The sequence below is a fragment of the Saccopteryx bilineata genome, chromosome 5 (assembly GCF_036850765.1).
Source record: "Saccopteryx bilineata isolate mSacBil1 chromosome 5, mSacBil1_pri_phased_curated, whole genome shotgun sequence".
NCBI classification, from domain to species: domain Eukaryota; kingdom Metazoa; phylum Chordata; class Mammalia; order Chiroptera; family Emballonuridae; genus Saccopteryx; species Saccopteryx bilineata.
Window position 1 is genome coordinate 28907699 of NC_089494.1, and position 69736 is coordinate 28977434.

The 69736-nt window shown below is 40.0% G+C and overlaps 1 protein-coding gene and 1 non-coding gene across 2 annotated transcripts; both read right to left on the reverse strand.

The window, feature by feature from the left end:
* Positions 1 to 1251: 1251 nt before the first annotated feature.
* TRNAS-GGA (transfer RNA serine (anticodon GGA)) lies at positions 1252 to 1327 on the reverse strand. Its single transcript has one exon. It is a non-coding gene; the product is annotated as a tRNA-Ser (tRNA).
* Positions 1328 to 13168: 11841 nt separating this feature from the next.
* On the reverse strand, positions 13169 to 30742 carry ZDBF2 (zinc finger DBF-type containing 2). Its single transcript, XM_066280515.1, has 4 exons — positions 30727 to 30742; positions 29278 to 29381; positions 24045 to 24172; positions 13169 to 20225 (listed from the first exon to the last, which is right to left on the reverse strand). The coding sequence occupies exons 2-4, from the start codon at positions 29335 to 29337 to the stop codon at positions 13169 to 13171; spliced, it is 7245 nt and encodes a 2414-aa protein (XP_066136612.1). The 5' UTR covers positions 29338 to 29381; positions 30727 to 30742.
* Between the last annotated feature and the right edge of the window lie 38994 nt (positions 30743 to 69736).

Sequence of the window (69736 nt, forward strand, 5' to 3'; positions counted from 1 at the left end):
AGCATTTCCAATCCCCCTGTGGATATTCTATTCTTCAGATATGCTTTTTATGTTTTGGCCAGGCTTCTGTTTCTCCCAACTGATACCGTAGCTGTGATGTTAAACAACTGCCACTGATTGTTTTCAGCAAATTCCCAGAGGATGGGGCTTTTCCATAGATTAAACTCAAAGTCGGAACAAAATTAACATCTCCCTCATTGAGCTTTTCCCAAGAGCTGTGAGAAATGGCAAGTAGTGTCAACGTTATGTAGATAGGTCTTTCTAAGGAGCTTCATACACAAGCTGCCCCTTCTAGCAGCTGCGAGGCTTCTGGGCAGAGGGTAATGGGAGCAGGACACGTTAAAATGCCATAAGGTCCACTGTTCTGAGACTCCGTAGTTTTTCGTGAATAAATATTTCTCATATTATCACAAGCGTATGGTTAATTTCCAGTCTGAAAATGTTGATTGTGACGATTTTTGCCTGTGTTTTTATGAAGGAATTTACAGAGGTCTTCATTCCATTATTCCAGGAGCCCCCCCCCCCGCTTCTTTTAGAATAAATTAAGCATGAAATGATGAAGGTCTAGACTAGGCTATTAGTCACAGCAGCAGAGATGATCAATATTGGAGAAATTGTAAGTAAATATTTAATACAACATTGTATTAGGATATGGTGGCCAAGAAGGAAGTGGGGAGACAGTGATAATGATGCCAACCCTACTGTGCTAGTCACCCTGACCCAAATGCAGGGTCTTCATCTTCATTCAGAGGTTGGGGCAATCCACAGCCAGAATGGACTCTGCTGATGAGATGGGCCTTCTTCCTTTACTCAAAATGAGCTCTCAGTGTCTCCACCTAACACCATGTGCTTACATCTCAAGCAAATGTTTGAATGATTTTTACGTGGTTTTATGATGTTTTAAAAGGCAAAGAAAATTACTGTGGCATAAATGCTAAGCCCTAAGTACTATATAATTTTTTTTTGTATTTTTCTGAAGCTAGAAACGGGGATAGACAGTCAGACAGACTCCCGCATGCGCCCGACCGGGATCCACCCGGCACGCCCACCAGGGGCGACACTCTGCCCACCAGGGGGCGACGCTCTGTCGTGACCAGAGCCACTCCAGCGCCTGGGGCAGAGGCCAAGGAGCCATCCCCAGAGCCCGGGCCATCTTTGCTCCAATGGAGCCTCGGCTGCGGGAGGGGAAGAGAGAGACAGAGAGGAAGGAGAGGGGGAGGGGTGGAGAAGCAGATGAGCGCTTCTCCTGTGTGCCCTGGCCGGGAATCGAACCCGGGACTTCTGCACTCCAGGCCGATGCTCTACCACTGAGCCAACCGGCCAGGGCTAAGTACTATATAATTTAAACTTCTCTAGGTCCAAGAGAAGGATAGGTCACATACTGAAAATGTAATCAGAAGTTTTTCCATTGGACAGGGGTTGAGGAAGGATATCAGGATTGAGGATCATTCATACAGTGCTTTTAATTCATTGAATCTGCACTAAAAGTACTTTAAATACTTATCCTGTTATATTTTTTAAAAAACCCATTGCGTTGCCATCGTATACCTAACTAGAAGGAAGTTTTGCCCATTGTCTCACATTTGGCAAGTAAAATTAGCGGTTTCATGATTGAAAAGAAGATAGATAAGGAAAAAAAAAAAGAATATGCCTATTCCAGAGAATTTAAATTTATGTAACTTAAGCCACATCATTTGGAAACAGTAAAATCAACATAATCTGATAAGCTAGTTGTCCTTGATTAACACTTAAATAAAGTGGCCATTTGTCTTTAAAATAATTCTCATCAGCATCTTTAATTCAGCAAAAACTTTATACATTTTCTATTTGGAAGAAATTATCTCCAATCTAGGAATGTTTGTCTGAAGCATAGAAAGCGCCCTGTGGGACCCATCCCTGGGTCCGCTAGAGGCTTCAGAGGTGGTTGCTTAAAAATAATCACATGGCACATTCTCACCACTTTTTCTTAAATAAAAAATTCTCCCTCAAAAAAGGGAAGAGGAGGAAGGAGGGATATGGCAGATTGATGATCACAGGGAACATTAATTATTAAAATGTTTAATTCCTTTTTTATAAAAAAGAGAAGTTACAGGAAATATAACATTATGTTAGCAATCTGGATGGAAACAACATAATGTTTACTAAATATTCTTGCTTTTTGCTTTATTTTATAAATCTCTCAGCATAAACGAGAAGATAGATGATGTGCACATGTGCAGAAGGGGACATCCAGAAGGGACAGCTGAAGATGGGCAACACCAAGGTAGGCCAGTTGCTAAGTTTCAGGGATGAGAAATAAAAAGCACATCCCTTCCCTCTCAGTGTTATACTCAAGTGATAGACAGAGGTAAGAAATGTCCACAGTTCTGTGTAAACCAGGAAAGATAACCTGGAGGAGATGACACCAGAACAATCATTAAGAATCAGGGCTGGAGGCCCTGGCCGGTTAGCTCAGTGGTAGAGCGTCGGCCTGGTGTGCAGAAGTCCCGGGTTCAATTCCCGGCCAGGGCACACAGGAGAAGCACCCATCTGCTTCTCCACCCTTCCCCCTCTCCTTCCTCTCTGTCTCTCTCTTCCCCTCCCGCAGCCGAGGCTCCATTGGAGCAAAGATGGCCCGGGCGCTGGGGATGGCTCTTTGGCCTCTGCCCCAGGCGCTAGAGTGGCTCTGGTCACAACAGAGCAACGCCCTGGAGGGGCAGAGCATCGCCCCCTGGTGGGCGTGCCAGGTGGATCCCAGTCGGGCACATGCGGGAGTCTGTCTGACTGTCTCTCCCCGTTTCCAGCTTCAGAAAAATACAAAAAAATAAAAAAAAGAATCAGGGCTGGAAAAAAAAAAATGTCTGGGCTGAGCCTCATCAACCAATGAACAGATAAGTAAAATGTGATATATCCATTCAATGAAATGTTACTTGGCAATTAAGGTAATAAAGTACTGATACATGCTACAATGTAGGTGAACCTAAATAACATAATATTAAGTGAAAGAAGCCAGTCACAAAAGGCTACACGTTGTTTGATTCTATTTTTTTATAAAATGGGCAGAACAGGCAAATCTATTTAGTAGATTTGTGACCATGTGACCACCATAGTCTGGGAAGGAGGGAGGTTGGGAAAGAGGGTAGAGGGGAGGAGGTGGGAAGGACAGCTGCTAATGGGTACAGGTTTCTTTTTGGTTTCAAATAAATCAAATGATCTTAACTGTGTATTGACTGCTGAGTGCATGGGGTTTCATTTGTTGAAATTGTTCTGAAACTGATGGTAATGGTTGCACAACTCTGAATATACTAAAACCCAGTGAATTGTACTCTTCAAATGGGTGGATACTATGGCCTGTGAATTTTATTTTAATAAAAGTGTTACATTAAAAAATTGAAATACTGAGTAATTTAACCTAGTGATCCAAACATATTAAAAATGGCCCAGCTGTCATCACCTTTTGAAGGGTCCACTTGATTATAAGTAATGCTAATATTTTTGTTTTTATTCTGCCACTTAGGACTTATCTTCATGTTTTGCCATCTCACATAATAATCCAGTTCAGCTGAAGAAATGTCCTGGTTCCAACTGCTACCTGGCAGTTGCTACTGATTACATTGGGCAATTTGGGGTTACTATGATTTGTTTCTCAAAGAACTGTCCAACACTGTCATGTTATACTTTTGTTAAACTTGAGATTCTATGTAGGAACAGAAAGAAGAGGAACTTTGTAGTTCTCTGAGCTATAGATGTGTTAAGTAGTACACCTGGTATAAAAACCTAAAAATTATTAGTTATGAGGGTCAAATGGTTTCTCTGATTCTATGAATAAAGATATCAGTGCTACCTCAAGTACTCAACTAAATAGGTCTTTGATGAAAGAAGGCACTGTGTAAAACTGTAGTAAGAAGCTACCATCGGCAATGAAATAATCATGTCAGAACTGTGATTCAAGTAGTCACTCACCTAGGAAAAGTTTCAGCTCAATGGATGATAAATATCCCTTATTTCATTATCTGTAACTAATAATAACTCTTTAAACAAAAAATAAACCCCCTATTTTTTTTTTAGTTCAAAAGAGCTGACAATTATCTCCACTCAAAAACTAAACATCTGACTGGAGCTGATGTATCTGTTATTGCTAAGCTACATTGGCCTCCTTCCTGGCCCACTCATGCAGCAGCCACAGAATTACAAGGTATAGAGCAGAGTAAAGCCCCTCAACAAAGTTCTAGTTTTCTACATTGGGAAGATTAAGAAGGTCATTCTGGATTTTTTAAGCCTTATATGCTCCCTGGATGACCAGTTAATTTGTGGGGTAGAGACGTTTTGAAAAATATGGGAGCGTTGCTTGTCAGTCCTAATGTTTTAGTCAGTACTCAGATGCTTGATTGCGAATTTTTGCCCACCAAGGGACTAGAGAAAGAACAGCGAGGAATTCTCACCCCCATTAGAAGTGGCACCCAATACCAGAAGGTGTGGATTAGGATATCAAAATTTAGCATAGAGGCCTTGGTAGCTCCTGCTACCTCAGTAATGCATTGTGCAGACCCAATTACTTGGAAATCAGATAATCCTGTATGGGTAAACCAATGGCCCCTTTTCAAGAGAAACTTAGGGCAGCTGCTCAATTGGTACAAGAGCAGCTACAGCTTGGGCACATTGAACCATTTAATAGCCCATGGAATACACTTCCATATTTTGATCTTGTTGCCTCCTGGATTATCAAGGGGCATAGGTGACCCTTACAGCTTATAGGTTTTGAGCCTCAAAATTATTGTTGTTCCTTTTTTCAAAGGATCAACAACAATGGCTCTGGGAAACTTCCACTAAATGGCAAATCGTTCTTGCAAATCAATGGACAACTTTATAGTGAAACTGTCAACTTAAAATCCAAGTCTAGAATTATATGCCATGATCATGGCTTTTCAGCATTTGCCATATTCCTCCTTTAATCTACATACAGACAGCAAATATTTACTTATGGTGTTTCCACTATAAAGACTGCTGTCATAGGGACAAATGCTGATGAACTATTTCAGCAGTTTCTCTTTCTTCAAAGACTTGTATGTGAACATAGAGCTCCATGTTTCATAGGACATACTCAAACTCACTCCATGCTCCCTGGAGCTTTAGCACAATGGAATGCCCTTTTATTTATTTATTTTTCTTTCTTTTTTTTTTTTGTATTTTTCTGAAGTTGGAAATGGGGACAAACTCCCGCATGCAACTGACCAGGATCCACCTGGCACGCCTACCAGGAGTAGTAGATGCTCAGCCCACCTGGTGTGTTGCTCTGTTGCAACCAGAGCCATTCTAGCACCTGAGGCAGAGGCCATGGGGCCATCCTTAGCACCCGGGATGGTTTTGCTCCGGTGGAGCCTTGGCTGCGGGAGGGGAAGAGAGAGACAGAGAGGAAGGAGAGGGGGAGGGGTGGAGAGGCAGATGGGTGCTTCTTCTGTGTGCTTTGGCTGAGAATCGAACCTGGGAATCCTGCATGCCAGGCCAATGCTCTACCACTGAGCCAACTGGCCAGGGCCTAGGAATGCCCTTGCTGATCAAGCTACCCAAAAGAAAATTATTTGGAGCAACCATGACAGATTGAGCAATTCAGTCTCATACTATTCATCGCCAGAACACTGCAGCCCTGTGTAAACAGTTTCAACTTTCTCGGGAAGCAGCATGGCAGATTGGGAAATCCTGTCCAAGGGGTCTTATACTACAATCTGCCCCTTCATTTGGAGTTAACCCTCAAGGACCCCTACCAGGACAACTTTGGCAAATGGATGTTACTCATATACCTTCATTTGGCAAACAGTCTTATGTTCACGTTACAGTGGATACATATTCTGGATTTATAGTTACCTCTGTCAGAACAGGAAAGGCTGCTAAGCAAGTTATAGCTCATTGTCTGTATGCATTGTTCTATTATTGGATTTCCTAAACTGGTAAAACTGAAAATGCTCCTGAATATGGAGCAAAAGCATTTACTGTATTTTGTCATTCTTACAATCTTTAAAGTTAAGGTATTATTAAAGTGTACCCAGCAAATATTTTAAGGTCAATTTCTAAATAGCTCCAGATATATGGAAAAGATTTATATAGGTGGATGGGATCCTCAAACCCCTCAGCGAGACCTTCTGAGCATGGCTTTTATACCAAGAGGCAGAAAAAGCCCGACAGAGATCAGGGGAACTACCAGCTTTTAGGATACGCCCTTAAAGGCTCCAACGACCCAAAGGGGTCTCATAGGATGCCATCTGGGTCCTGCTTCAATAGTGGAAAGGAAGGTCATTGAGCTAAAGCCTGCCAGACTTACATGCCTCTGCTGTGAGGAAACAGGGACACTGGAAGGTAGGCTTCCCCCTCGCTCCTCTAAGGGAGGGTTCAGTCTCTTCCAGCCCTGCTCCAGCCACCTATGACCTAACCTTGCCCAGAATGCTGGGGTTTGCCATGGAAGGCTGAAGGTGCCCAGGGCCATCAGCCCCATCTATGACACTATGGACGAGCCTAGGGTATTTCTTCCAAGAAACAGGTAAACTGATCTCATTTGCACAAGGGCCACTTAACTATGTCTTGCCTGAATAGTCAGATTTTTTATTCTTCCCTTGAAGATCTCTGTTGTGGGTGTTGATAGTCCTATTTTCTGCTGCTTTGTTTAATATATAGTGTTTCCTTTATTCCTCCTACCTCAATGTCCCACTCATATTTCAGGCTGGGACCTACTCCTAATTTAGAGCTCTCTTTCCCTCTTTTGCCAACTTCTATTATGAATCTACCTTTGCCCCACCCAGCTTAGTGTATCCCAAGGTTCTGTTTACCAAGCCACAGTCACAGAGCTCCAGGGAAAAGCAACCTGGTCTCATCTCTCCAGGCAGAGAACAGAAGCTCCATATCCACCCATACTGCAGATGGCTTTTTCAATCTACCTGAATCATTACCAGCTAGAAGCAGCGGTCATTGGGACTTGGACGTGAGCCGCAAAGTATAGAATTGTGACAATAATTCCAGTGCCATGCGGACTTTTCCTAGATGTGGACTTTTCCTGGACTCCTGCTCTTTGTGACAACTCCTAACAGACTGAACTGGGGTTGGGTTGCATTTTTCAGGGATTTGGCATGGTGTTGAGGCCAACTTGGACTTGGTGAACATGTTAAGGACACTACTCTTTTATGTATTTTTGCTGTATTGGCCAAGAGTTTGCTTAAAGGCTTTAATCACTGCAAAAAAAAAAAAAAAAAAGACTGGATAAAGAATATGTGGCACATATACACCATGGTATACTATTCAGCCATAAGAAATGATGACATCAGATCACTTACAACAAAATGGTGGGATCTTGATAACATTATATGGAGTGAAATAAGTAAATAAAAAAAAAAAAAACAAGAACTGCAGGATTCCATACATTGGTGGGACATAAAAACAAGACTAAGAGACATGGACAAGAGTGAAGTGGTTACGGGGGGGGGGGGGAGGGAAGGAGGGAGAGAGGGAAGGGGAAGGGCACAAAGAAAACTAGATAGAAGGTGACAGAGGACAATCTCTCTTTGGGTGATGGGTATGCAACAGAATTGAATGACAAGATAACCTGGGCATGTTTTCTTTGAATATATGTACCCTGATTTATTGATGTCACCCCATTAAAATAAAAATTTATTTATAAAAAACAAACAAACCACTAAACATCTGTCCCTGGTCAGGTGACTCAGTGGATGGAGCACCAACCCAGTGCAGGTGTAGTTTCAACCCCTGGTCAGGGCACATTTGAGAAGCAATCAATGAGTACACAACTAAATGGAACAACTGAGTGAAACAGTGAGTTGAGGCTTCTCGCTCTCTCCCTTCCCCCTTCCTTCCTCCCTCTCTCTCTTATTAATGAAAAAATTAAAAACTAAGCATCTGATGAATATACCAAATTGTCCTTAGGAAGTCATTTTTGTGTTGTGATTAAGATGGAAAACTAAGTTTACATAACACTAAATCTTGGTGCATCAAACCAGCAGAGCACAGACTATTCTTAATAGTGCAAAAACAGGAAAATAATTTTTTCAGATAATGATGAGAGATGCCTTGAAATGGGTCCCAGTGCATTGAAGAATGCACTACTTCAGTGTCCAGTAGCAGTATCCTGTTATGAATATAGGTTCATTTGTGATCTTTTGAAAGCATAGGAATTATGTTGCAAGTCCACTGACTTACCACTAATGAAATTCTTTCACTCTTATCAGTTGATAAAAGGAAGCAAGAGATCAGTTTGGTAGGTGCCTGGGCCTTGGCATTCCCAGAGTGCCAGGCGCATAGTAGGGATATAAGTAATATTTGTTAAATATATGAATAAGCCTCTGTCTGATCTATAAGTTAGATGGTATAATTGCCTCAAAATTCAGTTGTGAAGAAAATGTAATTATTTGTTAATTCACCTTCTATGAGAACAGCCCCCCCCCATTTCAGATTATTAAACATTCATCTTCTGAGATAAAGACAAAGACAGAATATCTTTAATCACCACTTTTATTCAAACAGACATCACATGGTCGCTGTTATGATACACTGAGAAGTCCACAAAATTACTGCCCCCCCCAACACACACAAAAAGCATTAATTATAAAGAAACATCAGACAAATCCAAATTGCAGGATAATTCACAAAGCAACTGGTTTGTACACTTCAAAATGTCAAGTTATTAAATACAAAGGCTGAGAAACTGCTCCACACTGAAACTAAAGTCTAACAGTGTGTGAGGCTGGATCAAATCCTTGGACCTATAGAGGACATTTTAGAACAATCTATACAATCTGAATAAGATATATAGAAGATCATAGCTTATCAATGTTAATTATATCAACAATTTTGATATGATGGTGGTTATGTAGTAATTTTAAGAATGTCCACCATGACAAGTGCCATCAATACTTCATGGCTCTATAGCACATGTAGATTAAGATAAAGGACAACTTGGATGTGATTCTTCGGTCAACTGCAAGCTACCCATTGTGAAGACTGAGAACACAAAGTAATGTGTTGACACTGAAAATAAGAATTCACAAAGCACAATAAAAAAGAATGCCAAGGTAGAAAGTAAAGAGAATAGGGTCAAAGACAGAGGAAGCATCAAGCAAGCATTCAAGTATTAAATAAGAGCACTCAAAAAGGCAGATCACCAGTTGGTCTTGAACTTGGGGTAGTAATCAAGGATAACGGGTATGAGAGGTATAAATGAACAGCTAGCTTGCTCAAGCCCAATAGCCTCTATCGTTTTGTTATCAGAAGACCCGCACTGTTACCAGCTTTAGTAAAAACTAATCTTAAATACTACTCAACAATAAAAAAACAAAATATTGACATATGCTATATAACGTGAAAGACCCTCAAAAACATTATGGTAAATGAAAGCAGACAGGCACAAAATGCACATACTGCATGATATCATTGACATGAACTGTCCAGAAAAGGCTAAACTGTAAAGACAGAAGATAACGGTGCCTGGGACTGTGAATGGGGATCGGAATGAGAATTAATAGTAATCCCAGTTTGACAATAGTAAATAGCAACTCATTTGAAATCCCCAAATTGAGGCTCTGAGGCTTCAACTTCCTCATTTGCTATTTAGTAACAATTACAGTACCTAATTCATAAGGGCTCTCTGAAGATTAAATCAGTTAATTCAGGTTAAAAGCTTAGAACAATGCTTGGCACTTAATATGGGCTCAAGACATAAACACACACATCCAGCTTAAAAACTCAAAATAAAATGCATGTAAAAACATAACATGCATGTAATAAATTATAAACATAGAGGGAAAGGAAATTTGTATGTGTTTAAAGATACAGCAACAAACTACAGTTCAACCTAGACCTATCCCTTAATCAACGTATATAGTTCAAAATACATTGGGAGAATGTTTGCAATGGTAAGAACAAAGGAATCATACTAAATGTATTACTTCCCTAACATTTAGGGCCCACATAAAGTATAAGAAAATGTTGAGATTCTTCCTCAGCCTCTCATATCTGAAAAATGACATTTTGATGTGTAACTCTGTATAATTACATGAGTTTTCAGTATTTTCCACATTTTCTATATATAAGGGTCCTTTATGAAGAATGAATTTCCATTTTATACTTTAGTAATTTTTTATTATAGAGTAGGCTGTTGTGTTCATCTTAGTATAATCCTGGGACCAAAAAACTCCAAAAGTCACTACTACTGAGGCCAAAGGCACCTACCTTATTAACTTACAAATAGTCTTCCATGTTTCCTTGTCCTTCATAACATATATTATAGTATTGGAAAAAATCAAAGTTCTCTTCCCAACAGGTGTCAAATAATGATGTAGATACTGCCTCCTGAACTCAATCCTGTTCATTGACTTTTCAAATGCAGGTATACAAAGTGAAAAGTTGCTAACCCACCAACCGCTCCACCAGACAAATACTTGCTTGATTTTAATCTTTTGAAATAACTACTCCACTGAACATAACCTGTGTATCTTTGGTTAAACAATATTGTCTCACCAACAATGCCAACATTTACATTCTCATTTATTACCTCTAAGACCATTTATAAAACAAACTTCTGTTTTCATCTTTCCTTAAGTACTCTCAGAAAAAGTTCCTAACATGAGAAAGTAGAGGCAAATTTCAATATTTGATAAATTTTTTTCTGGATAACTTTGAAAACAAATTTACTCTTTAAATTGCATTATAAAAAATACATCAGTCTTCACATTAATTTTACATGGAAATATATAATTGTTTGAATATTTAAATATAGCTTCTCTTTACCAAAATTGTCACTCAAAGCCCTACTTACACAAATAATTTAAATGCACAAATGCAAACACACTTTACACAATATTGCCCACAAACTGCTTAACTTGGGACAATTATAATAAAAATCTATGCAAGATACTGAACAAGTACAAGATTAATAAAATACTCATTGTGGCTGTAGTTCAATTTTCACTATTAAAAGAGCTTAATGCATTCTTGAATACACAAAAAACATCCAACTGTTTTATCTAATCTGCAAATTAAGCCAAAGTGTATTTTAACAAAGGGGCACATCTTGTAACCTACCAAATTCCAAAAGTAATTCATTTCTAATTTAACTGAAATTATAATTTTTAAAATTTCAAATTTTAAAGCTTGTCTAAAATAATAATGATTACAGGAACTTAGGTAAATATTTTCAAAAAGTTTTTTAAAAAGATCAGGACTATATACGTTAATATTTTTAGCAATATAAAAATTTAAATATAAACCTTTTTCCTCTCAAAAAAATGGAACTTAAAAGTTTCCAATGTGAAAATGCTAGTAAAGTTTTTTAAGTGTTTTTGATCATTTGATCTGTAAGAACTGTCCTCTTTGCATGATGTAATCACAACAGATATGATACATCATAATTATACAGTACATTATTTCCATATGATCTCTAGCTTTTAAACTTACACTAAAAGTATACAGAATGCCTACTGATAGTACTTAAGGGAATATTATGTCTCTTTCATAGAAAAAAAGACACTATTACCCACAAGTAAAATATTTCTATATATTAGCTGCTTGTTTACTTCCTAATCAGTAGGACAGTATTCTTTCTAAATTAAAATTGGAGATTTTAAACTAGTGAGCCACGTTGGTAGTTTAAGAAAGGAAATTAAAATATCTGTAAATGAGGCAAAGTTCATGTTGCTTTGCAACTAAAACTATAAACATTTGTCCACTTTTCAATGTAATTACTGTTTTAAATTTAGAAGTAAAGAAATTAGATCACATTACCACCATAGCATATGCACAGGTTAAATAATGGCCCCTGAAATAAAACTATATTTAGAAATCAACTGTTACACACTATATTTCATTAATTCTATGATAACACATTTTTATCTCTGAAATCATGATACACTGATACAATTTCAATGAAATATGGTTTATACAATATGGTTGAAATTCATGTTTTCCTTTAACATTAATGATAGAAAAAGATCCAGAATCCTTAGCCTAAGGATAATTGGACACATCTGTACTAGGCCAACCAGCGTGCCTGAAGAAAGAATCTAAACATATTCCGAATTTCTCGGACCTAAACTAGCTTAACACCACTTATTTGAACTATTACAATAGTTAGCAGGTTTAAGGAAAGCCAAACTAATGTACAAATACATAATTTCTCACTTGCAAGACAAGCCTCCACTTGGGCTGTCAATTTTATTAGATCTTTTCAGATATCAAGATAATAATTTGTCAACGACAATTAATGGTATTCCCAAATTACCAAACCAATAATCTCAGTTCAAACTATTAAAAATATTATGGTAATGTCTAAAATATTTTTAAGAGACAAAACCATAAAATAACTTGGATTTTCGTATTAAACCACCAACCCTTCAGGAGCAGGGGAATAAAGGTGGTAGAAAAGTATAGTCATACTGGCAAGGTCATTTTCCCTTTAAGACATAATGTTAAAGGAAAACAGAGACTGTATATTACAGAGATTGTATATGTCCAAATGTGGAGAGTTAGAAACTTGCAGATCCATTTTAAATAAAGCAGGAGGAGTTTGTGCTATGTATATAAAATTACCAGGCAGTTTTTTATATCTGGATTAAAGATCATGGAATCTCATTCTCTGGAATGCTTTTAAAAGTAAGGTAAATTATATCTCGTTTATGATTATTTTAGTCAACCCCACTCAGAAGTCAAGATAATTTATTATAGTTTCTTGTTTTTAATTATCCAGTTAGAATACAATATTGACAATGCCACTCTGAAACACACTGACTGTAAGTACAAATTCATTGCTCCAATTTTTAAAAAGTAAAAATAAGATAGCATTAAATAAATGTCCTATTAATTTTTGCAATATTATAACCTGTTGACATGAGATACAATCATATAAAATAAATAAGAGGAACTTGATTTGGGGGAGAAAATTATATATACTGTGCTAAATTATGTGACATAAATTAGGATGAAGCCCTTCTATAGCAAATGGACAAAGGGTCTTTTGAATTAAAAGTAAAAAAAGAACCTAAAACACTAAACAATATAAAAGTTCTGAAAAATGATGTCAATAGCAAAATAGTTGGTTAGGTTTTTTTCATCAAAGTTGGGAGAGCTATGTGCGCTAAGTACCAAATATATTTCAACTGAAGTTCTGAATCCTCAACTAGCTTTAAAACAAACACTTCTAGTTTGTCTTACTGAGCAACAATTTGTGTAATAGTCGAGTCATCATTCTGTCAGAATATGGCACCTGAGAATATAAACTTCTCAAATCATATATTTTAACAGGTTTCGGACGCTTTTTTGGTTTTCTCTTAGGGAGTTTTTTCTTACCCTTCCTCCTAGTTCCTGCAATCCTCGAAGAACCCTTCAGCCGTTGCTTGAGAGAAGACCTCTTCTTTCTACCTCTTAACCGCACTTCAGCACCAGCTGATGGAACTGAGTTTGAAAGCATTTGGGTTGGTGTCTCCACCTTCTGTACTGTACTGACAACAGTTTCTGTCTTCTTACGATGCATTCCAAGAAAAGCCCTCCTGGACTGATACTTGCGACGCAGAAAAACAGAGTATTTTGCAATATACTTCCTAATTATATCATTTAGTTTGGTCCGAATCCAAATTGGCTGTTTTTTTGATGCGATTCTGGTTTTTTGCTGGAGGATAATTGGTCTGTAAACCATTCTGAGTACAACTGGTTCATTAGTAGTTGTTACCTTCCTTCTCTGAGCTTTTTTTTTACTTTTGAAAGTCTTATTTCTTCCTGATTTTGACGAGATTTTGGCAGCATCACCATCTAAAAGAGTGAAATGGAAATTACTTAACTTCTGAACTTCTCTGGAATTCAAGATCTCTGATTTTGCCAGAAACACAGAAGCCCCACTGGCCCCCTGGTGTGATAATTTATGTCTTAATGACACTGTCAAAAAAGGTACTGAAGTAGAGCTCTGTAGATGCCTGTCATCATCTTCTGCACTGGGGTTCAGGTCACTAAAATGAACTTGAACCCAGTTACTCCTGTCAGACTCTGGTATTTCAATGTTCAGCGGAGGATTTATTATAATTTGTTTACTCAATGGGTCATAATTAAAAGAACCCTGTTTATATTTGTACTGTATGCTCAAGTCCTGATTGTTTTTGCCATTCTGGCGCCTAATTTTAGAGAATTTGAGGGATTCGCCTTCCTTCTGTTTAATATTAGAAGAAAGAACATAGACTAAGGCATTGGGGTGCAAAGGCTTCAAAATGTTAGTATATGATTCAAGAAATTCAATTGTCCCAATTTCAATTTTCCTTTTTGGTTTTCTATCATTGTGTAAAAATAAATGCTTCAATTTTGGCGAGTCTTCTTGTCCAATTACTCTTTTTGTCACTAGGTAACCCGTGACACTGGTTTGAGTTCCATGGCTGACTTTTACAGCCCGACATCTAGAAGACACTCGCCATTTTTGTTCATAAGGCCTCTTTTCTGTAAGAAGATGGCTAGGTTTATCTAAGGCTACTGAAAAGTCATCAATATTATAATGACAGTCTAACAGAACTTGAATAAATGCAGTGTCATTAAGGTCAACTGAGGTAATCATTTTTTCATTCAAATTTTTTTTTTTTTTTACCTTCCTAGTTTCACAGTCATCATCAAAGTAACAGTGGAAACGACCTTCCTTGAATTCCTTCACAAGGGCATTAATTTTCATATCATCTTCTCTCATTATTTGAGACCATGTTTTCCCCACAAATGAAGGAGGGACATGAGGCAAGGCTTCAAGAACTGGTTCATCAGTTTTAACTTCTTTGATCCCCTTTGCTTTCTCTCGGTTCCTTAAAGAAGCTACCTTGGAAACAGAGCTTGAACGGGAATCACGGTTCTTTTTTTTTTTGGCTAAAGGCATCTTAACTAGGGCTTGTTTTTTAACAGCTTTTTGAGGCTTGTTAGTGCCAGACTGGAGAGGGGGATCAGAGTGAAAATTCACCCCAGAACTACTTGGTTCACAACTCACACTTCCCAGATCTGCACGTTTTTTTAACTTCAAAGGGTTATCTTCATCAGCCTTTTGAAGGATCACTGACTCAGAAGAGGCATTACAGTCCATTGCAGAAACATTACACTCACAACTCTTACCTTGTAGGTCAATAGTTTTCGGATCTTTCCAAATGTCGTCTTCTTTGTCAGCTTTCTTCAGTTGACGAGTTGCTGGCTGAGAAGTGTCTCTTCTTTTAGAACTTCTTTTAGAACTCTTAGATACACAGCTCTTTACTTCTGGGTCAACACGTTTTGCAATTGTTTTGACAGGCGCTGGGGGTTGGTAAGTCATGGACTGATGAGAGGCATTGACTTGAAAATTTGTATCAGAATCGTAAGACTCACAACCAGACTCTTCCAGAATAATATAGTCTTTCTTCTTGTTTATTACTCTGTAAGACTTTCTGGATTTCTTTGACACTGGTTGAGGAGAGGCTTCACAAACATAGCCTCGCTCAGAATCGCAACACTGACCCTCTACATGGAAACTTTTTCCATTTATACAGTCAATTCCTTCAACAGTCATTTGAGATGTGTCAATCACTGGCTGACATGGGAAACCAGAATTAGAAGGCATTTCACAATCACTGTCACCGGTCACCACATTCAAAAACAGCACCTTTGGAACATCTGCTTCTTTGACTGACACCGGAAATTCATTAACTACTATTTGAAGTGGAACATCAGAATAAGACATTATTTCAGAATCACTAGTCTTTTCTTCCATGCCAAGATGTGCTACCCTTGGAAGGTTCATTTCTTTGCAAAACATTTGTGGCTGACCAACATCTAACTGAAGATGAACACCAGGATCACATTTTATTTCAGCAACACTAGGTTCACAGTTCTTACCTTCTAGGTCATCATGATCCTCCTTTTGCAAGCTGATCCGTTGGACAACCACAGGAGATGGAGCAACCACTAACTGAACAGGCTTCTCAGAATCACAACTTATTTCATAATCAGCTAGTTTATAGCTCTCATCTCCCAGATAGATATGGTCTTCCTTCCAAAGACCTTCTTTAACAGTTTTTTCAAGCTGGTCAGTCACAGACTGAAGAGGATCATCAGAAGCAAAACTTATTTCAGGGTGACAAAGGTCATTGCTCTTATCTCCCAAATTGTCATGTCCCTCTTCCAAAATGTGTGGTTGCTCAACTGATTGAAGTGGGATATTTGCAACATAAATTATCTGAGGCTCACTGGGCTGGTAGTCCTTATTATGCAGACAAACATGTCCCTCTCTCAGAAGACTTATTTCTGTTGTAGACTCTTGAATTTCACCAGCCACAGTATGAAAATTTTCAGCAGAGCCAAAATTTATTTTAGAATCACTAGGTTCAAAAATTTTACCTTCCAATTCTCCAGGGTTTTTCCAAAGGTTGGTCTCCTGAACAATTTCCTCAGTTTGGCCAGTCACTGGCTGAAAAACGACATCAGAACCATACATAATTTCAAAACCCTTAGGGTTACCGCTCTTCTCTTCCACATCAACTTCATCCTTCCAAAGGCTTATTTCTTTAACAGTTTCTCTAACTTGGTCAGCCACTGACTGAAGAGGGTCATCAGAGTCAAAACTTATTTCAGAACCACAAGATTTTTTGTGCTTATCTTCTAGGTTGGTATGCTCCTTTTCCAAAATCGTTACTTGAGATTGATCAACTGCTTGCTGAGCCAAGAAATCAGAATCCAAACTCATGTCAGAACCACTATATTGGCTGTTATTATCTTCCAAGTCCACATGACCTTCATTGTCAAGGTTTATTTGTTTAACAGCTGCCTGAGGTTGATTAGGTATAGACTGAAGAGAAACGTGTGAATCCTGTATTAACATTGAGTCATTAGGTTTATCTCCCTTATTTTCTAGGCCAATATCCTCTACTTTCCACAGGTTTGTTTTTTTAATCACTTCCTGATATCGTTCAGTCAACGGCTGAAGAGGGTCAGCAGAATCAAAATGTACTTTACCATCATTAGAGTCACTGCTTGTGTATTCCAGATTAGCAAGTCTTTTTTTCAAAGGGGTTGGCTGAGATTTCTCAATGACTGATTGACGAGGAGGAATACGATCCAAATTTATTTCGAAACCTCGAGATTCTGTGTTTTCATCTTCTGGGTCAACATGGTCCTTCATTGACTGAGGAAGGACAGTAGAATCCAAAATTATTTCAGAACCACTATATTTATCATTCTTGTTTTCTAAAACATATTCTTTCTGAATATTTACTCCTTTAACAGCTATTTGAGGTTCAATCACTGAATAACGAGAGACATCAGAATCTAAATTTACTTCAGAACCACTAAATTCAGCACTTTTACCTTTGAAGTTAGCATGCTTTTCTCTTTGAAGCCACATTTCTTTAAGAACTACATCGGTTCTGTGAATCACTGACTGAGGAGGGATAGCGAAATCCAAACTTGTTTCAGAAACACTTAATTCATTACCTTTATCTTGGAAATTTGCACGTTCTTCTCTCAGACGGTTTATGTCTTTCACAGCTGTGTCAGGATGATCAGTCGCTACATGAGAAATATAAGATCCCGAACTGATTTCAGGCACTCCACGTCCATCACGCTTGTTTCCTATGTGCTCTTCTTTCTGAAGGTTTCCTTCTCTAATGGAATCTGCAGAATGTCCAATTATTGAATAAAAACTATCATAATTCAAGCTTAATTCAGAACCACTAGGTTCATTTCTCTTACTTTCAAAGTATACCTGTTCTTTTTGAAGATTTGGCCTTTCAACAAGTACTCCAGGAGAATTCATCACTGGAAGAGGAGTGACATAAGAACTCAAACTTCTTTCAGAAACACTGGGTTCATCATTCTTCCTTCTTAAATGTGCATAGTCTTCTTTCTGAATGATTATTTCTCTAACAGCTACTTCAGGCTGAGCAGTCCCTAAAGGAAGAGGCATATCAGAATCAAAAGTTGTTTCAGAAACACAAGATTTATGGCCCTTGTATTTCTGATCAGCAGATCCCTCCTCAACCGCTCGAGATTGGTCAACTGGGCCAAAAGGAATATCAGAATCAAAAGTTATTTCAGAACTATTTGACCCACAGCTCTCACGTTCCAGGTTGTATTTCTTCCTTACGTCTTCAACATCCGGCTCAGGAACTGACGGATGAGGGGGATCAGAATCAAAAGTCAAGTCAGAACTGGAGTGTCCATAGCTCTTAACTTCCATGTCAACATTTAACTCTTTCAGAGTCATTTCACTCAGAGTTCCATGAGGCTGTCCATTATTTGACTGATAAAGAGAAGCATGAGAGTTAAAAGTTGGATCAGAATCACCAGTATTAACATTCTTATTCTGCAGACCAATAGCTACTTCCCGAACTGTTACTTGGGGTTGGTCAGCCACTAATTGAGCATCAGTGTGAAAACTCATTTCAGGAACATAATATTCACAACTCATATCCATAAGGTCATTCCTCTCTTTCAGATTTATCTCTTCAACAGCCCTCTTAGGTTGATCAGTCACTATCTGAAGAGAGTTACCATAATCAAGATGTGCTTTAGCACTACTGGATTTGTGGTTATCTTTCAGGTAGACAAGCCTATCCTTTAGATTTCTTCCTCTAACAGCCTGTTGAGGATGGACAATTACTGATGGGAGAGCAACATCACAATCAAAACTTGCTTCAGAACAACTTGATCCATAGTTCACATCAACCAAGCCAATGGGAACCTTCTTCTGAAGTTCTGTTTCAGTGACAGCCATTGGGAGTTGGTCAATCACTGACTGAAATGGTAAAAGAGAATCAGAACTTATTTCAGAGCTACTAGATCCATAGTTCTTGTCCACCAAGTCAATGTGTGCCTCCTTAGAAAGGCCTATTTCTTTTACAGGCTGTTGGTGATAGTTATCAGTTGACTGAGGTGAGGTACTACACTCAAAATTCATCTCAGAATCACTAGAATCATAGCTTTCATCAACCAGGCGAATATGCTCTGCCTTCTGAACATCAGAGCCACTAACAATTACTTGAGTTTGGTTGGTAGACAACTGAACAGGGCCTTCACGATCAAAACTTATTTCAGAAACACAAGATTTATTACTCTTATGCTGAACATCAACATGTGCTTCCTTTAAAACGTTTGTTTCTTTGGCAGTCCCTTTAGATTGGTCAGTTAGTGAATGAAAAGGAAAACTGCAATCAAAACTCATTTCAGAACCTCTTGATTCATAGGTCTTAACTTCTTGGTCAATTCGCTCCTCACTCCAAAGGTCTTGTACAGTCTCTTCAGGTTGACTAGACCCTGACTCAGAATAGCCACAGTCAAACTCCATTTTAGAACACACTGAGCTCTTCTGTTCCACAAAGGCTGACTTGTTTAAAACCAAATGCTTTTCTTCTTGGGTACGATCTGTATTGGAAAAGAATTTCACCTGGTGCTTTGGAATAGCATCTTCAAAGTTTCCTTTATTAGAAGGCCTATCAGTTTTACTCAGATTGATTGCTGGCTTTACTGCTGATTTGGAAAGAGATTCAAATTTTAAGGAGCCTTCAGTGCCCCTAAATGCATGAGATTTAAAGCCAGGTGACAAAGTTTTATCCCGAGATTTTACATTTTCCTGTGTATCCAATTTATCTAAATCGAAACGTACAGATTTCCTATTTCGTTTTTTAGGTTCCTGATATACAACTGAAGACATTTCTGGACGGGATAAGATCATAGGATTTCTAGAGCCTCTGCCTTGCTCTAGGTAGCTGTCAACTTTGTTTGGCTCACATCTGATAACTGACTCCAAAGAGGCTGCTGGTAACCCTGTAGTATTAGATGTTACTGGTCGATCGTAAGAACTCTCAGGGACATTACTAGCAGGAGCAGTAGAAATCACTGAGGGACATAACAGGTTTTGTCCTTTATTTGTAGCTTGACCAATACCTACTGGATTAAATTCTCTCATGCCACTCCCAATCTTATAAACAAGCTCCAAGGGCAGCTGCTGCCCGTTCTCCACTTTTTGAATAACTGATGGTCGAATTATAACACCCTGCATACATTCCTGAGGTCTAGCATATAACTCGGCAGCAGGTTCAAAACTTCCGCTGGCTCTCTCTCCTCTAACTCCAGCAGCAGCAGCAGCAGCAGCAGCAGCAGCAGCAGCAGCAGCAGCGGCGGCAGCAGCCATTTCGTCAGAAACAGGGTCATCAGCAGGAACCACTTCAGCAGGTGGCACATTATTCCTATGAGTTCTCTCATTTTGTCTTGATCTAAAAAGAAAGGGGGGGGGAGAAATCATAAAAAATACTCTAATATCTGTTTTAAATGTTTAAATAAAGATAAAATGTTAAGTTCTTTTTACCCTAGGCCAGACTCTTAGAGGACAAAGAATTAACGCAAACACACTAGGCTGTATATTATAATATATCTCAGGAAGGTAATCTATGGAGAAAATGAAGGTAGCTCCACTAACTGCCTCTTAAGAAACACAAATGGCTCCTAAACATAAGAAAAATGTAAATAAAGCTATATATCATTTTTCAGTTATCAGAACAATAAACAGCAAAAAGTTTAAAACAAGTTACTTAACGTTCTAGGCTTTAGTTTCCTCCTTCAAAAAATGGAACTAATACTCTTTTTCCCTTATGAGATTGTTTTGAAAGTAAATTAGCTGTTACATGTAAAGTGCACTTTTTAAGAGCCTGGAAAACAGTAACCATCCACAGATATTAACTATTATTATCTTAATACATTGTTTTGGCAAAGGCACAATTACAGGCACTTTAATACATGATTGGTAGGAGCAGAGATCAGGTTAATCTCCGTGAAGAACAATTTGACAATGTCTATTAAAGTTAAAATGCCAAAAGGAGTCTAATGAGACATGACAAGTTAATGTAATATAATTATCCTGGATAAGATCCTGAAACAAACAGAAAAGGCATTAGGTAAAAACTAGGGAAATCTACATAAACTATAAAATTCAGTTAATATATTACATTGGTTCATTAATTGTAACAAACGTCCCATGTTAATCTAAGATGTTAGCAATAAGGAAAACTGGATAGGGGGGTATATAAAAACTCTATGTACTATCTTCTAAATTTTTCTGTAATTCTAAAACTACCTAAAAATATGGTCTATATAAAATAATAAATTTTAAAGTTTTAAATAGACTAATAGCTAAAATACCTTAAGTATTTTTCAATTTGAGAGATACCACAGTTGCCTAAAAGAATAGGCATACATGTACTGGCTACATACAACTTTTTTAAAACAAGTCAGATATTATATTGCTTTTTTCCCATAAAAATATTATCACAATTAATATTAAGATACTGTTTTTGGTATTTGTAAAATAAAAAAGTTAACCCTGGTATCAAAATAATAGCATTAATAGGGCAAAAAAATTTCCATAACTTTTCATAGTTCTGAACTCCAATCAATAAAATTGCAGTACAGCTTGGCCTGTGGTGGTACAGTAGATAAAGCATCGACCTGTAATGCTGAGGTGACAGGTTTGAAACCTGGTTAAGGCACATATAGGAGTTGATATTTCCTGCTCCTCCTCATCTCTATTCTCTCTTTCCCCCACCCTGCCTCTCTAAAATGAATAAAATATTTTTTTTTAATTTTAAATAAAATTACAGTAATCATTTACCCTAGTTTTTCAAAACCCTAGTAGTTTCTCTTAAAGACTATCACAACATTCTCAAAATAAAATCAATTTTGTGTCATATGGATAAGAAAAGAGAGGAAGGCAAGGAGAATCATAAAATCCAACAAGTTGGAAAAATCCTAAGAAGATTAGGAATCACATTTACATATTTTGATTTGCATCAATATTTTTGTGCATGTGTGCATGTTTAAAGTTGACAACTAAATCACCATCTGTATTCCTACTCATTTTAAACTGATTTTACAACAAAAAGCTCTCGAAAAACCTAATGACTAAAGGTTAAAAACCACTCTTTTCTACAATTGTGATAAAAAGTGAAATTTTTATATCTATAAATATAGTACTATAAAACAACTATATATAAAAATATGGTATGTCAAAATGAAAACTTCACACTTTTAAACCTTCCACTAGTAAACAGATGAAATAAATGAGACCTGACCCTGGCCAGCTGGCTCAGTGGATAGAGCATCAGCCTGACATGGACATACCAGGTTCGATCCCTGGTCAGGGCATACAAGAGAAGTGGCCACCTGCTTCTTTCCTCCTTTCTCTCCCCTTTCCCCTCCCGCAGCTAGCAGCTCAACAGGTTTGAGTCTTGGACTAGGTGCTGAGAATGGCTCAGCTGGTCCCAGCGTATCAGCCTCAGGCCCAAAAAAACCGCTCAGTTGATTAAATCACTTGCCCCAGTGGATCCCGGTTTAGGTGTATGCAGGAGTCTGTCTCACTATCTCCCCTCCTTTTACTTAAAATAAATTTTAAAATATATAAATATAAATAGCACCAATTCAAGAATACAGAATACCAAATTCCTCCCCCTAAGACAGTTGAAGAAATAAACCAAGAAAAAGAAAAATAAATAAAAATAAAGCAAGAGCAGTAGAGAAGGAGGGGGAGAGAGAGAGAGAGAGAGGGAGGGACGGACAGACAGGAAGGGAGAGAGATAAGAAGCATCAATTCTTTGTTGCAGCACTTTAGTTGTTCACTGATTGTTTTCTCATATGTGCCTTGACCAAGTGGCTCAAGCTGAGCCAGTGACCCCTTGGTCAAACCAGCAACCGTGCGTTCAAACCAGCGACCTTAAGTTTCAAGTGAGCAACCTTTGGGCTCAAGCCAGTGACCATGGGTCATGTCTATAAGCTCACGCTCAAGCCGGCTACCCTGCAACTCAAGCTGGTGAGCCTGCACTCAAGCCAGTGACCTGGGGGTTTCGAACCTGGGTCTTCAGTGTCCCAGGCTGATTCTCTATCCACTGCACCACTACCTGGTCGGGTAGCAAGAGCTGATTTTTAAGAAGGCTAAAATGTCTAGACAGGAAGGCATGACAGAAATTTTTCTTTAAAAAACTTGCTTGGAAAGCTTATAAACATAATTAAATAATGCAGTGTTGGCATGGGATTAAAAAACTCAAGGGAAAAAAAACTATTCAAAATCAAACACAGATACACACAAATTTAGGAATTTAGTTTATTTTGCAGGCGACATTTTTTTATCCGTGGAGATAATTAATACACCTTTATAAAAAGTTAGTAGAAGTCCTGCACCATACCACATATTTTTTAAGTCTAGGAAAATTAAAATATTTTTTAAAAGAAACAAAGGAATAAAAAAAAAGACATAAAGGGAAATTCCCCATAAATCTGATTATATCAAAATGTTTCATTTCTATATCATAAAAGTATACATAGTTGAAAGACATATAACACACTCTGAGAAAATATTTGACAACATGTTTAAAATATGTTTAAAATGCAAAGGACTAGGATCTATTGAATAAAAATCCAAAATATATCAACAATTCAATAAAAAAAATAGGCAAAGTGTATGAATAAACAATCCAGAAGATAAATATATGGCTAATAAATATATAAAGGGAGTTCTATTTTACTCATAAATAAAGTAAGAGATACACTTTTTTGGCCTATTATGTTGGGGATAACAAAATAGAATTGATAATCCCAGTGCTGCCGAGTGACAGGAACAGAGCACTGTCAAATACCACTGACTGGCATGTATGTATCAACACCAAGTGCAGAAACTGTATATAAATTTAACCCTCCTTACTTGGCTACTGCCACATTTTTCTTTTATTAGTCCTCTAAAAGCCGTTTTTGCTGTCACCCTCTTCCCATGTATAATTCTGAAATACTTATAAATCATTTATAATAATTATTTACTGGCCTAAAACTTTTATTTGAGGAAAAAAGCATTATATAGTTCCACACCTTTTATAAATGTGTTATGTAAGTTAGAAAGAATTCTAAAATAATTGCAAAGGGAAGTTACTAGATAAAATTTCACATTACGTTCCCTGATTGATTCACTTTAATAAGTACTGAAACATTAATACAAATATCTACTGTAACATATAATAACTGTGTATTAGTATTATTCCACTCAGTTACTTTACCTGCTTTCTTGATAATGATATGGGTGGTGCCGCAGTACATCTTGCAAGAAACGCTCCATCAAACTAGAGGAACCCGTCCGTTGTCTACTGTGTGTGGTCATGAATCTGTGCTGAGGATTGGACATGTGCTATAAAGAAGAAAGAAACTGATTATTTTTAAATGGGTAATGCTCAGTAGAGAGTGTCACAAAACAGATTCATATATATATATATATATATTTCTGGTGGAAATATAAACTGATATGCTCTTTCTATAAAGCAGTTCTAACATACACATCTAAAATCCACAAAATTATCTCCCTTTAGATATACTAATTACATCTCTCTAAATCTCTCCTAAGAGAATCATCTTAAATGTGTATAATTTATGAAAAAAAATATGGTTATCACAGCATGAAAACAGAACACTAGAAATCTCTTAAAACCCTTAAATTATAATATGCCTTAAGATGTAATACTATGGAGCTATCTAAAATAATACAAAGTTTGTTTGTGTGTGTGTGTGTGTGTGTGTGTGTGTGACAGAGAGAGAGAGAAGGACAGACATACAGGAAGGGAGAAGAGAAGCATCAATTCTTCATTGTGGAACCTTAGTTTTTCAGTAATTGCTTTCACATGTGCCTTGACTGGGCGCTACAGCAGAGCAAGTGCCCCTTGCTGTAGACAGCGACTTTAGGTTCAAACCAGCAACTTTAGGCTTCAAGCTAGCGACCCCGCACTCAAGCCAGTGAGCCTGTGCTCAAGCTGGCGACCTCGGGGGGGTTTCCTCTGTGACCCAATCCGATGCTCTATCCACCGCACCACTGCCAGGTCAGGCAATACAAAGAATTTTTAATAACATCAGGAACTCTTACATAGTAAGGGAAAAATAAGGGGGTGCAAAAATCACATGAATGCTTTTATCTCATGTACAGTTAAAAAATGTATAGACAAGTAAATAAAAGAAAATATATCAAAATCTTAAAAACATTTATATCTGCAAGGTACAATTATGGGAAATTTTTTAACTTTTATTATTTTTCAATGAAAAGGCATTTTTAATAATAAAAATCTGTTAAGAGAAAACAGGATTGCATCACTGTATTTTAAAAAGTCAAAGATTAATTCACAAAAAGGCCATACATTTTTTTGGTTAGAAATGTAAACACACCTACATTATAAATAAGCCATCATTTTCATTTCTGTCCAGTATTCCATTGTATGACGAAATCATTCTAGGGGTTATTTCAATTTCTACTCTCACCAGCAGTGTGCCCGTCTCTATCATTCTACTTCCTCATCAACACTTGAGAATGTCAGTCTCCTTAATTTTAACTATTGTAGAGGAGCTTTCGTTATCTTACTGTGGCTTTAATTTGCAATTTTGAGGACAGTTTTTCAAATTTACTGGCTGCCTGGATAATCCTCATTTATGATATATCTGTTAAAACTCTCTTCCTGTTTTTCATACAGATTTTTTAAAATAAATTATAAAAGATCTTTATTCTGAAGAGGAGCTCTTTGTCCAAATACATGTATTTAAAGTCTTTCTCTCCGTGACTAGCCTTTTCACGTTGTGTATGTCTGTACATGTGTGTTTACACAAAGTTTTATTGGTGTGTACCCATATACAAAGGACATCCAATATCTTTCCCAAGAAAAGTTACAGGGTTTTTTTTTTTTGCTTTCCTAATCATCTTCCATTGTTTCTTAACTGCAGTCCAGTTTATCAATTCTTTGCCAGCGCTTCCTGTGACCAGTTTAAGAAACCTCTCCCTATTTCAAAGTCATGAAAATTTTCTATTTGTCTCTGGAAGCTTTACTGTTTTACCTACAATATTTACATCTACAATGCACTTGGAAATGATTTTTGTATTCAGGATGATTTAGCAATAAAGTTTCATTTTTTCCACCATATGGATATTCAATCAACCCAGATCCTTTACTAAAGTGTTGTGATCACTGGTCTTTAGTGCCACTCTGTCACAAATCAAATATTCACATGTATCTGTTTCCAGAGTATCTGTTTATTCCCATGGTCTAACTTGGCACCATTGCCTTAATGACTATAGTTTACTTATAAGTTCTGATATCTGACTTTGTTCACCTTTTAAGATTATTCTGGTTCTTCTGAGCCCTTTGCATACCTATACATATTTTTAGAATTTTCATTTAAAATACTTGTTGGAATTTTATTGGAATGTTATTAAATCAATATATCAGTTTGAACAGAACTGACATGTTTACAATATTTATTTTTCCAACCCATGAATATAGTATATATAGCACATTAATATGTAATTTTTCTTCAATTTATCTCAATGTTTATAATTTGTTTTACAAAGATCTTACACATATTTTGTTATATTTATTCCTTAAGAATTGTGTTCTTTGAGGCTGTTGTAAATAACTTTTTAAAATCTCATTTTCTGTGTGGTTTGTATACAAAAATACCATTTCTTTTTAGGATGGCACAACAAGCTTTTTAAACTCACTTGTCAATTCTAATAGTTTAGCTAGATAACTTTAGAATTTTTTATTCCACAATCACATTGTGTACAAATAGTAATAGTTTTACTTATTTTATCAAATCATTATCATTCTTTTTTTCTTATCTGACTAGGACCTCTGGTAAAATATTGCATATATACTACTCATAAAAAATAGGGGATATTCTATTGCTTCGTATTAATTTTGAAATATCCCCTAATTTTTGTGGGCAGTCTAGTTTAACTCAAGCATCAAGTCTATTTTCACTTAATATATTTGGATTTAATCTGTTTTTAATTCTAAATGTTTTTATTATTCATGCTAATACAATGTCCTTATTTCTCTTCTTTTTTCCCTTCTTCATATTCTAATTTATCCCTTTCTATTAACTTAGTAGTTACAGATTCTTTTTCTGGTTCATTAGTGCTAATAGATTAAAACAAGCAACCTGACCTATCAAAGTTTAAAATTTCTTGTTCTTTTTATTCTCTTCTTGAGCAATGCAATGTCCTCAGGAATTAATTCAATTTACTCTCCTTCTGATTTAAACGGCATTGCTGTTAATCCCACAAGACAACAGTCACCCAGATTGCCTATATATTTACCTTTCTACCGCTCTTCATTCCTTCCCATATCTCTGAGCTTCCAAATGGAATTATTTTCCTTCTACCAAATAACTACTTTTGTTATTTCCTTTAGTAAGGAAATAACAAAACCCTTGTCTGCTGGACAAATTTCCTTAATTTTTGTCTTTTGAAAATATTTCCATTGCACCTTGTTTTTAAAAGACATTACTTATTGAATACAGAATTCTAAGTTAGTATTGTTTTCTTTCTTCTTGCTTCCATTGTTTCTCTTGAATATTCAGCTACAACTGAGCCCCATATTTCTTCACTGCCTTAACAGTCCTCCAAAGCTTTGAAATACATATATATATACACACACTTACTTAAGCTTTTTGTAGTTAGTACAAATTACTTTGGCTGTCATTAACAGAGTTTTTAAATGTCAGTTTAGTGCAGCAATATCTGAATGTCTAAAAATTATTTTCAACTTTTATTTAATTTTCTTTTTTTGAGAAAGAGGCAGAGAGAGAGAGACAGAAACACTGAGCCGTTCCTGTACCAGGGAACAGAACCAGCAACCTCCGTGCTCTGGAACAATGCTCCAACCAACCGATCTATCCAGCCAGGGCATTTTATTTATTGAGTTTTAGAGAGACAGAGAGAGGGAGGGAGGGAGAGGAGAGGGGAAGGGATTTATTGTTCCAGGCAGTCGTGCATTCTTTGGTTGCTTCCCGAGTGCGCCCGCCCCGACTGAGGATCGAGACGCAGCCTTGCTGTGTCGGGAGGACCCTCCCAACCGACTGAGCAAATTGGCCAGGGCTATTTTAAACTTTTAAGCAAAAAAAAATTATACAAACCTTATTGAAAAAAAAAAACACTTGTTGTTAAAAGATTATTGTTTTAGCATTATTAAAGGTTCAACAAATAATCTTTCAACAAGTGATATAATTCAAAAGAAAAATATTAGAGCTTTGAGATTATCTGCCTCCTCATGTTTATAACTAGCATTAAAAAGTATTTCTTGTTAAAAAGATAGAGGTGTAGAAATCACAATAATAAAAACTTTTCCTGAGTATAAAGTTGTGTTTACTATTAGATAATTAAATGAGACAAATGCTACTAAGTAGCAGAATTTTTACATATTCTAAACCTGTGTTTGATAGAAGATGCAACAGTTTAGTACTAGCAGACCCAGGGCTTCCTTACATTACAACTTCACCTATGACACAATTCCCTTATAAATATAGATGCAAAACTCCCCCACTTGATACTAGCAAACCAAATCAAGAAACATATAAAAAGGATTATACACCATGACCAAGTAAAATTTATCCCAGCAATACAAAATTGGTTTAACACCTGAAACTCAATGAATAGAATTGCTGTAGGTAGGTTAAATTCTGTACCCTCCAAATTTATATGTTGAAGTTCTAACTGACAATATGACTATATTTGTACACAGGACTTTTAGGAGGGAATCAAATCACATCATAGAAAAATTAACTCAAATTGAATCGAAGACCTATTATTCTTAAAGGAAAACACAGGCATAAATCTTCACAACCCTGGATTAAGCAATCTTTATGACACCCAAAACACAAGCAACAAACCAACTAAATTTATGAAAAATTTAAATCTTTTGTGCATCAAAACATAAAATTCAAAGTCCTTACCTTTTTTACAGTCTTATTCTCTTAATTCTTCACCGATCACTCAGCATCTATTCCCACTACCCCAGCCTACATCCACAGCAACTGCACTGGTCTCCTGGCTTTTGGTTAGCGTGCTCAACCACTCATGTCTCGGGATCTCTGCCCTTGCTCTCTCTCTTCCCTCTACCTAGAAATTCTTCCCCAGAGATAAACAAGCCTGGCTTCCACACTTCATTCAAATCTCAACTTGACTATTCCTTCCTTAACCTTACCTAGCCACCTAACATTGTATTCCCTCCCTTATTCTCCTCACATTTATCACATTCTGCCATAGTACATACTAAATTTATATGATTATTTTGTTTTATTGTAGTGGGTTTGTTCATGGTCATAGCCCTAAAACCTTAAACAGTGTCTGTCAACTAGTGGGTTCTTATTATGATCTGTTCAATGATTTAATAAATAAATTGAATAAAATGTGAAAGAAGAGGAAGTCAAGACTAAGTCCTTTGAGGTATAATAACCATATCAACAGGATCCTCTCACCTGTTCCAGATTATTATAGCGCATACAGCAAAAGCTGCAATATCCTTGTCTGTTCTGCATGGTGAATAACCAGAGTCAAAAGGTACTGTCGTTGAATACTCAAACTGGAAAAGAACATGGCAAAATCACAATAATTCCTTACTGTCACAAGGAAAATAACTACGATAATATCAGAGAACAGAAATTCATTCGTGAGTCCTACCCACTCTTATTTCTCATAATTATGAAAATAGATAAGGCTTTTCTTCCCTGAGTCAATCAGTGAGCCCGCAGTGGAGACGACGGCTACACATTTTCTAAAAGGATAGCTTGTTGCCAATAACTGAAGCCTAGATGACTAAATGTTTTAACTTGTTAGCATTATTAGGACGGATTCAATATTAAAGAACAGAGTACACAATTTTTAAAAAGAACTTTATTCATTTATTTGAGAGAAAGAGAGGAAGGAAGGGAGAAGGGAGGAGAGAGAAATATCGATCTGTTGTTCCACTTATTTATGCATTCATTGGTTGATTACTGAAGTTCAAATCAGCAATATCGGCATATCTGGATGACGCTCTAACCAAATAAGCTACCCCTCCAGGGCTTGTACTCAATTTTAAACACAAATTACTATTTCTAAGTTGTTACTATTGTATATTTACTACATACTAATGAGGCTCATGAATTTTCCCATTATATTTTTTATACAAAATCCCAGATTACTTACACTGCCAATGTCATATATAACATCTAATTGTCTATCATGAAAGAAAAGATATCACTGTGTTTTCTGCTTAGTCCAGAAAAAAAGTCAGGTTTTGAAATAATTTACCCAATAAAATTCTTAAAAATCAAAGTAACAACTAATTTAGTTTCTGAAACACAAGACATTTCTGACAACTACATAAACCAATTAAATGAGAAATTTTTTCCAATTGATGTACTGAGATTTCTCTACAAATAGTTTCCAAGTTTCTACCTCTTAAAACTATAATCCTTCAACATTACATACTGCAGTGATTTCCAAGTGAGAATGAATATCAAAATCATCCCTCGAAATTCTAACTTAGTAGAGCTGAGACAGGGTCTGGAATTCAGAATTTTTTAAATACTCAGGTAATTTTGATACATGGCCAATTCATTCACTAACACAAAGTGCATATTGTTTATAATTATTTTAAGTAACAAAATCAATACAATACAGTTTTTGCTGTTTTCTTAAAGTGAAATTTTAAGAAATAAATGTATTGTGTTTTTTATTCTAATTATTTTAAGAATTGCATGTTGAAAATATATAACAGAATGATCCTATAAAGTGTTATAAATAATTCTGATAAGGATGATTGTGCAACAGAAAACACTTATGAATTAAAAAATCAATGTTTAAAAATGAAATCAGAGCCTTAAAACCAGTAAAATGAGAATAGAAAAATTTCATTAAGTCAAAATGCTGTATTATTCACTTACCTCTCAGTATTTATTATGACTGTTTGGATTTTTTTTGACTTCTCACACTTGTGAGGAAAATGAATCAATTAAACCAGCCTCTGAAATAAAGAATATATAAGAAATTACTTGCTTCAGATTTGGTCTTATTTCCATTAATTTACTTCCTTTGCACTCTGAGGCAACAAAATGAAACAAGCTTTAAGTTGTATTTGTAGATATGGTAATTTTCAGATTGAGAGAACCCTAGAGCTTAAACCTAACTTTGAAAATCATTAAATAAAAAACTTTTTAGTGCTTTATTTAAAATACAATTAAAACATTCCCTGAATGAAAGGCAGAGTGAAAGTAGGAGTACAATATCTCACACACACAAAATTTAAATGCTTTAAATATTTTTTCAAATCTTTAACCCTTACAGCCTTCAACTCCCACCGCATTATTACCTGCAATTTCCATCTTCTCTAGTGTCACATACATGCTACAATGACAATGAGTTACAATAATAAATCAGAAGTACTTGTTGAATTTTTTTAAATTAACACGCTAGGAGACGCCACTTGAAAATGTTACAGAATCAAAATCCACTGGTGAGGGGACAAATCCATCCATATTTAAAATGCTCCCAGATTGTTCTGATATAGGTTGAACCAATAATATGTCATCTTTTTTATATACTAATAAAGTGCTTATTTAAAGGGATCATTTCTTTGTGGGATTTTATTACATGGCATGACTAAATAGGTCTTTTTATACAAACTCAGAATTCTACTGGTACCCGATATTTTTATGAAGTAACAAATCACTTACCTGGATCAGAAAAGGGCAGGTATTTCATCAGCTAGAAGAATCAGAATCTTGGCAAACATCTATAAATTAAAATAAAACAATTGTTTTTAAAAAGATAAGCTCCATTAAGTGTCCATCATTAGCCAAATAAACACCTCCAAGTTATATTTAAGTTTAAAAAGTGACACAATTAAGTTTCCAATAATAATAGGAGAAAAAACATTAACTCTTGAACACAAAGCACTTCACATACTATGACTCACTAAACCCCACATGACCTTCTAAGATGCTCTGGAGCAGAGTAACTACAACGGCCAATATAACCCCCCAAAAATACATCAGATCTCTGGGGTCCGAGAATAGCAGCTGTAAAAGACTGTTGAGCAAAACTGTGCCTCTAAGGTTAAAAACAAAGATACCATCAAACCCAAAATAAGCTTCATGAGAAACTTTTAAAAGAAATATTTATGTGAAATTAAGTTTAGGTTCTGGACTAACTGTCCTACTCTTAGCTCCTGTGTTAGTTTTTAATGAACGATACTATCAATTCTTTTTTTTTTTAAGATTTTATTTACTGATTTTATAGAGAGGAGAGAGAGAAAGGGGGGAGAGGGAAGGAGCGGGAATTATCAACTTGTACCTTCCCGTTTGTGCCTTGACTGGGCAAGCCCAGGGTTTGCAACTGGTGACCTCAGCATTCCAAGTTGATGCTTTATCCCCTGCGCCATCCCAGGCCAGGCAATAGATACTATCAACTCTTTATCATCTATCTATATAGCTGTTGACAATTCAGCCAAATTTTCAATTTTTTATTTTTCCACACTGTTGTAGACAACATGTTGACTCTTATCCAGGATTACGAGTTAACAAAAAATGCCAATGCTTTGATTCAAAAGAGCCGATGACACCAATGTGTAATCAAAGAATAAATACAGAACGTCAATTTTGTATAAGGTTCTGTGGTAGAAGCTTTAAGGAATGGAGAGAAATATATAAGACAAGTTTTCTTGCTCATAAGGAGTTTAAGATGGAATTGGGAAATTAATGCAAAAATACCAGGTGATATCTGAGAAATGCCTAAGCACAAATAACAAATACTAATTGGTTTTAACTTGAAGGGGCTAGGATATCACCATAGATACGGTTTTCTTAACTAGAAATTCGTAAACGGGTAGAATTGGCTTACACAAAGGTCAGGAAAAGATATTCCAAGTAACAAAAAAGCAAAAGCACGAAAGCACAAGGTATATTTGAAGATAATAAGTGGACAAGTTCAGATAGAGCTAAGGTTTTATTTAAGAATTTAAGGGGCAACAAAGCAAGAAATGTAGATCGCATTTTGGTATGATCAGGTTTCAAAGCAGGCTAAACAATCGAGACCAACCGACTGGGTAACTCCGTTGGTTAGAGCTTCCTCCCAAAGCGGAGAGGTTGCTGGTTTGATCCCCAGTCAGGGCACATACAGGAACAGATCGATATTTCGTTCCTGTCTCTCTGTTCCTCTCTTGCTAAAATCAATAAAATTTTAAAAGATATTTTAATGAAGTTTTTTCCCTTATAATGAAAAAAAAAATCTAGGACATATCTTTAGGCAGTATGGAATATTTTGGAAACCACTATACCATACTCAAAGAGTGCTTTAAGAAAATTCTGGAACAATGGCTCTTTCCTGCTCAAAAAAAGCTTTTCACAGGGTAAGGAATATAATTGTTAAACTACTCAGCCCCATTTCCTAGAATACTGGAGAAATCAGTTGATACCTAAAATATCCACATTCAAAGAATCACTATCTCTTACAGCAAAGATTTAGTCTCATTATGTTTGAAAACTAGAAAAACACAATTTTTTCTTTTAAAAATGACTTTTATTCATTTTATTATGAAAGTAAAACATACTTATTATAATACAATTCTAAAACTAAAGAAATAAAGAGCATAAAAATGAGCTGTAATCCCACTCCCCATCATTAATGAACATTTTTCATATATTCTCCTTTGCTCTAAACATGGTTTTATAAAAATGGAATGATACTACTCATTCTATTCTATAGCCTCCTCTGTCATTTAATCATATATGATAAGCACCTCTCTATATAATTCCAAATCAGAATGTTTGACTGCGTAGTATTTCCTTTATTAGTATAAGATAAAAGCCCACTTATCTGACAAACCCAGTAATTGGTGAACTTCCAAAAAATTAGTCAATAAGATGCCTTTAAAAATACATACATGCAGAATCTTAATAGTTTAATCTAATTTAAAAAATAGAAATGTATGTATGTTTGATTTAAGGTCAAATTAGGCTCTTTTTTGTTTGTTTCACTAAGAGTTTTTTGGGCATAGAACAGCTACAGTTCCAAGTCATATTTTTTCGTATTTTCAAAAACCTCACAATAATTTACATTCAACAAGTTTCCATTTTCATTCCTCTTAAGCAGAACAAGAACTAAGAAACATATCCAAAACTGAGAGCACTATTAATGATTATTTAGGATTGTCACACCCAATTAAGTATATTTGCAAAAGCCTTTTTTTAGTCCAAAGCATTCTATTTATTTTTCATAAATATAACAATGCTATTAAAAATGGCAATGCTTTATACTCTTATTTCATTGGTTTATGTAACATTTAAACTGCATAAAACGATCTGGGGCTATGAACAGACTTAACTGTCTCAAAAATGAAATAAAAAAGCATTTTTAAGGCTATTTCTTGCACACCTAAGACCTGTACCTGTTGTTGCAATGAGTTCAGAGTTGTAATGTGTGAGTTTCTCTAGCTGACTTCAGCGCTGAAATAAAAGCTAACGAAATCCAGAATCCCTATGGGAAGTATTTTTCAACAGCCTGACAAGAGAGCAAGCGATCTACTAGAAAAGACAATAGAAGGGCATTTGGCCTATTGAACAAAATAATATAAACTACCTGTCTAAGAACAGGGATACAATTTGGGAGAAATCACAAAACAATGGTCAAATATTTTTAAAATCGCAATTCAGTGTCCCTTTCTTTACAAAATTAAACTGATTTCTAACTTCCTTTTTTTTTTTTTGTATTATACACTTTTTGCTGGTTTACCTCTAATGACACGCATTATACTGGATACCTCAATTCAGTCTTATTAAAATAATAATAGCTAGTTTTTAAGGAGTACTTAATCTGGACCAGGCACTATGTCAACAGTTTCAAAGGCATTATCTCATCTAAATATCAAACAGCTTTATGAGATTGGTTTTATGATAACTCCCACTTTACAATTTAAGAAACTGAGGTTTAGACAAAAGTAGTATCTTGATTACAAGTCACACACCAATAACCAGTATAGCTGGGAACTCACTGTGGGTCAATTGGAGCAATTTATGCTCTTACCTCCTTAACTGCTATAAAATGCTTCCTCTCTGCATTTTCAGGAATGCTAATTACTTGTTTTAATATTAGGTGAAAACAAATAATTAGAAACCTAATTTGCTGCAATAAACACTGTCACATATATCCAAAGAAAAAAGTAAAACTAATGTTTACCTTAACTGCATCACTGCTCCCTTTCCAAGATGAGTGCTGACAGTACCTTGGATCACTGATTTTTCAAAATTAAATACCGTGGCACAGGAAAGCAATGCATTTTATATCACAACCCAGCACGCACACGCAGGTACACATGCACGCACACACCCACATACACAATTCTGCAAAACAATACCCTCATGACGCATAATATAATGCACTCTGTTATTTTCTATGCTATTTTATTTCGGTTTTTTTAAGTGCTAGCTATGACTCACAAAATTAATTTCACAATTTACCACTGGATTAAAAACTGCTATGTGATTGAAAACTGCAATGTGAAAAAAACACTATCTCAAATTATTAAGCAGAACAAACAATATTTTACAGAACATGGTTCTTACCCTGAATTCACTGCAGTTCTATCCAGTATCTTGGCCGTTGAGATAATACTTTATCAAATCTTTAACGAGTATCTTTAAGGCTGACCATTGGCCAAGGTGCAGAGAGAGAAAATTACCGCCTTCCTGGCTTTGGGTCCAAATCAATTCAAGTTGAGAAGGCAGTGGGAGGGATGCATATGCATCGATATAGAAAAAAAGTCGTCAGTGTATTAAGTAAAAAAAGAAAAAAAAAGCATATCACGTTGGTACCCCAAATATGCAACACACGAATATAATTTATGAACCCCAAATTGTTGACTCTCTCCTGAAGATAAGATTGCTATGGGCTTTGTCAGTGGGGGGGGGGGGGGGGGGTCTGGTTTGATCTGCTTTAGATATATAAATTCTATTCTGGGGGTAAAAAAAATGTTATAGTTCTTTGAGGACCAGTATCTCGTTACGCATTTCTTCCACGCGCTACCGGAATCATCGCGTGGGATAATGTTAAGAGTTGGAAAGGGCCTTTTTAACAGCACGTAATGACGACGGAGTAATTTGACCAGATTTACACAACTGTTGCACAGAGATAGTAAAATGATCGTTAACACACACAAAAATACCAAACTTCCAAAATAAATGCAAATCACAGAAGACTAATAAAGGCCTAGATGTGGGGGCAACTGGACACAGCGCACGGCACAAGGGAAAGGAAATTTGGAGACAGGTGGCTCCAGATCTCAGCCCCACAGGTGCCCGTGCAAATCTCCGCGAGTACAAAGCCCTAAATCCGACCTCCGCATGCCTCTGCCCAAAGTCCGGTCCGCGAGCCCCTCCGACCCAGGGTCCCCCGACAGAAACACAAGGCAGCCGGTTCCCTACCTCCACCCACGCCGCAGCCACCGCGATCCGGGCCGGACACGTCGGCTCCGACCGCGCAGAAGGGGCAGGAAGGGACTAGGGGAAAGGGAAACCGAGGACCTGCGGGTGCGGGTGCGGGAGCCGGGCGAGCGGTCCGTGCGTCCCCCGGGAGGAAGAAGGCGCTCCGGGCGCGAGGCAAGCAGGCCCCACCCCCGGCCGCGCGCACGGAGCCCGCGGGCGTCTCCCGGACTGCACGCCGCTCCGGCCGGCCCGCCCGCGCCCGCCCGCACCCGTGGCCGATCTCACCTCCTTGGGGGCCGCCTGGATTCCTTCCGGGCCCCGGAGAAGGCCGAGGACTGGTGGGTGCGCTCCCTTCCTATTCCGGTTCCATGGCGGTGCCCGGACCCCCGAGCGCGCCGTCCAGAGTGCCGCGACCGCCCGCGCCTGCTCCTGCCTCTCGCGGAGCCAGAGAGAGGAGCCACCAGCCTCTCCCGCCTGTGCGACAGGAGAGAAGTGAGCGCGTCACTCGTCGGACCTGGGTCCCCAGTCACGACTCAGCCCACGTAGTCCTCTAGGGGCAACGCTGCGTTTCAGCCCCGAATGAGGTTTGACGTCAAGGAAGGTGCGAAAACAAGGCCCCTTCTGACGCAGGGACACGGGCACCGCCCCCAGCCCACCCCCAGCCCCGGCGCCGGAGCCCCCTTCCTCCCGCCCCCAACCCTCCCCTCCCCGACATCTTTTAAAGCGAACACTTCCTCCAGGGTCAGGGCCCCTCTCCGAGCTTGTGAAATCAAACCTGTTCCAAACAAAATGACCAGGCTCAGAGCGCCGTTAGGACGCGAGATAGACTCCAAGGGGTTTTTTTGCTGTTGTTTTTTTGTTGTGTTTTTTCCTGAGGGGCCAAATAGAAAAGGCTTGCCAATTCAAAGCAACACATCAGCTGCAGAAAAGAAAAGGGTTCAGAGGGGCTAGTCATTTGCGCTGTTCCGGTGTGTTTCCCGCAGTGAGCTGCGTCCTAACAAAAGCTGCTGTTTAATGAGCGCTTGATTGGTGCTGGGCACTGTGTTTAAGGGTTACATGTGAGTCTTGCATTTCATCCTTTGTAAGATCTTATGATGAATCCTATGATATAACCTTTTGATAAACGAAGAAAAACCTAGGCTTGGGAAGGTTCGGTATTCAAAGACCTACACTGCACATGAAAGGGTTACACATATTAACCAAAATCCACTCAGTTATTCAGTGATATTCTGTACTACCCACTGCGAATATAGTTTTGTGCAGAAACAGCTTAAAGTAATGAGGAATACAAACCTGAATTCATCATGCTACTGAATGTATTGCAATCTGTGATAAGAAAAATAATCGTACCTAAAATGCAGAGAGCCTCCGTTTGGAGAGTTTATGTCTTTTGTAAAAATAATCTTAGAATGGGATACTTTGCTCTAGGTTTTGCTATAATTATCATTACACTTTTTGATAAGCTTGTGGCTGTGTCCCCTCCCCCTTCTCTTTTAACTTGTCCGTTGCTTTTACATTCATAGTTAACATTCTTTGTGTATTTTTCAGCTCCTGTCTCCCTTACTATATCTTTCACCTACTTCAAATCTGGGCTGTTGCCACTGTTTGGTTTATCACCCCCTTTAGATTTTTTTTTTTTAAGGCACAAAAAAAAAATGTACTTTTTTGTAAGGCAAGCTCTTTCTACATTTCAACCTTGGAATTGGTGAAAGAAAACTCATTATACATTAACCCAGCCACCATGACATAATGTATTTCACAGATGCTAAAACACACATTTTTTTACACTTTAAAGTCTCTGAAAACAGGATGTATTTTACAAACTGGGCTGGCTCTTAATATTGGCCAAGGGGCTGTATTTACATAGCTGTCATTACTTTCACATATAGGAACTTGAATATAGCTACCTGTTCACATTGTCCATATTTCAACTGAATTGGGTACATTAATAAAACTCAGAACCCTAAAAGGAGGGATTTAGCAGGTATAGGAGTCTCTCAGACTTTAAGAGTTTTTCTTAGAAAAAAGAGAGGAGATTTTCCTAGGACCAAAAAGAGATTCCTCCAGCTCTTAGCAAAGAGAGATACAGGACTGGCTAAAAGCTATTAGATCCTCGAGTTACTCACCAAGTACATTAGTTCTTAATGCATTTGGATACCTATATCTGAAAAGTTAAATAATAAGCCTAACACACACACCTCCAAAAATGTGAAATGTCTGAGTCATTATTCCTAATGGTATGGTTAGTCAATTACAACCCCTCTAAGTTTTAGTAAAAAAAAAAAAAATTGTTAAGGAAGAATAATGAATCCTGAATGTAACCTGAAAATAATCCATTAACTTCTTCTGCTTTGATCAAGAAAATGACAGCATGAAAACTTGCAGAATAGGATAGCTGCTTGGGAAAAAATCCTGGATTCAGTAGCGGAGCACTTTTAAGTCCTAATGCATCACCGCCACTCTCGGTGGCACAGAAGAGACCTCCTCATGGAAAACAACAGTCATCAACAACTGACTCAAAAAGTGATTTCCCCCTGGCTGGGAAGCTCAGTTGGTTGAAAAGTAGTTGCAATACACCAGTGTTGTGGGTTCAATCCCTGGTTAGGGCACACAAGAGTCAAACAGTGAATGCATAAATGGGTGGAACAACAAATTGATTCTCTCTCTCTCTCTCTCTCTCTCTCTCATATTAAAAAAAAAAAAATTTTTTTTTAAGTTGTTTAGAGCCTGACCTGCGGTGGCGCAGTGAGTCAAGTGTCAACCTAGAATGCTGAGGACGCTGCTTTGAAACCCTGGGCTTGCCTGATCAAGGCACAGATGGGAGTTGATGCTTCCTGCTCCCCCCCCTCTTACTCTCTCTCTCTCTCTCTCTCTCTCTCTTTCTCCTCTCTAAAATGAATAAATAAAATCTTTTAGAAAAATGTGAAGTTTTTGGAAAACCTTAACGAATTTTATATTTCCCTTTTTATGCATGCACCAGGTTGATAGATAACAATGTTTCTAAGCTTGAAAGAGTTTTTTCACTAAGTATGAAATAAAAAATACTAAATTAACAAGAAAGCATTGCATTTTAGTCTGACTGGCAGCATTTCTTTAATCCCAACATCATATTATCATAAACTTAAGAGGAAGTGCCATCCTCCATCAGATGAACAATCTTTCCAGACCAGATTTCTGTCTACTGGCAATGGGGACTTTTTTGGCAGAGCTTAATTATCTATAAGGTTGAGCTCTAAAAGTTAAAATTTCCTCCCAATTTTGTGTTAACCCATTATAGGCAAAACCCCATTCATTCAGCAAATATTCATATAAAGGACCCTAGAATCAAGGTTGGTTCTATATGCCCCTCATTCCTTTCCTGGAGAGAAAAAACAATCCTATGGATATGCTATTTCACATTTTTCTTTTTTTTTTTTCTTTTTTCTTTTTTCGTTTTTTTTTTTTTTTCTGAAGCTGGAAACCGGGAGGCAGTCAGACATACTTCCGCATGCGCCTGACCGGGATCCACCTGGCACACCCACCAGGGGGCGATGCTCTGCCCATCTGGGGCGTTGCTCTGTTGCGACCAGAGCCAGTCTAGTACCTGAGGCAGAGGCCGTGGGGCCATCCCCAGCGCCCGGGCCAACTTTGCTCCAGTGGAGCCTTAGCTGTGGGAGGGGAAGAGAGAGACAGAGAGGAAGGAGAGGGGGAGGGGTGGAGAAGCAGATGGGCGCTTCTCCTGTGTGCCCTGGCCAGGAATCGAACCCGGGACTTCCGCACGCCAGGCCGACGCTCTACCACTGAGCCAACCAGCCAGGGCCCACATTCTTCTTCAATAGAAGCATAACTGCTCTTTTATGTCCAGAAATCATTACAATGATTCATATATTTTGTAAGCTGTTTAAGCTAACATTAGCTTAATGTCTTAAAGGAAAATGCAATGGGGATTACTTAGAGCTCATTCCTGAATCATGAAAGAATTTAGATTCCAGCCATTTAGAGTTTGGATTATTTTTCTCCAAAATTTTATGACTGTACACATCTACCTATTCACAGTCACATAAGATCATTATGAAGCTTTTACCCATTAGCCTGGCATTTCATTTAAAGAATTTACAGTGCCATCTCTAAAGGAAAAGGATTCACTCATAGTCCACATCCAAATCATAATTTTAAAATTAATGAGAAGGGTCACAAAATATCTCCATTTATTTCATCTTGTTCTTGTTACCTCTCCATAAGATGGTCTCTATCCTTGACCCAAAAATTTCATTTGAAAGGAGAGGGAAGGCCTGACCTGTGGCGGCTCACTGGATAAAACACTGACCTGGAACTCTGAGATCGCTGGTACCATACCTTGGGCTTGCCTGGTCAAGGCACATATGAGAATCAACTACTACTAGTTGATGCTTCCCATCCCGCCCCCTTCTCTCTCTCCTCTCTCTAAAAAATAAAATAAAATAAATAAATAAAATCTTTTTTTAAATCAACTTAAAATAGAAAGAAAGAAGAAGAGGGAAGGATGATAATGTCGATGTCTTCATCTATTAGAATCAGAGGGGAAAAAAAGGTTCATGGAAAAAGAATGCAATTTGAAGTATATAACAAGTCTGCAAAGGTACATGGTGTACAGATGGAGGATGGCAGTATAAATGGGGGGACAGATGAGAATGCAGGGGAAGACTGTATAAATGGTTTCAATCTCATCCATTCATAGAAGAATTTAATGTATGTGAAGTCTGGCAAATCACTAACCAGTAATATAAGCCTGTGTTTAACTGAACCTACAGATGACCCATCAGAACTAAAGACAATAACTCTGTTTTAAATGGTTGCTGCTGTTTGTCAGGAGTAAACGTGACCAAAGGCATGGCCACAGAGCAGGCTACTGCCATTCTTATAACATTTCCTGCATATCAATTTGAAATTATGCACAATGAGATTTAACTTCTCATTCTAATTTTCACATCCTATTCTTCCTTCAATCTAGTTAAATCAATTTTTTCCACTTTTACATTCTATAGATACACCTGCAATACAACTTCATACAAAGACATAGCTGGGACATAACATGACAGAGTTTGTTTCCAGTCTGTAATTCTTTACCAACTCTTACTATATTCTACTCCTTTCTCTTTTCCTTTTTCTCTTGTTTCTTCTCACCTACTTTTTAAGTTTTTCCTTTCTTTGTTTTCTTGCTAACAAATACACAATTTGTAGCCTTAAAGATAATGTTTTTAACTTCTGGTGATTATCAATACTGAAAATATTACTTACCTCACACTAGTTCCTTCCTTTAATTAAAAAGTCACTTGAAAGCTTATGTCTTCTGGAGTTTTAACTTTTAAAAAATTAATTACTACCTTTTCATACAACGAAGTCATCAATATAAGGACTATATTCTTGAGCTTTTTCCTCTGTTTAAACATTCAAATGTCTTCACTGAGTAGTAACAATATAAAATTATTTCTGTTGCTGAGGTATCTCTCATTCTTACCCCCAAAGCCTCTACAAGATGCCTAAGTACCACAGGGTCCATTGTATTCGCTATATTTTCTTCTGTTATCCACTCCTGATGCTCCGACATTTAGACAGAGGACTCAGGGAACCCACCCTTCCAGGATCAACTAATTCTGAAACAAAAGAGTTTGTCTGCCAGCGAAGCTTTGATATGCAAAGGAATCAATCCCTGAGTCCATACCCCGCCCCCCCCCCCCGCCCCCACAGGCCTCCTTTCATCAGACCTCTTTTGTCCAGGACTCTATCCCTAGACCTTCACTACAGGACCAGGTACCAGTAAATGAAGATCAAACCTACAGGTTTCATTCCAGCTGGGATAGTTCAGTTGGTTAGAGTGTTCTCTGGAAACACAGAGGTTGTTGGGTCAGGACACATACAGGAACATCTATGTTCTTCTCCCTCTAAAATAAGTTTAATTTTTTTTTCATTGATAAACAAGAAACCTATAGGTTTGATATATAGCACAGAGTCTACAGAAACTATTAAAACTCTCCAATTTTAGTTTGCACCCCTTGCTAACATCGCTTAGCTCACTCCCTCTCCATTTCCCTCATGGCCTTCATGCACTAACCTGCTGTTTCTAGGAGACCATAAGTACAATGAAAATATCCTCCTTCATGGCAATCATTTTCCCACATCTGTGTGTTTTACTTTGCTCAAAACAAGCCTAGGTTACGTTTTTTTAGAACAACTGGCACAGCAAGCCAGAATGGTTTTGCACCAGAAGAGATATGTAATATATCCTTAGATAGCTTGGGCTCAAGAGAGGAGCCATTGCCAAAGGGCACTGCTGGTATCATCACCCTTGCTGCTTGGCGGCTACTGTACCATGGTGTTTTTATTGGTCTTGCCATGATCCCCAGCTTAGTGCTCCCTGAGCTGGCGTATAGAGGGCCACTTGCGAGGCCAAGCATGATGCCGCTGCAGTGTGACTGGAAGGTAAACTGCAGGGTCAAGACTGGACTCTTACAAGTATTTCTGACCACAACGGTGTGAAGATAGAAATTACTAGTGAAAAAAGAAGTGAAAAATTAACACCATGGAAACTAAACCACAACTCCGGAATAACTAATGGGTCAAAGAGGAAATCACAAGAGAAATCTCTCACACACACACACACACACACACACACACAAACCAAAGCTTATATGCTGCAGCAAAAGCAGTTCTAAAGGGACATTTAGTTTTGGCCTGACAGCTTGATTGGTTAGAGCACGTCATCCCAAAGCACAGAAGTTGCCAGTTCAATTCTCGATCAGGGCACATACAGAAACATGGATGTTCCTGTCTCTCTCTCTCTCTCTCTCTTCCTTCCTCTCTCTCTAAAATCAATTTAACTTTTTTAGAAAATAAAAGGGATACCTTACTTGTGCTGGTGCAGTGGATAAAGCATCGACCTGAAATATTGAGGTTGCCTATTTGAAACCCTGGGCTCGCCGAGTCCAGGCACATACAAGAAGCAACTACTAGTAGTTAATGCTTCCCGCTTCTACCTCCTTCTTTCTTTCACTCTTTCTCTCTCTCCTCTCTCTAAAAATCAATTAAAATAATAAAAAATAAAATAAAAGAGACATTTATAACAATAAAAACAGTATATTAAGAATAAAGATCTCAAAAAAAAAAGAATAAAGATCTCAAATAAGCTAACTTTAACCTCAAGGAATAATAGAACACACTAAGTTAAAACTAGCAGCAGGAAGAAATTAATACAGATTTGAGCAGAAAGACATAAAATAAAGGCTGGAAAGACAATAGAAAAAAATCAACAAAATAAGAGTTGCCTTTTTGAAATGATAAAATTAAACCCTTTCATTAGACTAACCAAGACACAAAGAGGGAAGACAAGTAATAAAATCAGAAATGAAAGAGGAGACATCACAGTTCTCACCACAGAAATACAAAGACCGTAACAGACTACTAAAACAATCATACACAGACAAATTGGATAACCTGAAAGAAATGGGTAAGTCACAGCTTTGTACCTCTTCTTTGCTTTGCACACTCCTTCCCCAGAAAATCTCCAATAAAGGGCTACAGCTCGAAGTTCCCCATTTCCTCTCTGGCTGCCGATCTTGCAGGACACTTCCCCAGGTGGCCCTGTGTGGCTCTGCCATGCTCCTGTTTCTAGGAGACAGTGATTTCCTTCGTGGAAATCATTTTCATGTCTGTGTAGCTTACTTTTTCTGTTTAAAAGGAGACCAGGGCGTGTCTGGAGAACATTGGCACCGCAGGGCACAGTGGATCACCCCAGATGGACAGGTTAGGTCCTCAGATTGCTTGGGCTCTCCAACTGGACCCCCTAGCAGAGGCCACACCTAACAGGCATGGCTGGTTGTAGTACAATAATTGCTCGATAGGTATTGCATTGTGTTGTGGGGGTTTTTTGTCGGAGGTTGCCGTCACTTACCAGACTGACTGAAGGGGCTCCTGTAGTGGAGTTGTCCCTGTGATGCCTGGAAGAGGGCTGCGCTGTGGAGCGCCAAGCCCCGCGGTGTTGGCAGAGCGCACACAGTGCTGCCTGCGGTGCGGCTTCCAGTGCGCAAGTCTGGTGATGCCATAAACTGTGCCGCATGGTGATGTGGCAGTGTGAAATAAGGCTTGTTAAAATGGTAAAAGAGTATTCTTTAGGACCATAGCAATAGGTCCAGGGTTGTCTCCAATTGGGACTCCAAAATGGAAGAAATACTGAGCTAATTCCTAATACAATGTGGGTAAGTGGGAATTTATAGCCAATGGTGGGAAACAGTGCATGAAAAAATATTATAAGGAAACATCAGGAATAAAGTGGATTTTGACCAAACCCCAACCCAACCCAATTCTTGCTGAGGCAGTGCAGGGTGACCAGTCATCACCTGGTGATAGTGGAGGATGAGGCTTCTGATTTGCTATCCAGGGTGATCAGAATCTCAGAATCAGAGGCAGGAAGGTTCTGGTGAAAATGATTTAGCAGGGTTCTTGCTCAAACTGCATTTTACAAGGAAGTACAAAGATGAACCTAGAAGAAGGTCCAGGATCTTGAGTAAAGTGTGGTGAAGCAGAGAACCTTTGTCACCTTAGCACGCCTGGGTACAGAGCTGCTGTCCAATTTGAAGACAGGCACCACCTGGAGCTGCATTTGATTGAGCTTGTGGCGCCTCATACAATGCACAGGTAAAGTACTATGTTTAAAGAGGCGGCAAGCGTCTATGTGCTACCACTGTAAAGAAAAATATGTATTCAACGGCACTTGTTAAAATGGTAAGACAGGTTTTATTCTGGGCCAAGTAATAGGTGTAGGAACCTCCACAACTGGGGTTTTAGAGAGTGGGGGAGACTGGGCTCAGCTCCAAACCCAGCAGGAGCTGTAATTCTGACTACAGAACTGAGAACTAATAAATGGCTTTAATTTAAGCCACTAAGTGTGTGGCAATTTGTTACACGGCGATAGAAAACTATTACAGTAATCAATGTGAATTCAATTATATTTATTACACAAGAAATGCACAAATACATCGTCCTTATAAATTTTTGAAAAAATAGAAAAGTGGGACAGCAAACCTTAAAACCTCTGCAAGTCAAAGAAAACAACAAAGGAAAACACGACCTATGGAATGAACGAAAATAATTGCAAAATGTATCTCATAAGGGGTTTCCTATCTAGCATATGTAAGAAACTTATGCAAATAAACAACAAAACAAACAACCTGCTTTTAAAAAGGGAACAGTGATTGAATAGATATATCTCAAAAGAAGATATGCAAATAACTAGGGAGTATATGAAAAGATGCTCATCGTCACTAATCATCAGGGAAATATACAGGAGTGGGAAAGAGTAGGTATATAGTTGTGAGTATGCAAAACACAGAGTTTATCCTTGTGTTATTATTTATTATTGCATTATTTATTTGTTATTACAACTATAAACCCATTTTTGTCCACCCATATACGTCAAGACCACAATGAGATGTCATCTCACATGCATCAGGATGGCAACTATCAAAAGAACAGATAATGACAATGTCGCAAGGGAAATGGAGAAGTTGGAACCCAATGCACTGTGGTGACAAAGTAAAATAGTACAGTCATTATAAAAAAAATTATAGATATTCCTCAAAAATATAAAAAGAGAGGATACTATATTCTCTACCAATCCCATTTCTGTGTATATACCCAAAACTATATACACAGGTCGGATCTCAAAGAGATATGTGGACCCCGTGTTCATCACATTATTCACAATAGCCGAGAGATGTGGACAAGCCAATGTCCATGCCTGGATGAGTGAAGAGAGAAAATGGGGACATTCTGTCTGATGGAATGTTATCCAGCCCTAAGAAAAATCTTGTCATGGCTACTGCATAAGTGAACATCAAAGATCATTATGTTGAAAGAAACATGCCAATCTTAAGAAAGCAAAATACTTTATGAAGTATTTAAAGTAGTTAAAATCATGGAAGGAAAAGTAGAATGATTAGCAAATGCTAGGAAAGTAAGGAAGTGGTATTAGTGTTTATCAGTTATACAGTTTCAGGATTGCAAAATCAAAAAGTTTTAGATAGAGGCAGAGGCAGGGTCACAGGGACCAGAGGGACAGCAGTCAGAGGGAAGGGGGAGGAGGGGATGGGATCAGAGAAGGAGAAGGGATTAGTGGAATTATATATACATAACACAGAGATACAGATAACAGGACAGCAAATCTCAGAGGGAAGCAGGGAGGGAGCTAAGGGGAGAGGGGCAAAGGGGGTATAAAAAGGGACACAGGAAAAAAAAGGGACACAGGGGTGGGGAGTGAGAGTTATATTCAATGGGACACTTGAATCCATGTAAACAATAAACTAAAATTAATTAATAAAAAAATTTTTTTTTTTTTTAGCCTGACCAGGCAGTGGCGCAGTGGATAGAGCGTCAGACTGGGACGCAGAAGGACCCAGGTTCGAGATCCCAAGGTCGCCAGCTTGAGCGTGGGCTCATCTGGTTTGAGCAAAAGCTCACCAGCTTGGACCCAAGGTTGCTGGCTCCAGCGAGGGGTTACTCGGTCTGCTGAAGGCCCCCGGTCAAGGCACATATGAGAGAGCAATCAATGAACTACTAAGGTGTCGCAATGCGCAAATGATTGATGCTTCTCATCTCTCCGTTCCTGTCTGTCTGTCCCTGTCTATCCCTCACTCTGATTCTCTCTCTCTGTCTCTGTAAAAAAAAGAAATTAAATTAAATTTAAAAATTTTTTTTTAAGTTTTAGAGATCTAGTGCAGTGTTTTTCAGCCGCCCACCCGAGGACTGCTGCCAGTGCATGAAATTGGGCTGCTTGAGCTCACCAACCAGACTCACAAACAGCAGCTGCCACTGCCTAATAACACCTCTCTGGTTATCAGCATATGTGTTACTCTGTGGCTGCTGCACTGCATTGGTTTGTTGTTGTTGTTGTTGTTGTTGGGTGATGCCATGATTTTTCAGCCTAAAATTGGGGAGCTCCAAAAATAAAGTTCTTGTAGCGCTACCTGGAAGAGTGCTGTGAGCAGCACCAAGCTGAGCAAAAAAGTACTGGGGAGGTGAAGGTAATACTGACTCAGCAAGGTTCCTGTTACGTCCAGATTTTACAAGGAAGCTTTCAGAGTTGCCTAGAAGATTCAGGAGCCTAACAAAAGTATGGCGAAGCAAAGAATCATCATGAAAAGTGCCACAGAAGATTCACAAGGTATGGTGCCAAGGCACTTACGAAGTACAGTATTAGGGTACAAACTGTGGCGCCTCCTGTGGTACCACTCTAGGCAACCACAGGACTGTGCCATGTAGGATGCTGTGTGTGGAGCTGTGCACGAAGATGGGGTTCATGCCAACTAAGGTGTTGAAGTGTGGTGCCTCACAGCGCCCCTATTACAGAAAAAAATATTCAACGACTTATTAAAAGATGGTAAGACTTACCAGAGAGCATGGGTACAGGGACCATCGTGGCTTCACAGTGGGGGAGAATCTGGGCTAAACCCCAAACAGAGCATGCGCAGGTGAGACTCTGTAGCCAAAGAGGAGAGTGGGAGACGATGGTTGGAAAATCACTAAGAGAAAACATCGAGGAAAAGGGAAGTTCTGGCTAAACAAACCTAACATGATCAAATATCACCTGGGGGATGATGAAGGATGAGGATACTGATCAACTATCTAGGGTGATCAGATGTGGAGGTGAGCAGGGAGGTTCCGGTGAAACTGACAGCAACAGTTCTTCCTAAAACTGGATTTTACAAGGAAGTGCACCAAGGAGCCTCAGAGATGTTTAGGAAGCAAACCCGACTAAAAAATATAATGAAGCAAAGAATATCTGTCACATAAAAGTGGCATGGTAATACCTGGAAGTAAGCCTGACCTGTGGTGGCGCAGTGGATCGAGCATCGACCTGGAACGCTGAGGTCACCGGTTCAAAACCCTGGGCTTGCCCGGTCAAGGCACATATGGGAGTTGATGCTTCCTTCTCCTCCCCGCTTCTCTCTCTCTCTCTGTAAAATGAATAACTAAATAAAAAATAATAATTAAAAAATGAAACGAGAAAAAAAACAAAAACCTGGAAGTATATGCCAAGGTGCGTCGTTCTAAATGGCTGAGGTGCAGGTACAACCGTGGGAAGTTTCCTAGGTGCGTCTGCTCAGTGCTGCTGTGCATCCGCGGGACGGTGCTGAGAGCACAGGAAGCGCGGCGCTGGGGCACACTCGCGGTAAGTTTCCAGGGAACGGCCCACACCATACCAAGGCCCACTGATAGTTTGGTTTGGAGGTTCTAGTGAAACTGGGCAGAGTTCTTGCTAAACCTGGATTTTACAAGAAAGCGCACTGAAGAACCAGGGACATGTTTTAGGGAGGGAGCCTGACTAAAAAGTACTACGAAGTAAAGTAAAGAATCTTTGTCACAAAAGCTGCCCCGTGACCCTAATGGAGTAGCTCGGTTGGTTAGGCCAGGGTCCTGATACGCCAAGGTTGCAGGTTCGTCCCAGTCAGGACCACGTACAAAAAGCAACCAATGAATGCATGAATAAATGGAGCAGCAAATCAATATCCCCCCCCTTCCTTATTCTCTAAAATCAATGCATAAATTCTTTAAAGAAAGAAAAACAGTGCCGTGGTAAGACCTAAGAGTAAATGCCGAGGTTCCCCCACAGTACAGTGACCCTGCCAGGAGCTCAGTTGGTTAGGGCGGCAGCCCATCCACAGCCAAGGTTGCAGGTTCACCCCTGGTCAGGGCGCATAAAAGAACCAACCAATGGACGCATAAATAAGTTGGAAAACAAATCAATGTTTCTCTGTCTCTCTCAAAACAATAAATACATTGAAAAAAAAAAAAAGAAGAGTGCACCTTAGCCAGATAGCCCATTGGTTAGAGCAGGGGTCCCCAAACTTTTTACACAGGGGGCCAGTTCACTGTCCCTCAGACCGTTGGAAGGCCGGACTATAAAAAAATGTATAAACAAATCCCTATGCACACTGCACATATTTTAAAGTAAAAAAAAAGGGGGGAATACAATATTTAAAATAAAGAACAAGTAAATTTAAATCAACAAACTGACCAGTATTTCAATGGGAACTATGCTCCTCTCACTGACCACCAATGAAAGAGGTGCCCCTTCTGGAAGTGCTGCGAGGGCCGGATAAGTGGCCTCAGGGGGCCGCATGTGGCCCGCGGGGCCGTAGTTTGGGGACCCCTGGGTTAGAGTATCATCTCGATAAGCAAAGGTTGCCAGTTTAATCCCCAGTCAGGGCACATACACGAACGGTTTGCTGTTTCTGTCTCTCTCTTTATTAAAAGAAAATTAATAAACACTTTTTTTTAATTTGCTCATGTCTAAAAAAGAAAATAAGAGCACCACGGTAAGACCTGGAAGTCTACAGTACAGTGCCCAGGCGCATCTGTCCCAGGAGACGGACAGCCGCAGGATGCAATTCCGAAGTGCAGTGCGTCCTCTGTGGGACTCACTGTACGGTGCTGAGTGTGTCTGAGCACAGTGCTAAGGGTCACCCACGGTACAGTGCTGTACACCTGCAGTACAACTCTAACGTACACCAGATACTGTACCAAGGCCCATCTGTGGTTTGGTATCAAAGTTCTGGTGAGATTGACTTAGCACTTGTTGCTAAAACTGGATTTTTAAAAATGTTTATTTTATTGATTTTAGTGAGAGAAACGGAGAGAAAGAGAGACAGACAGAAACATCAATCTGCTCCTATAAGTGCACTGTCTGGGGATCAAACTGGCAACCCCTGTTTATTGGGATGATGCTCTAACCCAGTGGTCCCCAACCCACGGGCCGCGGACCGGTACTGGTTCGTGGGCCATTTGGTACCGGTCAACAGAGAAAGAATAAATAACTTACATTATTTCCGTTTTATTTATATTTAAGTCTGAATGACGCTTTATTTTTAAAAAATGACCAGATTCCCTCTGTTACATCCGTCTAAGACTCACTCTTGACGCTTGTCTCGGTCACGTGATACATCTATCCGTCCCACCCTAAAGGCCGGTCCGTGAAAATATTTTCTGACATTAAACCGGTCCGTGGCCCAAAAAAGGTTGGGGGGCCACTGCTCTAATCAACTCAGCCATTTGACCAGGGCACTAAAACTGAATTTTAAAGGAAGTACACAAATGAGCTTTGGAGGATAGGGAGCGAGCCTGACTAAAAAGTATTAGAAAGCCTGTCTCTTAACTCTGTCTCTGTCTCGCTCTCAAAAATAAATAAATAAAAATAAAAATAGAGCAAAGGATTTTCATTACAGAAAGCTGTGAGTTAGATCCATGGTCAGGGCACACACAGGAACAGATTGTTGGTTTGACTCCCTCTCTCTCCCTCTCTCTCCTCCCTCTCTCTCTAAAAAAAAAAAAAAAAAAAAAAAAAATCAATCAATAAAACTTTCTTTTAATTTACTCATGTTTTTTTAAAGGATGCCACAGCAAGAGCTGGAAGTAGGTGCCAACGTACGCCCGCAACATGGTGACCCCGTCGGGTAACTCAGGTGGTTAGAGCATCATACCAATATGCCAAGGTTGCGGTTTTAACCCTCTTAAGAGCACATAAAACAATCAACTGATGAATACATAAGTGGAACAACAAATTAATGTTTCTCTCTCTTTTTCTCTAAATTCAATCAATAATTTTTAAATAAAAAACTGCCACAGTAAGACCTGGAAGTAGGGGTCCAGGTTCGCCCAGGGTAGGGTGCTGAGGTGCGTCTGTGCTGAAGGGCTGACGCACGGCAGTCTGCAGTTCCAAAGTGAGCGCATCTATGGCGCCGTGTTGCACGTCTTTGAAGTTCAGAGCTGAGGTTAATCCGAGGTGTGGCGCTGGGTACACTCGCAGTATGGTTCCAAGATACACCCGGTACTGTGCCGAGGTCCACCTATAGTTCACTATGAAGACTCTGGTGAAACTGACTTAGCAGAGTTCTTGCTAAAACTATTTTTATTTGCGATGGCATGGATGGAGCTGGAGATTGTTATGCTGAGTGAAATAAGCCAGGCAGAGAAAGATAAATATCACATGATCTCACTTATATGTGGAATCTAATGAACAAAGTCAGCTGAGGAACAAAATAGAGGCAGAGGTGGGGTCGCAGGGAGCAGAGGGACAGCTGTCAGAGGGAAGGGGGATGAGGGGATGGGATCAGCGAAGGTGAAGGGATTAGTGAAATTATATATACATAGCACAGAGATACAGATAACAGGACAGCAAGTCCCAGAGGGAAGGGGGAGGTAGTGGGAAGGGGGAGGGAGTTAGGAGGAGGGGGACAACCGGATGTAATGGGGGACACCGGGGTGGGGGTGAGGGTGTTATATTGAGTGGGACACTTGAATCCACGTTAACACAATAAATTAAAATTAATAAATTGTTTAACTGTGTTTTTACAAAGTTGAGAGTGAGCCTGATTAAAAAGTGTAATGAAGCAAAGGATTGTCATCACTAAAGAGTGCCACAGTCACCCTGGCCAGGTTGCTCAGAGCTTCACGCGGATATGCCACACTGAGGGTTTGATCCCTGTAAAGGTACATGCAAGAATCAACCAATGAAGGAATAGATGAGTGGAACAACAAATCAATGTTTCTCTTTCTCTTTCTCAAACCAATCAGTAAATTAAAAAAAAAAAAAAAAAGAGTGTGCCGCGGCCAGATGGCATGTTGGTTAGAGCATCATCCCGATACACAAAGGTTGCAAGATCAATGCCTGGTCAGGCGCATACAGAAACAGATCAATATTTCTGTCTGTCTCTATCATTTCTCTATTTCCCTAAAACAAAACAAAACAAAAAAGCACAAAATAAATTTTTTTTAAATTTGCTCATGTGTAAAAACACTAAAAAACAATGCCACAATAAGACCTGGAAATGCCAAGGTATGCCAGCAGTACAGTGACCCTGCCAGGTGCTCAGATGGTTAGAGTGACATCCCTATATGCCAAGGTTGCAGATTCGATCCCCAGTAAGGGCACATACAAGAATCAAGTAATGAATGCATAAATAAGTGAAACAATCAATCGATGTTCCCCTCTCTTTCTCTAAAATAAATCAATAATTTTTTTTTTTTTAAAGAGTGCCGCCCTGACCAGACAGTTCAGTTGGTTAGAGCATCATCACAGTGCACAGAGGTTGCCAGTTCGATCCCTGGTCAGGACACATACAGAAACACATTGATATTTCTGTGTCGCTTTCCTGTCCTCTCTATCGAAAACCAAATAATTTTTTTAAATTATTTTTTAAAAGTGCCATGCTAAGACCTGGAAGTGTGTGCCAAGGTACAGTGCCCAGGCACATCTGCCCTGAGGGTCTGACAAACACAGTATGTGATTCCAACGCGAGTGCATCTACGATACAGTGTTGTCTGATGTACAACGCTGAAGTCCATCAGGGCACGGTGTGCTGTACATCTGAGGTATGATTCCAGGATCCATCCAAAACAGTGCCAAGATCCACCTAGGGCTCAGTGTGGAGATTCTGGCGAACCTCCACTAGCAGAGTTCTGGCTAAAACGGGATTTTATGAAGAAGTGCACTGATTGCCCTGGCCGGTTGGCTCAGCGGTAGAGCGTCGGCCTGGCGTGCGGGGGACCCGGGTTCGATTCCCGGCCAGGGCACATAGGAGAAGCGCCCATTTGCTTCTCCACCCCCACCCCCTCCTTCCTCTCTGTCTCTCTATTCCCCTCCCGAAGCCAAGGCTCCATTGGAGCAAAGATGGCCCGAGCGCTGAGGATGGCTCCTTGGCCTCTGCCCCAGGCGCTAGAGTGGCTCTGGTGGCGGCAGAGCGACGCCCCTGGAGGGGCAGAGCATCGCCCCTGGTGGGTGTGCTGGGTGGATCCTGGTCGGGCGCATGCGGAAGTCTGTCTGACAGTCTCTCCCCGTTTTCAGCTTCAGAAAAAAAAAAAAAGAAGAAGAAGTGCACTGATAAGCCTTGAAAGGTAGGGAGCGAGTCTGACTTGCGTTGGTGCAGTGAGTGAGGGCATCGACCTGGAATGCTGAGATCGCAGGAAACCCCGGGTTTGCCCAGTTAATGCAAATACAAGAAGCAACTACAAGTTGGTGCTTTCCACTTATTTGCCCCCCTCTTTTCTCCAAAGCAACAAATAAAATCTTTTTTTAAAAAATTTAAGTAAATAAAGCAAAGGAAATTCATCACAAAAGAGTGCCACAGTGACCCTGGCCAGGTAGCTCAGAGCATCATCCTGGTACACCAGGTTGCTAGCTCAATCTCCAGTCAGGGCACATACAGGAATAGATCATTGTTTTTGTATCCCTTCATTCCTCTCTCTCTTTAAAAAATTATCAATCGGTAATATTTCTTAATATACTCATCTCTTTAAAAAAAAAAACTGTCATGGTAAGACCTGGAAGTGCCGAGGTACACACGTGGCACTTTAGCCTCCGGGTAGCTCTGCTGGTTAGAGCGTCATCCATACACACAATGGCCTGTGGGTTTGCTCTCTGGTAATGGCACATATAAGAATCAAATAATAAATGCATAAATAAGTGCAACAACAAATTGATGTTTCTTTCTCTTTCTTTCTCTAAAATAAATCAATGATTTCTTTTTTAAAAAAAAATGAGTGCCACCCTGGCCAGATAGCTCGGACGGTTAGCGCATCATCCTGATGGACTAATGTTGCCGGTTTGATCCCTAGTCAGGGCACATACAGAAACAGATTGAGGTTTCTGTCTCTTATCTCTCTCCTATTCGCACTATCTAAAGTCAATAAAATTTAAAAAGAAAAGAGTGCCACGGTAAGTCCTGGAAGTCAGTACCAGGGTTTCCCTGCAGTATGGTGTCGAGGTACATCTGCCCTAAGGAGCTGACAGACAAAACAATTCTACCATGCGATTCCAGGGTGAGTGCATCCACAACACAGTACTGTGTCTTATGTACAGCGCTTGGCTACGTCCAAGGCTTGCTGCCGGGGTACGTCTGCGGTATAGTCAGGATACACCCGACACCATTCCAAAGTCCACCTACAGCTCGGTAGGACTGATGAAACTGACTTAGCAGAGTTCTTGTTAAAAATGAATTTTACAAAGAAGGGCACAGATGAGACTTGAGAACTACAAGTTCTCTCTCTTCTCTCCAAATCAATAAATAAAATTGTTTTTAAAATTGCTTTTAAGTATAATGAAAGAAAGGGAATTCATCACAAAAGAGTGCCATGGTGACCTTTACCTGGTATCAGATAGATTATCATCCTGATACACCAGGTTGCAATTTCTATCAGAGTCAGGTCACATACAGGAACAGATCATTGTTTCTGCCTCTTTATCCCTTCCTCCTTCTCCCTAGGGGAAAAAAAAATCAATAAATAAAATTCTGCTAGGACCTGACCTGTGGTGGCGAAATGGATAAAGCGTCGACCTGGAAATGCTGAGGTCGCCGGTTCGAAACCCTGGGCTTGCCTGGTCAAGGCACATATGGGAGTGGATGCTTCCTTCTCCTCCCCCTTCTCTCTCTCTCTCTCTCTCTCTCTCTCTCTCTCTCTTTCTCTTTCTCTCTCTCCAATAAAAATGAATAAAAAATAAAATTATATTAAAAATAAAATAAAATTCTGCTAATCGCTCATTTAAAAAACTAAAATACAGTGCATGATAAGACTTGGAAGAGCAAAGGTACCCCCACTTTACAGTAACGCTGCAGGTGGCTCAGTTGGTTACAGTGACATCCTGATACTCCAAGATGGCAGGTTCGAACTCCCGAAAGGGCCACTTACAAGATCAACTAATGAATGATAAATGAGTGGAACAACAAATCAACATTTCTTTCTCTCTCTCTACTTCTTTCAAATCATCAATAAATTGTTTTCAAAAAGAGTTCGCCCTGGCCAGAGGTCCTACAGGTTAAAACATTGTCCTGGTACGAAAAGGTTGCAAGTTCAATACCCAGTCAGGGAAGACACAGGAACAAATCATTATTTGTCTCTCTATATTCCTCTATCTCCCCCCCCAAAATGATCAATCAATATTTTTTCTTAACATGCTCATGTTTAAAAAGAAGAAACTGTCATGGTAAGAGCTCGTAGTGCTGAGAAACACCGCAGTCCTTTTCCCTGCCCAGTAACTCTGTTGGTTAGAGCCTTAACCCTATGTCACGGTTTGTGGTTGTGATTCCTGATAAGGACACACACAAGAATCAAATAATGAATGCATAAATAAATGGAACTACAAATCAATGTTTCTCTCTCGCTTTCTCAAAAATCAATAAAGTTTTTAAAAACCGAGTGCCGGGCCCAATAGCTCACTTGGTTAGAGCGTCATTCTGATGCACAGAGGTTGCTGGTTCAATCCCTGGTCAAGAATATACAAACAGATTGAGATTTCTCTCTCTATTTCTCCTGTCTTCTCTATCTAAAATCATAAAATTAAAAAAATATTTTTTAAATGTGCCATGGTATGACCTGGAAGTGCGTGCCAAGGTACCATGCCCAGGTGTATCTGCCCTAAGGGGCTGACAAACAAACACAGTATGCGATTCTAAAGTGACTCCACCTATGCTCCAGTGTGGTCTTCAGGTATATCCAAGGCCCAACACTACACACGAGGGTACACTCGGATACAATGGCAGGACATACCCAAAACCGTTCCAGGATCCACCTGTGGTTCGGTGTGGAGAATCTGTTGAGATTGACTTAGCAGAGTTCTGGCTAAAACGGGATTTTGCAAAGTACACTGATGAGATTTAAAAGTGAGGGAGCAAGCCAGATGTGTGTTGGTGCAGTGGGTGGGGCATCGACTTGGAATGCTGAGATCACTGAAACCCCCTGTGTGCCATGTTAAGGGAAAAATGAGAAGCAAATACAAGTTGATGCTTCCCACTAATTCTCTTCTCTGTCTCTCTGTCTCTCTCTCTCTCCTCTCTCCAAATCATAAAAAAAAATCTTTTACAAAGTGTTTTTAAATATATATGATGAAGCAAAGACAATTCATCCCGAAAGAATGCCATGGTAACCCTTACCAGGTAGTTAGTTCAGAGGATCATCCTGACACCGCGGGTTGCAGGTTCAATCCCCTTGCAGGGCACATACAGGACCACATCGTTGTTTCTGTCTCTCTATCCCTTCCTCTTATCTCCCTAAAAAAAATTAAAAATCAATAAATAAAAAATTTTGCTATGTTCATTTAAAAAACGAAGATACAGTGCCAGGATAAGACCTGGCAGAGCCACGGCACGCCCGCGGTATGATAACTGATGGGTAGCTCAGTTATGTTAGAACAATATCCCGATATGCCACGGTTACGGATTCGATTCCCCGTAAGGGCCACATACAAGGTCAACCAATGAATGCATAAATAAGAAAAAACAGATGTTTCACTTTCTTTCTCATTCAAATCAATCAACAAATTGCTTTAAAAAAAAGAGTGCGCCCTGGCCCAAGGTCCGACTGGTTAGAGCATCATACGGATTTGCAATGGTGCAAGTTCAAACACCAGTGAGGGCACACACTAGAATAACTTTGTCCCTCTCCATTCTTCTATCACCTCCAAAAAAATTCTCAATCAATTTTTCTTTTCCTGCTCATGTTTTAAAAAGAAAGAAACTGACATGGTAAGACCTGAGGTGCAATACACGCCAGTGATACTTGACCCTGCCACGTACATCAACTGGTTGGTGTCATCCTGATATGCCAAGGTTGCTGGTAAAATTCCCGGTAAGGGCCACATACAAGATCAACCAATGAATGCATAAATAAGTGGAACAACAAATCGATGTTCCTCTCTCTCTTAAATCAATCACTAATTTGCTTTTTAAAAAAATGCACCTGGCTAGAGTTCCTAGAGGTTAAAGCATCGCCCATAATGCAAAGGTTGCAAGTTCAATCCCAGTAAGGGCACATATAAGAGCAAATACTTGCTCCTGTCTCTCTTTGTTCCTCTATTTCCCCTAAAAAATTTATCAATCTATAGTTTCTCTAAATCAGCTCATGTTTTAAAAAGAAAAATTTGTCATGGTAAGAGTTGGAAGTGCCGAGGTACACCCACCGGTACGTCAGGGGGGTGGCTCTGTTGGTTAGAATACTATCGTTATACACCGAGGTTGGTGGGTTTGATGCCTGGTAAAGGAATATACGAGACTCAAATAATGAATACATAAAAGTGAAATAACAAATAGATGTTTCTCTCTCTCTAAAATAAATCAATGCATATTTTTAAGAAACGAATGCTGTCCTGCCCAGAGAGCTCCGTTGGTTAGAGTGTCATCCTGAAGCACAGAGATTTCCGGATCATCCCTGGTGAGGCACATACTGAAACAGATTAATATTTCTGTCTGTCTACTGTCTTTACCTAAAATCATTAAATTACAAAAATAATTTTTTTAAGGGCCACAGTAAAAACTTGAGGTGCGTGCCTACGTGAGGTACGGTGCCCAGGTACATCTGCCCCGAGAGTCTGACAAACAAACGCTGTATGCCATTCTGAAGTGAGTGCATCTCTGACACAGTGTGGTCTGATGTCAGTGCTGAGGGACAGCCGGGCACGGCACGGGGACCCTCACAGTACCGTTCCAGGATATACCCGAAACCATGCCCAGACCCAGCAGCGGTTCGGTGTGGAGATTCTGGTGAAACTGATTGAGCAGAGTTCTTTTCAAAACGGATTTTACAAAGAAGTGCACTGATAACACCTGAAGGACAGGGAGCGAGCCCGTCCTGTATTGCTGCAGTCGGTAGGGCGTCACCGGGAAGGCTGAGATCACGGGAACCCCGAGTGTGCCGCGTTACAGCACAAACGAGAAGCAACTATGCTCTGATGCTTCCCGCTTATTCTCCTCTCTCCCTCTCTCTCTTCTCTCCGAATGACTGAATAAAATCTGTTTTAAACTGTTTTTAAGTATAATCAAGCAAAGGAAATTCATCATGAAAGAGTGCCACGGTGACCTTACCGGGTAGTTCAGAGAATCATCCTGATACAGTGGGTGGCAGGTTCTCCCCACTGTCAGGGCACATACAGGGGCGTACCGTTTCTCTCTATCCCCACTCTATCTAGCTATAAAAAAATAAGAAATTAATAATAAGAATACATATAATCTGTTCATTTGTAAACTATGACACAGTGCCATGATAAGATACGGAAGTGCTACGATTTGCCCGCGATATGGTAACCGGGACGGGTAACTCAGTCAGAGCGAATTCCTGGTACGCTAAGATGAAAGGTTCAATCCCCGGGAAAGGCCACATATCAGATCATCAACCAATAAATGCATAAATGAGTGGTACAACGAATCTATGTTTCTCTCTCAAATCAATCAAAAATCATTATTTTTAAAAAGTGCACCCCACCCAGAGTTCCTACAGGTTACACCACGTGCCCCTTATGCAGAGGATGCAAATTCTATCCCCAGTCAGGGAACAAGCAAGAACAGACCATTGTTTCTGTCTCTTTCCGTTCCTCTATCTCCCCCCAAATAATTATGAATCAATAATCTTTCTTAACATGGTCACAATTTAAAAAGAAAACTCCTGTTACGATAAGACCTGGATGTGCCGAGGAACGGCCCCCCCCACCCCCACCCCACCCCCTCCCCCGTACCTAACCCAGCGGGCAGCTCTCAGTCACAGAGTCCTCGTGTCCGCCAGGGTTTGTGGGTTAGATCCCCAGGAAGGGAACACACAAGAATCAAATAATGAATGCATAAATAAGTGGAATAACAAATCGATTTTCTCTCTCCCCCCCCCCTCTAAAATAAATCAATGCATTTTTTTTAAAAAAAACGAATGCTGCCCCGCCCAGATAGCTCCGGTGGTTAGTGTCATCCTGATGCACCGAGATTTGCGGTTCATCACAGGTGAGGGACATACAGAAACAGATTAATATTTCTGTCTCTTTCTCACACCTATCCTTATCTAAAATCGTTAAAATAATATAATATAATTAAAATGTTTTAAATGCCACAGTAACACCTAAAGTATGTGCCGAGATTGGCGCCGGAGTGAATCCGCCCAGAAGGACTGGCGAACACACACAGAATGTGATTCCAAAGTGAGCGCTTCTGAGAAGCAGTGTGTCTGACGCACAGCGCTGAGCTGGGCCAAGGCAAAGGGTACGCCCACGGTTCGGTCCCGGGTTACACTCAGACCCGCACCAAGATCCACCTGTGGTGCGGTGTGGAGACTCCGGTGAAACTCATTTAGCAGAGTTCTGACTAAAACGAAGTTTTACGAAGAATTGCACTGATGAGAATTGAAAGTTAGGGAGCGAGTCTGCCTTGGGCTGCGGCGGGGGGAGGGCGTCACCGGGAATGCGGAGATCGCGGGACCCCGAGTGTGCGCGGTGCGGCACAGATGAGAAGCTACTACAGGTGGATGCTTCCCGCTTATTCTCCTCTCTCCCTCTCCCTCTTCTCTCCAAGTGAATACATTAAACTGTCTTAAAAGTGTTTTTAAGTATACTGAAGGAAAGGCATTTCATCACGGATGAGTGCCACAGTGACCCTTACCGGGTAGTTCAGAGCACCCTCCTGATTCCCGGGGTTGCAGTTTCGATCCTGTCAGGGCACATACAGGACCATATCCTTGTTGTGTCTCTCTCTATCCTTCTTCAATCTCTCTAAAAAAAGGAAAAGAAAATATATAAATAAAGAAATTTACTTTGTTCATTTCAAAAACAAAGATACAGTGTCACGGTACGCCCGTGGTACTGTAACTGATGGGTAGCTCAGTTACAGCGACATCCCCATCTGCCAATCCCCAGTAAAGAACACACACATGATCAAGCAATAAATGCATTAAAAAGTAGAAGAATAAACACATTTCACTTTCTTTCTCTCTCAAATCAATTGATAAATTGTTTAAAAAAAGAGTGTGCCGTTGCCCGAGGTCCTACTGATTAGAGTATCATTCTAATTAGCAAAGGTGCAAGTTCAATCCATAGTCAGGGCATATACTACAATATATCGTTGTTTGTCTCTCACCGTTCCTCCATCATCCTAAAGAAATTATCTATGAATGATTTTTCTTTTTCAGCTCATGTTTTTAAAAGAAGAAAACTGTCATAGTAAGACCTGGAAGGGCAAGGTACGCCCTCAGGTACTTTAGCATCGGGTAGCTCAGTTGTTAAAGTGCCATCGTTATACGCCAGCATTTGTGGGTTTGATCCCTGGTAAGGGAACATACAAGATTCAAATAATGAATGAATAAATAAGTAAAATAATAAATCAATGTTTCTCGCCCTCTCTCTCTCTCTCTCTCTCTCTCTCAAGTAAATCAATGCATACGTTTTAAAAACGAATGCTGTCCACCCAGATAGCTCCGTTGGTTAGAGTGTCATCCTGAAGCACAGAGATTTATGGTTCATCTCTGATGGGGGACATAAAGAAACAGATTAATATTTCTGTCTCTCTCCTGTCTTCACCTAAATCATTAAATTACAAAAATATTTTCCTTTAAGAGCCACAGTAAGAACTTGAAGTGCGTACCGAGGTGAGGTACGGTGCCCAGGTACATCTGCCCTAGAGTCTGACAAACAAACTCAGTATGCCATTCTGAAGTGAGTGCATCTCTGACACAGTGTGGTCTGATGTCAACGCTGAGGTACAATCGGGCACGGCACGGGGACCCTCACACTGCTGTTCCAGGATACACCCAAAACCATGCCGAGACCCAGCAGCGGTTCGGTGTGGAGATTCTGGTGAAACTGATTGAGCAGAGTTCTTTTCAAAATGGATTTTACAAAGAAGTGCCCTGATAAAACCTGAAGGACAGGGAGCGAGCCTGCCCTGTATTGCTGCAGTCGGTAGGGCGTCACCGGGAAGGCTGAGATCGCGGAACCCCCGAGTGTGCCGCACAAGCGAGAAGCTACTACACTCTGATGCTTCCCGCTTATTCTCCTCTCTCCCTCTCTCTCTTCTCTCCAAATAAATAAATAAAATCTGTTTTAAACTGTTTTTAAGTATAATGGAGCACAGAAAATTCAACACAAAAGAGTGCCACGGTGACCTTACCGGGTAGTTCAGAGAATCATCCTGATACAGTGGGTGGCAGGTTCTCTCCACTGTGGGGGCACATACAGGACCGTATCGTTGTTTCTGTCTCTCTATCCCCCACTCTAGCTATAAGAAATAAAAAATTAATAAATAAGAATACATATAATCTGTTCATTTAAAAACTATGATACAGTGCTATGATAAGATACAAAAGTGCTACGATACGCCCGTGTATGGTAACCATGACGGTTTGCTCAGTCAGTTAGAGCGAATTCCTGATACGCTAAGATGTGAAGTTCAATCCCTGGGAAAGGCCACTTATCAGATCAACCAATAAAGGCATAAATTAGTGGAACAACAAATCTATGTTTTTCTCTAAAATCAATCAAAAAATTGTTTTTTAAAATTAATGCACCCTGACCTGATCAGGCGGTGGGGCAGTTATTAGAGCATCAAACTGGGATGCAGAGGACCCAGGTTCAAGACCCTGAGGTCACCAGCTTGAGCGCGGGCTCATCTGGTTTGAACAAAAGCTCACCAGCTTGGACCCAAGGTCTGCTGTAGCCCCACAGTCAAGGCACATATGAGAAAGCAATCAATGAACAACTAAGAAGTTGCAACGACAAACTAATCATTGATGCTTCTCATCATTCTCCGTTCCTGTCTGTCTGTCCCTATCTGTCCTTCTCTCTCTCTTACTATGTGTCTCAAAAAAAAAAGTGCACCCCGCCTGGAGTCCCTACAGGTTACACCAAGTGCCCCTTATGCAGAGGCTGCAAATTCTATCCCCAGTCAGGGAACAAGCAGGAACAGATCATTGTTCCTGTCTCTCTTCGTTCCTCGATCTCCCCCTACAAAATTACGAATCAATAATTTTTCTTAATATGGTCATGTTTTAAAAAGAATAATCCTGTCATGATAAGACCTGGATGCCCGGAGGAACCCCCCCTCCCCCCACTAACCCAGCGGGTAGCTCTCAGTCCTCGCTTGCCGCCGGGGTTTGTGGGTTAGATCCCCAGTAAGGGAACAAACAAGAATCAAATAATGAATGCATAAATAAGTGGAATAACAAATTGATTTTTCTCTCTCCCTCTCTCTCTCTCTCTAAAATAAATCAATGCATTTTAAAAAAAAAAACTAATGCTGCCCCACCCAGATAGCTCCGTTGGTTAGTGTCATCCTGATGCACCGAGATTCGCAGTTCGTCACAGGTGAGGGACATTCAGAAAAAGATTAATATTTCTGTCTATTTCTCACACATCTCCTAATCTAAAATCATTAAAATAATATAATATAATAAAAATGTTTTAAATGCCACAGTAACACCTAAAGTATGTGCGGAGATCGGTGCCGGAGTGAATCCGCCCAGAAGGACTGGCGAACACACACAGAATGTGATTCCAAAGTGAGCGCTTCTAAGAAGCAGTGTGTCTGACGCACAGCGCTGAGCTGGGCCAAGGCAAAGGGTACGCCCGCGGTTCGGTCCCGGGTTACACTCAGAACCGCACCAAAATCCACCTGTGGTGCAGTCTGGAGATTCCAGTGAAACTGATTTAGCAGAGTTCTGGCTAAAAGGAGATTTTATGAATAATGCACACATGAGAATTGAAAGGTAGGGAGCGAGTCTGACTTGGGCTGCTGTGGGGGGAGGGCATCGCCGGGAATGCAGAGATCGCGGGAACCCCGAGTGTGCGCGGTGAGGCACAGATGAGAAGCTACCACAGGTGGATGCTTCCCGCTTATTCTCCTCTCTCCCTCTCTCTTCTCTCCAAGTGAATACATTAAACCTTTTTAAAAGTGTTTTTAAGTATACTGAAGGAAAGGGATTTCATCACGGATGAGTGCCACGGTGACCCTTACCGGGTAGTTCAGAGCACCCTCCTGATTCCTGGGGTTGCAGTTTCGATCCTGTCAGGGCACATACAGGACCATATCCTTGTTGTGTCTCTCTCTAGCCTTTCTTCAATCTCTCTAAAAGAAGAAAAAGAACATCAACAAATAAAGAAATTTACATTGTTCAATTAAAAAAATAAAGATAGAGTGCCACGGTATGCCCGCGGTACTGTAACTGACAGGAAGCTCAGTTACAGTGATATCCCCATACGCCAAGGTTACGGATTCAATCCCCAGTAAAGAACTCATACAAGATCAACCAATGAATGCATAAATAAGTAGAACAAACATGTTTCACTTTCTCTCTCAAATCAATCTTAAATTACTTTAAAAAAAAAGTGTGTGCCCTCGCCCAAGGTCCTACTGGTTAGAGTATCATCCTGATTAGCAAAGGTGCGAGTTCAATCCATGGTTAGGGCATATACTACAATAAATAGTTGTTTGTCTCTCTCCGTTCTTCAATCGACCTAAAAATATTATCATTCAATGATTTTTCTCTTTCTGCTCAGTGCAAAGGAAAGAAACTGTCATGGTAAGACATGGAAAGGCACTCCACCAGGTACATTACCCTGTCAGGTAGCTCAGTTGGTTAAAGTGCCATCGTTATACACCAGCGTTTGTGGGTTTAATCCCCGGTAAGGGAACATACAAGAATCAAATAATGAATGCATAATAAGCGGAATAACAAATCGATGTTCCTCGCTCACGCTCGCTCCCTCTCTCTCTCTCTCTCTCTCAAGTAAATCAATGCATATTTTTAAGAATTGAATGCTGCCCCGCCCAGATAGCTCCGGTGGTTAGTCTCCTCCTGATGCACCGAGATTTGCGGTTCATCACAGGTGAGGGACATACAGAAACAAAGTAATATTTCTGTCTCTTTCTCACACCTGTCCTTATCTAAAATCATTAAAATAAAATAATATAATAAAAATGTTTTAAATGCCACAGTAACACCTGAAGTATGTGCCGAGATCGGTGCCCAAGTGCATCTGCCCAGAAGGACTGGCGAACACACACAGAATGTGATTCCAAAGTGAGCGCTTCTGAGAAGCAGTGTGTCTGACACACAGCGCTGAGCTGGGCCAAGGCAAAGGGTACGCCCGCGGTTCGGTCCCGGGTTACACTCAGAACCGCACCAAAATCCACCTATGGTGCAGTGTGGAGATTCCGGTGAAGCTCATTTAGCAGAGTTCTGAATAAAATGAGATTTTATGAAGAATTGCACTGATGAGAATTGAAAGTTAGGGAGCGAGTCTGCCTTGGGCTGCTGCGGGGGGAGGGCGTCCCCGGGAATGCAGAGATCGCGGGAACCCCGAGTGTGCGCGGTGAGGCACAGATGAGAAGCTACCACAGGTGGATGCTTCCTGCTTATTCTCCTCTCTCCCTCTCTCTCTTCTCTCCAAGTGAATAAATTAAACTTTTATAAATTGTTTTTAAGTATACTGAAAACAGGACAGATCATCACGACTTAGTGCCACAGTGACCCTTACCGGGTAGTTCAGAGCACCCTCCTGATTCCCGGGGTTGCAGTTTCGATCCTGTCAGGGCACATACAGGACCATATCCTTGTTGTGTCTCTCTCTAGCCTTTCTTCAATCTCTCTCTAAAAAAAATCAATAAATAAAGATATTTACTTTGTTCATTTAAAAAATGAAGATACAGTGCCACGATAAGACCTGGTAATGCCATGGTACGCCCGCGGTACTGTAACTGACAGGTACGCCCGCGGTACAGTAACTGACCAGTAGCTCAGTTAGTGAGAGCATTGTGCCTATGCGCCAAGGTTACGCATTAATCCTCAGTTAAGAACGCACACATGATCAGTCAATGAATGCATAAATAAGTAGAAGGACAAACACGTTTCACTTTCTCTCTCAAAATCAACCCATTAATAGCTTTAAAAAAGACTGTGCCCTCGCCCGAAGTCCTACTGGTTAGAGTATCATCCTAATTTGCAAAGGTGCAAGTTCAATCCATGGTCAGGGCATATACTACAATAAATCGTTGTTTGTCTCTCTTCGTTCCTCCATCAACCTAAAAACAATTTCAGTCAATGATTTTTCTTTTTCTACTCTTGTTTTAAAAAGAAAGATACCGTCATGGTAAGACCTGGAAGGGTAGGGTACACCCCCAGGTACTGTACCGTAGGGTAGCTCAGTTGGTTAAAGTGCCATCGTTTTACGTCAGCATTTATGGGTTTGATCCCTGGTAACGGAACATACTAGAATCAAATAATGAATGCATAAATAAGTGGAATAACAAATCAATGTTTCTCTCTCTCTCTCTCTCTCTCTCTCTGAAGTAAATCAATGCATATTTTTAAGAAGTAATTGTGGCCTGACCAGATGGTGGCACAGTGGATAAAGCGTCGGACTGGGATGCAGAGGACGTAGGTTCGAGACTCCGAGGTCGCCAGCTTGAGCGCGGGCTCATCTGGTTTGAGCAAAAGCTCACCAGCTTGGACCCAAAGTCTCTGGATCCAGCAAGGGGCTATTTGGTCTCCTGAAGGCCCGCCCGTGGTCAGGGCACATATGAGAAAGCAATCAATGAACAATTAAGGTCTTGCAACGAGCAATGAAAAACTAACGATTAATGCTTCTCGTCTCCCTCCATTCCTGTCTGTCCCTGTCTATCCCTCTCTCTGATTCACTCTCTGTCTTTGTAAAAAAAATTTAAAAAAAATAATAATAATAAAAAAAAAGGTAATTCTGCCCTGCCCAGATTGCTCCGTTGGTTAGTGTCATTCTGATGCACAGAGATTTATGGTTCATCTCTGAATGTGGACATAAAGAAATAGATTAATATTTCTGTCTTTCTCCTGTCTTCACCTAAAGTCATAAAATTACAAAAATATTTTCTTTTAACGGCCACAGTAAGAACTTGAAGTGCGTGCGGAGGTGAGGTATGGTGCCCAGGTGCATCTGCCCCGAGGGTCTGACAAACAAACGCTGTGTGCAATTCTGCAGTGAGTGCATCTCTGACACAGTGTGGTCTGATGTCAGGTCTGAGGGACAGCCCGGTCATGAATAGGGTACACTCACAGTATTGTTCTAGGATATACCCGAAACCATGCCAAGACCCAGCAGTGGTTCGGTGTGGAGATTCTGGTGAAACTGATTTAGCAGAGTTCTTTTTAAAACAGATTTTACCAAAAAAAATCACTGATAAAACCTGAAGGATAGGGGCCCTGGCTGGTTGGCACAGTGGTAGTGTCAGCCTGGTGTGCTGGAGTCCTGGGTTCGATTCCTGGCCAGGGCACACAGGAGAGGGGCCCATCTGCTTCTCCACCCCTCCCCCTCTCCTTCCTCTCTGTCTCTCTCTTCCCCTCCCGCAGCCAAGGCTCCATTGGAGCAAAGTTGGCCCGGGCACTGAGGATGGCTCCATGGCCTCTGCCTCAGTTGCTAGAATGGCTCTGGTCGCAACAGAGCAACGTCCCAGATGGGCAGAGCATCGCCCCCCTGGTGGACGTGCCGGGTGAATCCCAGTCGGGCGCATGCGAGAGTCTGTCTGCTCCCGTTTCCAACTTCAGAAAAAAACAACAAAAACAAAAAACAAAAATACCTGAAGAATAGGAAGCGAGCCTGTCCTGTATTGCTGCAGTTGGTAGGGCGTCACCGGGAAGGCTGAGATCGCGGAAAACCCCGCTGTGCGGTGTTATAGCACAAACGAGAAGCAACTACGCTCTGATGTTTCCCGCTTTTTCTCCTCTCTCTCTCTCTCTCTTCTCTCCGAATGAATAAATAAAATCTTTTTAAAACTGTTTTTTAGTATAATGAAGCAAAGGAAATTCATCACAAAAGAGTGCCACGGTGACCTTACCGGGTAGTTCAGAGAATCATCCTGATACAGTGGGTGGCAGGTTCTCCCCACTGTCAGGGCACATACAGGACCTAATCGTTGTTTCTGTCTCTCTATCCCCACTCTATCTAGCTATAAAATATAAGAAATTAATAAATAAGAACACATATAATCTGTTCATTTAAAAACTATCATACAGTGCCATGATAAGATACAAAAGTGCTACAATACGCCCGTGTTATGGCAACCATGACAGGTAGCTCGGTTAGAGCAAATTCCTGATACACTAAGATGGAAAGTTCAATCCCTGAAAAAAGCCACATATCAGATCAACCAATAAAGGCATAAATTAGTGGAACAACAAATCTATGTTTTTCTCTCAAATCAATCAATAAATTGTTTATTTAAATGAATGCACCCTGACCTCATCACGCAGTGGCGCAGTTATTACAGCATCAAACTGGGATGCGGAGGACCCAGGTTCAAGACCCCGAGGTTGCCAGCTTGGAGTCTTGGAGCGCGGGCTCATCTGGTTTGAGCAGAGCTCACCAACTTGGACCCAAGGTCGCTGGCTCCAGCAAGGGGTCACTCGGTCTGCTGTAGCCCCACAGTCAAGGCACATATGAGAAAGCAATCAATGAACTACTAAGGAGTCGTAACGAAAAACTAATCATTGATACTTCTCATCATTCTCCGTTCCTGTCTGTCTGTCCCTGTCTATCCCTGTCTCTCTGACTTTCTATGTGTCTCAAAAAAAAAAAAAAGTGCACCACGCCCGGAGTTCCTACAGGTTACACCATGTGCCCCTTATGCAGAGGCTGCAAATTCCATCTCCAGTCAGAGTACAAGCAGGAACAGATCGTTGTTTCTGTCTCTCTTCGTTCCTCTATTTCCCCCAAAAGAAATTAAGAATCAATAATTTTTCTTAATATGGTCATGTTTTAAAAAGAAAAATCCTGTCAAGTAAGACCTGGATGCGCCGAGGAACACCCCCGCCCTTAACCCAGCGGGTAGCTCTCAGTTACAGAGTCCTCGTTTCCGCTGGGGTTTGTGGGTTAGATCCCCAGGAAGGGAACAAACAAGAATCAAATAATGAATGCATAAATAAGTGGAATAACAAATCGATTTCTCTCTCTCTTTCCCTGTCTCTCTCTCTCTCTCTAAAATAAATCAATGCATTTTTAAAAAAACAAATGCTGCCCCGCCCAGATAGGTCCGGTCGTTAGAGTGTCATCCTGATGCACCGAGATTTGCGGGTCATCACAGGTGAGGGACATACAGAAACCGAGTAATATTTCTGTCTCTTTCTCACACCTATCCTTATCTAAAATCATTAAAATAAAATAATATAATAAAAATGTTTTAAATGCCATAGTAACACCTGAAGTATGTGCCGAGATCAGTGCCCGGTGCATCTGCCCAGAGGACTGGCGAACACACACAGAATGTGATTCCAAAGTGAGCGCTTCTGAGAAGCAGTGTGTCTGACGCACAGCGCTGAGCTGGGCCAAGGCAAAGGGTACGCCCGCGGTTCGGTCCCGGGTTACACTCAGAACCGCACCAAAATCCACCTGTGGTGCGGTGTGGAGATTTCGGTGAAACTCATTTAGCAGAGTTCTGACTAAAACAAGGTTTTACGAAGAATTGCACTGATGAGAATTGAAAGTTAGGGAGCGAGAGTGCCTTGGGCTGCTGCGGGGGGAGGGCGTCCCCGGGAATGCAGAGATCACGGGAACCCGAATGTGCGTGGTGAGGCACAGATGAGAAGCTACCACAGGTGGATGCTTCCCGCTAATTCCCCTCTCTCCCTCTCCCTCTTCTCTCCAAGTGAATACATTAAACTGTTTTAAAAGTGTTTTTAAGTATACTGAAGGAAAGGCATTTCATCACGGATGAGTGCCACGGTGACCCTTACCGGGTAGTTCAGAGCACCCTCCTGATTCCCGGGGTTGCAGTTTCGATCCTGTCAGGGCACATACAGGACCATATCCTTGTTGTGTCTCTCTCTAGCCTTTCTTCAATCTCTCTAAAAGAAGGAAAAGAATATCAACAAATAAAGAAATTTACATTGTTCATTTTAAAAAATGAAGATACAGTGCCACGGTAAGACCTGGCAGTGCCACGGTACACCTGCGGTACTGTAACTGACAGGTACGCCCGCGGTACAGTAACTGACAGGTACGCCCGCGGTACTGTAACTGACAGGTACGCCCGCGGTACTGTAACTGACAGGTAGCTCAGTTACAGTGATATCCCCATACGCCAAGGTTACGGATTCAATCCCCAGTAAAGAACTCATACAAGATCAACCAATGAATGCATAAATAAGTAGAACAACAAACACGTTTCACTTTCTCTCTCAAATCAATCCATAAATTACTTTTTAAAAAAATGTGTGCCCTCGCCCGAGGTCCTACTGATTAGAGTATCATCCTAATTAGGAATGGTGCGAGTTCAATCCATAGTCAGGGCATATACTACAATAAATCGTTGTTTGTCTCTCTCTGTTCCTCCATCGACCGAATAATATTATCAGTCAATGACTTTTCTCTTTCTGCTCAGTGTAAAAGAAAGAAACTGTCATGGTAAGACCTGGAAAGGCAAGGCACACCACCTGGTACATTATCCTGTCAGGTAGCTCAGTTGGTTAAAGTGCCATCGTTATACACCAGCGTTTGTGGGTTTGATCCCTGGTAAGGGAACATACAAGAATCAAATAATGAATGCAGAAATAAGCGGGATAACAAATCGATGTTCCTCACTCACGCTCGCTCTCTCTCTCTCTCTCTCTGTCAAGTAAATCAATGCATATTTTTAAGAATCGAATGCTGCCCCGCCCAGACAGCTCTGTTGGTTAAAGTGTCATCCTGAAGCACAGAGATTTATGG

What these genes read in the sequence shown, in the direction of transcription:
- ZDBF2 (XM_066280515.1), bottom strand. Translation starts at nt 29,337, where the DNA reads ATGCAGAACAGACAAGGATATTGCAGCTTTTGCTGTATGCGCTATAAT. An exon ending in GCTATAATAATCTGGAACAG is followed by an intron (nt 24,173 to 29,277) that starts GTGAGAGGATCC and finishes TCTTCTTTATAG; the next exon opens with CACATGTCCAATCCTCAGCA. An exon ending in TATCATTATCAAGAAAGCAG is followed by an intron (nt 20,226 to 24,044) that starts GTAAAGTAACTG and finishes CTTTCTTTTTAG; the next exon opens with ATCAAGACAAAATGAGAGAA.